General features: G+C 41.3%; 1 long non-coding RNA gene across 5 annotated transcripts; it reads right to left on the minus strand.

Annotated features, from left to right (window-relative positions):
* Positions 1 to 18,935: 18,935 nt before the first annotated feature.
* LOC142362795 (uncharacterized) lies at positions 18,936 to 43,730 on the minus strand. 5 transcript variants are annotated; one of them, XR_012765313.1, is made up of 7 exons: positions 43,597 to 43,730; positions 41,575 to 41,767; positions 25,288 to 25,377; positions 23,988 to 24,312; positions 21,700 to 21,945; positions 21,177 to 21,585; positions 18,936 to 20,589 (listed from the first exon to the last, which is right to left on the minus strand). It is a non-coding gene; the product is annotated as an uncharacterized LOC142362795 (long non-coding RNA). The 5 variants fall into 5 exon arrangements; XR_012765296.1 differs by having other exon boundaries at positions 21,177 to 21,945; XR_012765314.1 differs by lacking the exon at positions 41,575 to 41,767 and having other exon boundaries at positions 21,177 to 21,945.
* Positions 43,731 to 72,089: the final 28,359 nt, after the last annotated feature.

Below are 72,089 nucleotides of genomic sequence, written 5' to 3' on the forward strand. Positions count from 1 at the left end.
CTATTCCCTGCTATTTCATCAGTGATATCTGCTTAGTAAAGGTCTGGAAGGCCTTTTTCTACTCTGTTGACCTTAAGCAGACAGGCAGACATTCACAAAGAGATGTGAGAAAGACAAGCTGGAGTTGGACATAAAGCAGGGAAAAGCAACCTGAATAGGATAAGATCTGTGAACTATCAAGGCTGAAAAAGAAGCTGAGTGTGAGCTTGTGGATTCTGCTGCTTGAAGGTAAGACGAAGGTGGGCAAGTCAAAGAGAAACCCCTGAGAAACACTCACCAAAACCTAAGCATTCAGGAGAGCCTTACCGAGAACAGAATTGCTGAAGAAAAAATTTGAAACCTGTAAGCCATCCAGGAGAACAGAGGAAGACGATAGTGGAGGACAACATTTGAAAGAGTATTTCTGGTTTGGACTGCATCAAGGGTAAATGAGAGTTAGGAAGGAAACGGAGCATTGCTTCTGCAACCTAGGTGAAAAAGCATTTTGGTGAAAGTATTATCTGTCAGAGTACACAGGTCTTTATGGTCCTGACCATCTTAACCTGGTCCAAGGCTTAAACTCTGGCCCTGACCATCCTGTCCCCCTGCACGTATCCCAGAAGTTCCATGTAAATTCATGCCTGGGTGTCCAGATCTGCCCTGAACTACGTTGTAGGTAGGCCAGTCTCTAGTCTTGTTTTCTGCTGTTCCTGACTGGATGTCCTAGACAGCCTCAAGGTCTGGCTTGTTACTTTGCCTTGACTGAAGAAGTGATATTCCTCTCTTGCTCTCTTTTGAATTTTAAATAGAGATAGCAATGAAAGGATAATTTTGCATCTCTATTGTAGACTGTCACAGGTATCCTGAATTTTCATTGCTTCTGATGCAGTCACCCAGAAACTGAACCAAGGTGCATTTGATAAAAAAAAAAAAAAGGAAAAGCTAGCTGACTGGCTTCGCCCAAAATGCTTGAGATATTTAACCCATGGTAAGAACACAAAGCCATTGTTTTTATAGCTTTTAATGTTCTACTGAACTACAAATAGAACATGTTTTTAGGTTTCACTAAAAGTTTCTGAAACTCTTGAGTTCACATTTATTTGTTTTCTTGAAATCACCTTGGCCTTACTATCAATTCTTTACAATAAAAAGTAAGGTGCAGTTAACAAGATGCTGTCATATATATTAATAAAGCTGCCTATCCTGTCAATGCCAAAACCATCTGGGATAGTATATTCCAGTGGAAAAAATCTTAACACTTTTCAACAAGGATGTGTACTGATCTCCATTATTCAGCTGCTATAAGTGCACTATAAATGTAGCCTGAACTATTGAGTAAGTATAAAGCGATCTTACCTAAAGACATGGTAGAAGTCCACCTGAATCATTAAATTCCCCTTTATAAATTTTAAAAAAATTATTTGTAATATAGGTTTCTGAGCTCAAAAAGTAATGGCAGTTAAGAAAGCTATCTCTAACAATTTTAATAGAGAAATAACAGAAAAATATTGTCAACAACAGGTGTATGTTTTGAGGCAAAGTGTAAGAACAAGAGCCCTGGAACAGAAAATTTCCATTTCCTTATTATTTTACCATGTTTATTACAATTTAATCTGAGTTTTTTTATTCTTATCAGGTAGAAGAATGAAATATTTCAGCTAACCTTTCATCCAAATTTTATAGTCACTAAAGAAAAGATACTTGCCAGATGAAAAACTTGAATCAGTATTATAAACACTGGATTTTACATCAAACAAAACTGATAGATTCCAGTCACTTGTTTCTCAAGTTAACATCACTACAAGAAGATTTTAAAAGCGGTACCTAATGCAGAAATCTATAATCATGTGTGTCTCTGGCAGGTTTTTCTAAACTGGTCATAGCCTGTGATCTGTGACTCATTATGCAGGCAATCAAGGTCCAGACCCAGGAACAAAACTAAGTTATTTGAGCATATGTATGTTTCTTGAGATTATCATCTGAACTCCCTCTTTAAAGTGTGGAGATAAATATCTAACACAGCTGGGCCCTTAACTCAGAGGGAAAAGAATCACCTTCTAGCCAAGTCTATCAGCTACAGAAGAAACCTCTACACAGCTACATTTAAACAGTCTGAATCTTACTTGTAAAGTTCTCAAGTAAACAAGGCTATTCTGAGCTCAGCTTCTAGTAAGACCTAGTTGAAGTTAAAAATCAGTTTCACAGATTTATTAGAATATTATGGTTTTCCTTTACAATAAGTAGTAGCATGGAAGTATGTAAAGCTAAAAGAGATTGATTACTCAAACAAGTAGAACTCAAATGCTAAATGCCCAAGTTACATACCCGACCAAAAGGCTTACTAACATCATCATCCATTCCAGCGAAACTCATATGCAAAGGAGAACTGGGGTGAGGGGAAACTAAGTCATTATTTTTCGCAAGTGGTAATTTTAAATCTAAGGAAGACATGAATAATACCATTTCCCTAATAGTTCAATCACAACTACAAAGAATGCCAGAGATCATACTGTGAATTCTAGAAGAGCTAAGTGCTCAGAATTTATGCTTTTTCAGCAATGCTGATTTTATAGATGGCCATAATAGTACAAGTGTAGAAAAAGGGAGCTCATGACCATGCACTGTTGAGTAAGAAGAAACAAGCACCCCTGTTTGGTTATCAAGGCTCAGGCAGGACACGGTGACAGTTCTTTCAGAGGCAGACATAGTTGTGCTGATGTTATGCTCCTAAAACAAGTGCTCAGAGATTTACAGCTTGAATCCATATACAAACTGAAGCTGTCTCAGAGCATACAAAGCTGATTGCTATGCCGAATACCCTGCAGTAAATACTATCCCAGCACTCCACAAACTATACTATGTGTTGTGAGTTTGCAGGTAAAGTTTAAGTTGTTGATTTTGACTAACAGAACCATAAATTAGTTTAGGATCTCATAGGCCCCGTGTTCACCAGCCCAGATAAATAAATTGCCAACAGTTTTTTTCTACAGGCAGTACTTTAAATTGACTTTACTTTCAAGTAAAAAAAAAAAAAAATTAACACTTGGCTGAGACAGGAAAGAGCAAAGCCTGCTGCTCCTGGTAGTCCTTGCAAGTCTTATTTCACACAGTAGATTTCTCTGGGAAAACCAGAGTGCAGTTAAGGGGTTACTTACATCTTTCAGCTGGGAGTAATTTTAGCTGATCCCTGTCATCTTAATGATTTTTTAAGCAAACAGTGCAAAGGCAACTACTTTTGTAGATCCTTATATACCATTGTAAATCTCCTCCACCCTCGTCATCACTGTTCACCTCTCCGTGAAACAAATGACTCTTCAACAGCCAGAAGTTTTGTGATTTCATGAGATGAGGCAGAAATTACTTGTGTAGTCCAGGAGCAGAGACAAGCTATAAATACAGCACTGCAGTCCTTCTTATCATGGCAGTACTACTTAGAATAAGCAAAGCAATCCCCAGCAGATGCTGCTTGAGAGTTTCAACTACCCAAGTGACAATGAGGTACTCTTTTAATGCTTCACTGTGCTCTTCTGGAAGAAGCTCTAGGCTCAGACGAGAGTAACTTTCATCATCAAACTCACCTCCTTTGAAAATGATTGTGTGACAAACTCTTTGCTAAAAACCTGCATTTTCAAGAATTAAAGCGTTAAAAATACGCACGCAATATGTCTGCATAGGCAGCTTACCTTTGCCTGCTCTGAATTGTTTTGCTACCCAATAAACGCACTGAAGTTGGCTATGGTCACTCCAAACCTACACATGAGTCAACAGCAATTGGTTAATATGGAGAAGGGTTGCTCTCTTTTTAAATGGTGGATATTGAACTCTTGCTCTGTCAGAGAACTGAAACACTTTTCCCTCAAAGATGTACTTTAAATTCTGGTCTTGGCACACCCAGCTGGGTCTGTAATTGGGGGTTGGCAGAAGTCCTCTACCGCAGCAAGTTTAAGGGCCATTGCCACTGCGTGGATTTTCTTCGAGTTGAGGTAGTAGCACATCAAGCTGTTTTCATCTGCTTACCTGAAATGAACCTGACGTGTTTTGCAAACCAGTCAGTTTGCTGGTTCTCTGTGGCTGAAGCTGGACTGAACCATAATAAATAATATTTTGATAATTATGTCAGTGGTGCTGAAACAGTTCAGAGTATAAGGAGGTGGTGTAGGGACAGATCAAAAAAAGGAAAAGGGAGCAACAGTCTTGAAGCATCAGATGAGAAGAAGAAGTGTTCTTCAAGCTCATATATTTCAAGAAGATATCAACCTCAGTTCATTCCTTCTTTTGAGAAAGATGTACTTCCAGGAAATCCAAAGAGTCAGTTCTCCAGCCAATGCAGACCATACAGGAGGTCAGTCTGTTTGTTCCTAGGACTGCAGGACCTGGGCAATCTGATAGCTTTGATACATCCAAGGTGGTTATATATTCTACTTTTTTCTGTCATCCTCCAGCATTTTGTCAGTCTGGTGAGTCAGGTTGTATGTCAAATTAGTGTCATCCTTAGCGCTGTAAAACACTACAAAGTCATATATACTGTCTGGATTTAGGATCCAGTTCAGCTAGGTTATGTATTTCATCACAAGTGTTGGTGAAGAAACTTACAGCAGCACTTGAAGATTTTCACCAAGTGAAGTAACTTTCTGCAAGCACTTCTCAATAATTTCTTACACAGGCTGAGAGTAAATATTTAGAAAAACAATATTTGCCCAAGATAATGGCAAAAAAGCTGCTACGATTAAAATCAGTCATGCTTGATTAGTCTTGAACAATAGTTTCAAGACTATCTTAATTCTTCTGCTGTCTTTATGAATCATATAACACATTGCACAGGATTACCTAGTGAGATAAAAATCTATTTTAATGATCCACTCATGGAGTAGAACATGAAAACCTCAATAAATACTCAAGAAGGCTTCTGGATCTCTTCAGCCCCAGTTTTGGCAAAGGCTTCTCTTTTGCTAAGGGAACTCACCCTGCCTGCCTGCAACCCTCCATCCTAACAGGCCATCCCTCAGAGCAAGGATTGCCATGGATGCTTCTTCTTTCCAGCTAGCATTCCTGTGCAGCAGGAGCAGGCAATTCACAAACATCAGATTTTCTGACAGATTTTGCTGCTCAAGCCCTTCAAGCCCTGTGTTGGGCACCAAAAAGGTTTAACTCCAGCAGGCAACTAAGCAGTAGACAGCTGCTCACTCACTACCCACCTCCCCCTCCGTGGGATGGGGAGGAGAATGGGAAAAAGTGAAAACTCATTGGTTGAGATTGAGACAGTTTAATAGGAAGGCAAATGAAGAGATAACAACAATAATAATAATAATAATAACACAAAAAAATTATGCACAAGTGAAATTGCTCACCACCTGATGAACAATACCCAGACCATCCCTGAGCAACGATCGCTGCCCCCCGGCCAACTCCCCCAGCTTGTATACTGTGCATGATGTCATCAGAAATAGAATATCCCTTTGGCCAGTTTGGGTCAGCTGCCCTAGCTGTGTCCCCTCCCAGTTTCCCGTGCACCTAGCAGGCCAGGCCAGCATCAGAAGCTGAAAAATCCTTGACTGCCTGGCAACAACTGAAAACATCAGTATGTTATGAACGCTATTTGCATCCTAAATCCAAAACACAGCACTACACCAGCTATCAGAAAGAAAATTAACTCCATCCCAGATGAAACCAGGACTCCTCTCCAAACATTTAATCTGACCCACAGCCCTGATATACCTCTATCAAGCTATAATCACCCCAAAATTTTCTTTACCTCATTTAGGATACTCTCCAACTCAGGCAAATAAACAACCACAGCTATTTACAATGGCAACAAGCAAGCGACAACAACAACAAAATCCTAATGAAACACTTGATCAGTTCTGTGAGTCCAATCAAATTCCCTTCTTTCTTCTCAAAGAGCCTGAGTTTTTCAGACATATGGGAGGGTTACTTGCCCATAAACGTTACAAGAATATGATTGTAAGAGCAGCCATTAACAGGACTAGAATGACATGTGTAGAAACATATCTTAACTATGCCCAGGATGCCTGGAGAAGTTGTGCAGTGGCTCAGTCGTTTTGGAAATCCGTAAGTCTCAGTGTGTAATAAATAACACATAGAACAATCACACCTAAAAATGCTCTTTTGCCCTTGATATATGTTTATAATATAATAAGAGATAATAATCTCCCCAAAGAAACAAAAAAAAACCTATCTACAAAATGAAAACTATAAAGTCTCATTTACAAATTTAAGTGCAAAGGCAGAGAGGTTTGGGTCTTGGACTAGTAAAACACCAATTCAATGTTAGATAAAGAAACAAAATATGAGTTTTTTGAATCTCCTTCTTCTGTCGCAATTCCAAGATCACTTTGTTCTAATTCCTAGATCACTTTTTCATCTTAGTCCCTTCAAATTTTACAATATTTGAAGTCATGGAAAGAAAATGCATACTATTATTGGCATATACCACGACTGAATTTAACCCTGGGAAAAAGATGTCAAATAAATCCTCCTTAAAAAGAAAAAAAGGAAAACTTGCTCATAATATGTTTCTTTTAAGACCATTAATTCTGTAACAAAAAGTGTTAGGAACACAGGAATTAGCTACTGACAGCTAGCCACTATGCACCGACAAGCAATCAGCTGGTAAAAGTCATAGATAAAAACCAGATCCTCCAAATTAAAAGTTCAACACACTTTAACAGAGATCAGCAAATATAAGGAATAAATGGCAGCACTCCAGAAAAGGCAAGCTGCCAATTAGAATCATAGCTAGGTTAAAAAGCGTAAATGAAAAGGAGACTCCTGGAGCAAACCTAGTGGCAGGAAATGCAAGTATAAAGACAGAAAACAAAAATTTCCCTTCAATGCACTGCATCTGAGTATCAAGTTAGCTTTTCTTTGAGGATTTCTGCCAGCTCTCTGGGATATACAAATTGCCTTAAGGAAAGTGGAGGGGTAGCAAGGTTTTTGAAGGAGCAAGGTCTTTGAAGGATAAATGGTCATTGCAATTAAAAATTTTCCCCATGATGGGTCTGGGCTTAATGTGGAAACCCAAAGGGATGTCCCACCCTTGGCCCTACAGACCCTGCGTGTAATCTCAGAGGAAAGTTTACAAAGCAGGTCAGAAGAGAATTGTTACCGATAGAGGAATCTCTGGAGACAGCACACCCCAGACCTCATATAGAGTAACCATGCCCAGGGCATCCTTGAAAAAATCAAGGTTCACAGGCATTATTCTGACAAACAGGTCATTTTTCAGCTGACTTAAGTGAAGACCTAACAAGGTCCCGAATCAGTCCAACAAGGAGAAATCGCAAACCTCAGTCCTGTTTTGTATCAGCCAAATGGTGGATTATTCCCAAAGAAGAGTTAACATGGTTCCTATCGATATTTCTGTGGTTTCCACTTAAATAAGAAGTTGCTTTTTTAGAACCAAGGCATTGTGTTCATACCCCTGTTCTTCTTTGTTGGTCTTGGTGGCTTTTGAATAATTGTTCCTTTTGTGAAAAAATAGCTATTTGTCATAAGATGTGCTATCTTCTGTAATTGAGAACACACACCCCAACAGAGACAAGGAAGGGAAGGGAAGGAACTCTATTGTGTGGAAAAAAAATTTGACTTAGTTCACAACACTATAAAATGTAGCCTTTCCCCCACCCCATAGTCAAGTAGGAAATAACAATGAGTTACAAGTCTTCCTAAGATGTAACATCTGTTTTGTATATATAACCCATAAAAGGCTTCCAAATGCCCTTAAATGAGTCCTCATTCTTCTACAAATTTGAGTTCTCCATAAATCCTCTGTTTGTTAATCTATGTGCAATCTTTTTATAATGGACTGATCTCAGTAATTTCTTCTCAGGCTTGAGGCAGGAGGAGGTAAAAAAAGCAGGGGGAGAGGGGAAGCTGAAGAATAGGCAAAGAGGAAAATTCACTTGTGTTTATATGTTCTGCATTTTTTTAATTAAAAAAAAATATGGTAGATGCATGATGACTTTTAATGAATTTATATGGCTTTCCCAAGAGATTCAACCATTGTCCTAGTATTTTATGAAGAAGTTTCCCTCCGTGATAGAAGGTGCTAACCAAAAAGACAACCAGCTGTGTTGGCTCATAACATCTGAAGCGACTAGCACTGGATCTGCTAATTGTGCATCTTGACCACTGTTTCTTCTAGTTTTGCAGCTTCACTCTGGCTTTGCACCTTGAGGACTGATTTTATTCCATGTGAAGTAAATGCAAACTACTACCTCATCTTAATGGTGGAATTTCACACAAAGTTCTCAAAAGGCAGGGAGCATTGCATAAGAAAATATTTCAAGATCAGAATCTATTCAATTATTTATCTCAGACCTCTGTTTGCTTTCAGGCAGGTTGCTTTTCCTCTCTCAATAAGGCTAAATAATATGCTACAATAAAAAAGGGAGAAATGTATTATCAAAGCTCCTGTTATTTGAATTAGACATAAATGAGCTTTCAGCTACTGACTTACATTAGTGATTCCATGAGTCCTCATAAATACATTGCTAACTACAGGTCTTTCAAACATGGAACACTGTTCAGACTGGGGAGGGGAGTTCACTCATGCACAGGTCTACTCCCTGCAGGTCTGTAATCAGAGTTTAGGTAACAAAGCATGGAGTATCTTTTGGGAAGAAAAGCAGCTAGTAAACAAAAATCAGAAACAACAAGAGTCTTTCAAGTGATGGCATTTGCTTAGTCATAGTACTAAAAAAATTTCACACACGCACACACCTATGCTAAATCTCTTCTTTTACCTACTAACCAAGTAAACTGCATAATAGGCAGGTCTTTGGAAACTGGAGCAGGAATATATGCACCAAGAAGCAGAGTACTGATAGGCTTCATTTTCAACTTCATTTTTCAGCATTTCTGTGGGAGAAAAGACTAACGGATACACTCTTGTGGACGCCTCGGCTCTGTCCCTTCCAACACCTGAGGCACAGTCCAGAAAAAAACCTTGTAGATATTGGCAGGTATGGAAACAGCTTTCCCTAAGGCTTCATTCCTCACTAACAGAAGGTCTCTCTAGACGTGTTGCTAGAGGGGTTGCAACGTTTGCCTTCATGTAAGATGCCTCCAATGAGAGCCATTTATGTCTTCCACAACAGGAAAAGTGAACCTCAGGTCTTTGCATTGTCTTTGCAGTTTTAGAAACCCATTCAGTCCCACCAGCCTGGCTATGAAATAATAGTAGCTAAAAATATTTCTGTCAAAATGATCAGTTGGAAATTTTAGAATTTGACCTTAACTCCTCCACATTGTAACAAGCAGTAAGGAATAATTATACTGTGGAGGCATTTCTTAGATTTTGCTTCAGTATGATTACACAAGCAGCATAAAATCACAGCCAGCACTTTGGGAAGATTTTTGTTTCATTCATAAGAACATGCTGGTCCGTTTTCTTTAAATGTGTAGCAACTTCAAAAGCTGACCTTCTAGGACTGCTGTTTAAGCATTATTTCTCTATACAGACTTTACTGTGATGGCTGATTGTCTCTATTCAGGGACTGCTCAGCAAGAATGTTATGCAGGTTGCTCTCACCTTAGGTTTTTCACAGAATGGTAAAGACCACATACCAAGAAATCCATGGGAAGGTCTTAGTGTTGGTGTGAATTGTCTCTCACACTGCAGTCTTGCATCTTGATGGAAGGTATGTGAAGCAATCATATTTTTCTCTGATTTTTTTAGACTCAGCATGAGCTGAAGCCTCATAGTATTTGTGAATTTCAAAGTAAGCCTTGAAAAGTGGGTAATGCATGCATTTTGGCGTCACACCCTACCCATTCCTGTCAGACACTTACCTTTTTGTCTGGCTGGTTTTTGCTCTCCACCCAGAAAGTCTGCTATTGCTAAGAGCACAGACATTACATGTCAGTAAGAGTATATTTCAACTTGACTGATCAGAAAATAGGAAGAAATTTTGTGGGTCTGGCAAAAAAAAATCACTTTGAATTATTAAAATGCAGCCTTATGAAAGCTTGCAAAGAAGATTATTTTGGAGCATTTAAAATTTGCTGTTCACATCAGGTTTTTTCGATAAACTGCAACTTTTTAATGATCAAAGCTTTCTGTGTAAAACTATGCTAAATCAAATGGATTTTTTTCATTTTCACCCTTTAAGCTAACAAAATGCAGTAGTCTAGCATCTTGAAAGCTACATTTCTTCATTAAAAAGTTAAATGGTTCAAATCCGTGTTATTAAAGAAATCTAAAGAGTCTTTGGCTTGATTCTTTATAATGTCTGCAACAGATTTTAAGGTAAACACACCTTATAAACCAACCGATTGTTAGTGGCAGAGATTCACGAGTGAGGGAAAACTGCCTCTCCGTAAAGTTTATTGATTCAGGCTCTACACCAGCCTAACTAGTGCTCCATGGCTTTGAGTTCGGAGGTGATTTACACTTCTTCTCTCCAGAACATGGCCTGAATTTTCTTGGCTTTGCCTACCAAATGACATGTAAATCGAATTTGAAGTGTCTTCTTGAAGAACTCTGCAGCACTCTAGGAAGTTGAGCCTATGCATTACTGATCTCTTAAAACACGGGGTGGGGAGTGGGGTGGGGCAGCTCAGTGTATGAAATGGGACGCATTCCATTAAGTTCACTTTGCACAACATCTCTCGTATTATTGTCACTTCAGCTGTCCAGTTCTTCCACAGAGGCCCTTGAGCAGTTCATCAAGATGGCTGCCATTTGTCTCTCAGCACTTCAGCATAACCTGTTTTCCTGTCTTGTCTGATGATAATTTTTAATCTAGCAAAGCCCAAGTCCTGTGCAAGGTAGCAAATTCTGTGCCCACGCCAGGGGCTGTGGAGCCTCTGGCTGCCCGGCAGCCTCTCGTTCTCTCGTCAGTAGCTAAGGCTGCCGATCAATAAGCAGCCTGTGTAATGCTCTGAGGCTCTGCGGCTCCCACTCCATTTCCTCGCAGGGAGTGCCAGAAATAACATTTCAGCTAGCAAAAAAGTTATTTTCAACTCAAAGATTTACAAAATTCAAGTGCTTCGGGACTTACTTTCTTTTCTGCCTTTGTGCAGATAATTGACTATCTATCTGATTTTTTTTTCCCCGAAAGAAGTCATAGCCCATGTCACATCCACTGGTACAATGACATGCTTTTCAGCCACTTCAATTTATTTAGGTCAGTAATCAACTTTCTCAGCTTGAATCAAAAAATCCTACAAGGCAACCTGAAAAATGGGCTAAAACCTGTGCAGATTCAGGCATTTTTTTTTATGTCTGATGCAAACTTCCTGCTCTTGCTCTAAGAAATGTCTCTATTCCTCCCAGGCAATCCCAGTAACCACAGTCATCCTTAGGCTGCAGAGACTGCTGCAAAGACAGACACATGTTTGCATCTGGCTTTTCACCCCACCGGCCGGGAAAATTGGACAGGCTGCCAAAGAAGTGATTTCTTCAGCAAAAAAAGAAGGGTTCCTTGTATCATCTCTTGTGCTGTGACTTCACGCTGGACACAGCGGGTTTAGGGAAATGGCAATCGTCCTGGTATCTATTCCAAGAAAGAAAGGAATAATAATAGTGTTTTATGCTTCCTTTCCTCCACGTCTATCTGTATGCTAAAGCTAATTTTCAGTAATTCTTGGAATATTGGGAAAGTTCCAGAGGGCTGAAAGGAAAAAATATGCTGTGGCAATATCTTAAAAGGATTAATGAGACCTGAGTCCACCGTAAGGCTGTCAGCAGGACTGCAGTCCATGGTAAAATGAAACAGGAAAAGAGAGAGAACTTGATTAACACTGCATTAAAGGAGAATAATACAATTAATGCCAATCACCCTGGATTTATGGAAAATAGACTTTGTCAGAGAAAATTTCCTATCTTTTTTGATGAGGTTACAAATCTGATTCATAAAAGTAATAGTGATAATTTAATATACTTAGATTTCTGTAAGACATTTGACTCAGTACCAGATAATACTTTGATCAGGAAGCTCAAACGATGTAAAATCAATACAACAGACACAACATTAAATGGATTAAGAGCTGGCTAACTGATAGGTTTCAAAATGTAATTGTAAACAGGCACTCACTACTATATGGGAGTGCTGCTGACGGAGTCCTGCACAGATTGTGTTTTAGACCTTTCAGGAACCTGGTAGGAAAAAAAAAAAAGAATACAACCAAAAATCATTGCTGATCGAATTTGCAGATGACACAAAGATTGGTGGACAGAGAAATAATGAAGAGGAAAGGTCAGAGGCACAGAGCAACCTGGATCTCCTAGTAAACTAGATGGAAGCAAAGGATATATACTCTAGAACAGCATAAGCATAATGATCTAGAAACAAGGACAATAAGCTTTATAGATTTACACTACTTTTACAGTGCTGCTTTTGCAAGCCTTAAATTTTACTCTTTTTTTTTTATTGGGTGGTCTAAGCCACATCCTGGTCCTACATAAGTGAAAGGCATGATTTGTGGAGACATCAGCGAACAGTAATACCCTTTGCATGACTTAATGCTATTTAAATATAATTTGATCTTTATATAAACTCGTGTAACTTCTAACTGCCTTGGGGGCGGAGGGAGGAAGAAATCCTTCCCATGCAGAGACTTTGTTTGTCCAGCATTAGGCATCAACCTTCCAATAAATTTTATGATATAGCTGTCAACTCTGAAAACACAAAATAGAAAAAAAATAATGCTATGACACAGTTCTTTTAGCTATCTGTGGGTTTTGCTGGAAAAAAGAAAAATATTCAGTTAAAAAAAATTATAAAAAGACTCATTAGAGTTGTGCATCAGGGTAGAAATAAGGTGCTAAGTACTAAAACATTCAAAGATTATTCACAATAAATCTCTAGCAAACTGGTGGAATAGGATTAAGATGAATAAGGTTTAACTCTACGGAAAAAATACGTGGTCAAGACATGTGATTTAATAAGGAAGTTATGCTGCTTCCTACTCCAATTACAAGTGTGAGAAAACCAGACCATTAGCAAAAGAAAATGACTTTGAGATGGGGCAATTAGTTTTCCATCTCTTTGACTGCTGACAGACTTGCAGGACAAATTGTTGGAGGTGATCAGAAATTCCCGGCGGGCCGCCTCCAGAGAGATGCTCCCTTTCTGTAGTCTCTGGCAGGGCTGGGGAGGGTCTGGGGGTACCCACCAGCCTCATCGCCTCCCGGTTTGCACCCCCTGTTTGCAGCATCCTCCCTGGCCAGCTGAGGCACAGCCAAAGTGCCAAGAGCTTGAGCAGCAGCGGTGCTGAAGCTCTTATCTCTGTTTAAACCCACTTGCAGAATATAATTTTGAAATTGTCTGGACAGGTAGGGTCTTTATTGTTTTCCCCCTTTCCTCCAAACAAAAATATTATGTGTCTCAGTTTCACAGAGAAACAGGAAACCAGAGCTCAACAAACTCAAAGAAACCCTAGTTTTATAGCTCCAGTGCCACTTTAGAGTGGACCCACGGCTTTTTGTAGTACAACAAAATATATTCCATTGCTTAGTTTCGAATTTTACCCAGACCTCTTGTCCTTATTCACATGACTAATTGTGCCACGGTCACATAATATTAGTGAATGCACTCATTGCGGTGTGACTACAAAGTTAACAATAAACGAGCGTAGGAACTGCCTTCCTGAGGCAGAGTACAGTTTTAGCTGAGCACACGAAAGGGTTAAAACTGAATTACTGTAATCCCATCCTTATTTTGTCCTTAATAAGTATAGCTAAATGCTACAGTAAGGATAATCAGATCCCACATTGCTATAGCAGATTTTTTTCAGTTTTGGTGTATTTTTACACTGGAAATTACTCATCCTCTGCAGTAAAGGTCTTTAAAAAAAAAAGTCAGCCAGATCATTATCGGGGTGGAGATGAAGACATTTTCAACTCTTACCTAGCCTGCAAAATGTGGGACAGGGTGGGGAACAGGGAGATGAAGATCTTGGCAGCTGAGTACATTCAAGCTGAGATTTGCTGGAAACTCACAAGGCACAGATATATGTTTGGATTCCAGGAGGCATACATTAACTATGTATTTCTGCAGCAAGAATCTGTGTTAGTATTTCAGCAGTTTCCAGGGATTTTCAGTCAAGTTCTTTATTAAAGAAATTGGCCAAGCCTTATAATTTCAAGCTGCCAACTAATTCAGGAAGACAACATTGTATGAGTTTACATTCGGTTCATATTTTCAAAGGCAGTCCACTGGTGTTAGAAGCAGAAGCTTGTTAGTTTTTAAAAGGGAGGAAGAGATTCATGAACACAGTTAAAGCAGATTTAGTTCTGTAAATGATGAATATACCCGCATTTCGTTAGACTATAGCTGAATGATAGTCCTTGGAAATATGTCTTCTCACTCCTAAACACTGGGTACTTCTGCACTGTTCTCATCTGAAAGAGCATCCAATTCAGAATGGGACAAAGTGATTAACAGTCTGAAACACTGAAACATAAATGTTCAAACAGATCTGCTGGTTTCATCCTCCAGGCTTTCTTTGGCACGTTTGAAACAGTCTTTTGCTTTGAGATCATCTATTGCTGTTTTGATTAATAGATGCTTCCACACATAACTCAGTGCTAACCTCTCCTTCATCTTAAAATGAGTATATTCTCTGTAAACATGCAATTGAAATTGTTTATGAAATTTCCAGCAGTGTCATTACAGAAGTTTTATTTGCCTGAGGGTGTAGTTTAAACTTGCTTTGCTGCTGAAGAAAATCTTCATGTAACTACACCCTTACATGCTACAGAATGACATTTAAAGAACCTTGAAAAATATGTATTTTAAAGCCAGATTCCAGAGACTCTCAGACTCTCAAACTCAAGTTAATAACAACGACCTTGTATTTCTCTTCTTGGTATAAAAAGAAAACAGCAATCAATCCTAAAAGAACATAAATGTTGAATATGCATGGAGGAAACATAGACTCTCACTATCCCAAGGGGCAAAACCTAGTCACACAACCTCTGTTTAAAGCTCAGATGGTCTACTGGGAACTCAAACTTTGCATATGTAGCACTTGCAAGCCTCTGGAGCCTAAGCTACATCTAGAAGCCTCTAATCCCTGTGGCATATTCCCGAAGAGCACATATTCTGTCTTGCAAATCTCCTGAGACCAGTAATTCAAAATGCAGTCGCACGTCCCATGGCAAAGTACCAACTTCTCAGATTCCTCTCGCATGCCAGAAGTAGGACCCTTCCATCATTGCATATTAGCCATTTAGTAGACATGCATGCATGTATACAGAAGCATTGTAAGGAGTTGAAACACAGCTCCTTTTACTTAAAGGGCAAATTAGAAGTTGTTACTGAAGGTTATTAGACTGCCACAGGTAGGATCCCACCCACTCAGCTTGCAGCACCTCACACAGACATGATCTGTCTCTGGAAATCTCCACAAGCAGCTGCCTCATCCAGTGACTGGAGAGGGATCTAAAGTGTCTCCTGTAGGGCTGCTTAAATAGACACCAGAAAGTTAAGCACTTCAGTCAGCTGGGCTGAATTCACCCCTAATACCTGAAAAATGTGCCCTTCATTTTATCTTACTCTTCCCTCCGGGTCTACTTGTATTCAGTTTCCCTTCCACTCCACTGAGTTCCTGGAGCAGATATCTCTTCTTCAGCATGAGCTGCTAAAAATTGTCTGTAACCCTTTTTTATAACCTTCTGTGTCCTCTGCCAGGTGACAACTTTTATAAGATGATCTGTAAAAAACAGACCCTAGGTAGGTGACTTTGTTGGCTAAGTGACCTGCTGCCTATTGTACCAAAATCGAGTAACAGGAGCTAGCTCATTGCTTAAAGCAATTATGCCCCAGTGATCCAGGAATCACATCTGTTCCTCTGTTGTCTGTGCCTCCATGATCCGAAGAATCAGGCCAACATGCAAGCAAAGACAGCAGAAAGGATAAAACCCAACCTAACCAAAACAGAGCTGGCAGCTTTTGAACATCACAGACACCACACTCACAGGTCATCCTCCACTCTCCACAGCCTCCTTTGACCAAAAAAAAAAACAAAACACAAAAAACAAACCAAAAAAAAAAACCCCAAAAAAACCAGCCCACAACCACAACTTGCTTAGATTTATTTAGACACGGAAAATTTAGGTCACAGGGTTCCTTTCTTCTCTCTTTTCCTCTCCCCAATCTGCAGATATTTTATTGGCTTGATAAAGGCTTATGGTGCTCTCTTTGCAGTGTCTGAGTGCTGGCACATCTCCGCTCAAGCACCATCCCTCCTGCCAACATCCCTGCAGCAGAAGAAAGGAACGGCAAGGGGCCTTCACAACAATCCCTCACAACTTCTGCACAGTTTCTGTAGACACTCATGAATGCAACTGGAAAGGTACAGAGGAACGGAAAACCCCTCCCACTGTCTATATCCTGGGCTGCACCAAAAGCAGCGTGGCCAGCAGGTCGAGGGATGTGATTCTGCCCCTCTACTCCGTTCTCATGAGACTCCACCTGGAGGCCTGCGTCCAGCTCTGGAGCCCCCAGCACAAGACGGATGTGGACCTGTTGGAGCAGGTCCAGAGGAGGGCCACAAAGATGATCCGAGGCCTGGAGCACCTCTCCTTTGAGGAAAGGCTGAGAGAGTTGGGGCTGTTCAGCCTGGAGAAGAGAAGGCTGCGGGGAGACCTTATAGGAGTCTTTCAATACCTGAAGTGGCCTATAGGAAAGATGGTGAAAATATTTTTAGCAAGGCCTGTTGTGACAGGAAAAGGAGCAATGGCTTTAAACTAAGGGAGCGTAGATTTAGGCTAGATATAAAGAAAAATTTTTTTACCACGAGGGTGATGAAACACTGGAATGGGTTGCCCAGAGAGGTAGTGGAGGCCCCATCCCTGGAAACATTCAAAGCCAGGTTGGATGGGGCTTTGAACAACGTGGTCTAGTGGAAGATGTCCTTGCTCAGTGCAGTGGAGTTGGGCTAGATGACCTGTAAAGGTCTCTTCCACCCCAAAGCGTTCTATGATTCTCTGATTCTATCTAGTGTTCTGTAGACACTCATGAATGCAACTGGAAAGGTACAGAGGAATGGAAAACCCCTCCCACTATCTAGTGGAAAGACTAAGCTACCAAGCTTCCATGGTTGTGTGTGCATCATCCACCACTTGCCTAACCTGCACATCTTTAACAATACAGTTCTTTCAGGGTAAAGAGGGCTGTATATGGATCAAGCTACATGGGAAGATAAAATAAGAAAAAAACCCAAACAACTAGGAATTCAGTAGATCTACAGAAGAACCATACGTACAGCAGGTAAAGCAGTGTGATAAGTGTACGACCAAATTCTTCTTGAGTTGTTGCTTTGATAGGGAAGTCACAGTACACAGAGGGTGACTCAAATGCTGTTACTTACATTAGTTGCATTTACTTATTTCCAAATGCAGCCTGCTATTTTTAATTAAATTTTTTAACACAATGCCTATTCAGAGGCTTTCTAACTCCAGGTCTGACCAAAGCTATTTTTATAGTCTAGTTAGAAACTTCTAAAAATAGAGCATTTATAGTACAAAACCACTGACTAAGCTTTAATAACTGTTATAGTATGCCGGTGTGGTCTGACTAAATTGTATACTGTGGTGACTTAAAAATGAAAAATAAAAAAGAGGAGAAACAGCAGCTTAATCGAGCCAAGTGTGATGCAGGTAGGGGTCCCAGCTTAAAATTCTTCAGGACTGCATGCGTACACAGTGGAATGCTCCAAAGTTTCACTTATCATGTCTTTCTGCAATATCAGCATTTTTTCTACACTATGGTAATCTGTGGCAGTTACGAAAAAGTTTGGCCTTAGCTACTTAGATCATTATAAAAATTACTTGCTTTAGTTCACCACAGCCAACGTTTCAGGAATATAAATCACACAGCTCATCCTGCAATCAGAAATAAGAACGCCTCCACCAGCTAATGGCTCAAAGCTGGGATTGTGCTATTATAACTCATCTTTATCAGAGAAACTGGAAGTTTGATGGACTGAATGAAGTACCATTTGCAAAGCTTCTCTTCAAGATAAATACTTTTTTTTTAAAAAAAAAAAAGAGACTGCTGTAATGAAATACAGATTTCCCTTCACAGAGTACTAACTAAACATTTTATGACTTACACAGATTCAATCAGCTTTTCTAATGACAGCAGAAATATTTGTGGAACAAGATAGATTTCCCAAGAGGTTTGCATCACGAGATGAGTAGTCTTTCCTGATAAGGAACAATTAAGTAAATAAATGTGCCTTTTTAAAGAATGATGTTTTTCCCATCAAAATGAATTTGAGGCCAACATTTGAAAGCTGCTGAATACTAGGTGAACTTCCAAGCCCAGGTTGTTCACATGAGCATAAATAATTATAATGACCCTTGTAAAACACAGGCTCAGAATGAACAAGGTAAGGATTGGGTGTGAATGAGTTTCTTGTATTTGTTGTATTGTCACCGACATAAGAAAAGAATCAGCATTTTATTTAAAAAAAAAGAAACCTAAATCCTTACAGATTATTAGAAGGATAAATAATACTCTGCTTCTAACAAGCTGCTATCATTTTCTACCCTAAACCATGAATCTGAATAATTTGAGTAAAGACGTGAATTATCCCCATGGTGCTGTGGTAAAAAACCAAAACCCTCTCAGTTCTGTTTTAATTGATTGTTAAATATCAGTCCTTTAGCTGACATTGTCTGAAAAGAAAGCTCCTACAAATAATTATCCTATGAAGTTTCCAAGATGTTCCAAATCAGGTGTTCTAGTACTTGCACTACTATAATGCTGAAGAACATTGAGCCAAGTCAAAGGATGGTTATGTGCCTTTTCAGTCACAGAAGAAAGAAATAAAATTACGTATGTAGATTATGGTGTGCTCTATGAAGCAACACAGAAAGAGTAAGCATAAGAAGGTTTTATGAATGGCAGCATGTTCCTACTTAAGTCACTAGACACGTCCAATGCATCAAAATGCTTAAGGTACGAAGTCAAATGAGTAGCTGTTTATGAAAAGATATCTTTTATTCTCTTTTCCTCAAGTACATTAAGAAGAAACACTTTAGTTTCACAACATGTAACACTGCCACATTAAACGCTCCTCGTTTACATGTTCATAAATAGGACTTCAATGCAAGTGGTCTTGAAACGGGGTGGAGAGCACAGTGACAGAATTTCTGGATGCTGCTCCTGTCTAACATATGCTGCAGATGGTGGTATACCCAAGCACGTTGTCAACTTTATCTTCTCATTATTTCCAGGGCTCTTTCTTTTTGTAACCACAACCTGAGAAATTTCGCTGCAGAACTGAAGGCCAGCTAAAATCTCTCTCCAACTGTAACACTTAAGATCTGCTGAGGCTGGAGCAGCGAGAGACCAAAGGATGTCCTGCCAAATCGGAAGGAGCTCTGCAGGCAACGGGGTGGGAAAGGAAAGTGGAGGCAAGCCAAAGCAGGAGAAGACGATAGGCTGCACGGATATTACACACACACATTCATGGCCATGACATATCACACACTTGGCAAAAAGGAGCTGGTGGAACCAAAACTAGAGCTAAAACAGTAACACGCAGAAAAGGCAGAAAAGGCAGACAAGGGACTGTGCTCTGACTTGTCTTCATGGTCTCATGCGCTGAGAGCATCTAAGCTGCATCTGCAGTCTGTGTGCATCCCCCATACCTTGAGCATACTTCAGCTCTGATGAAGGTGAAATGAATTTCATCTTTACATCAGGTTTTTTTTTGCCCAGAATTAAAGCTTGATTTAAGCTTAAAGCTGTGAACTGGAGTTTTTCCACACTCCTTGCTGCAGCCTGGTCTCAACACTAAACCTGACAGCATGTCTCTAATCACAGGTAGCATTTTAGAAACACTGTATTTCATGGTGAAGCTAGTGTAGGCAGGTAGGCAATGAAGATTTTCAGCAGACCAGGCAATGCTCTTTACTGCTATAAATACTCATTCAACAACACAGGTATATTAGATGTGCTTTTAGGCTTAAATAAAAGTTGAAACTGTAGAGATTAAAGCTTTACGCTTGGTATTTGCGAAGATTCCAGTAGTGCTGGATTTGGTTTGAATCTCTTTTACCTGCTAATAGAAACTTGACAATGCTTACCTTTAACTAACATTAAACTGAGTGAATGCCTCTGAGACTGCCCCAGCCTACAGCGCTGAGGTGGTGCAGAGTGTGCTTCAGCAGTCAGATCCTTTGCTGTAATTGACTGAGGATGAATAAGTATTCTGAAGATTTTCCTGTCCCTTCAGGGGTTTTCAGTAGATCTTTTATTCAAGCTAGGTGGAATAGTAGATTCTTCTATGAACCGGCGTGTAGCACAGTTTGAATTTTTCCCAGATCTACTCCAAGAACAATACTAACTAGGCTGTGGAATTAAACCTAGATCCAACCTTTTAATTCCACAGTTGTCCCTAGGGAGACAAGATGATATATGTATAGAAATCAAACACCTCCCATCCTCATATATAGCAGATGCCCTCTCAGCAGGATGGACCAGAGGAGGCGGTATCCATTCACCGTAGGTAGAGTCGTATTAATGCAACTGATATCCACTTAGAGAACTGCATTTCTTATGTCACTTTTGGTGCCTACTTTTGATAGCAACAAATCTTTCCCAGATGCAATATCTTGGGCTGATTGCACTGAAAAAAAAAAAAAAAAAGAAAAAAGAAACCTATCTGCAAACATTTTCATGAGAAATAATTCTGTTTGAACACCAGAAGCTACTGCAACTTTTTATACATGCAAATGAGTACACAGTCTTCTTAGGCTTATCTTCAGATATTTTTCAGGTAAGCTTTATGCCACTATGCATGCCCCACTCACGAGGCAACACTGTACCAGGCACATTTCCAACAAAGCAGTAGCAGAGTTCAAAATTTCCTCAACAAATGTTGAGTGCATTGGGGCAAATCTTTGCTATATATCATTGTACCATTTAAAATCTGTTCAGCTCAGAGGATTACAAGAAAAGGATAGCATATTTTCTGGAGGATATTGCCCACAATTGCAAAAAGGAGAGGTTACAGAGGAAGCTGTGATTTTGGATGCCACATACAAGATTATCAAAAGAACTGTGTTTTCAAACATCCTAGTGTTCTACGATTTCTGACTTCTAACACATTTATAATATAGACCTGGTTCACCGCACTACAATAGCTGGGATATTCCTGCATACAAGTGGTTTGCCTATGTTGGGATGACAGAAGCCGAATAAAAAATAGATTACCTGATTGAAGATTGTCCCGGTTTCAGCTGGAATAGAGTTAATTTTCCTCCCAGTAGCTGCTGTGTTTTGGATTTAGTAGGAGAAGAATGTTGATGACACTGATATTTTCGGTTGTTGCTATGAAATCAAGGACTTCTTCCAGTTTCTCATATTCAGCTAATGAGCAGGTGTGCGGGAGCTGGGAGGGAGCAGAGCCAGACAGATAGCCCAAGCTCACCGATGGAAATATTCCATACCATAGACATCATGGTCCGTTTAATAAACTGGTGGTTGGCTGGGGGGCAGGAAGCTATTGGCTCTTCTTGCTTCCATGAGTTCGCATCCTCTCTTTGTCTGGGAGTTCAAATTTTTGGGGGAATTCAGAGAAATTCTTGATTTCCAGGTTCTGTGATTGCTGCTCAGGGACTGACTGTGAATTAGTCATCAGATGGTGAGAAAAATTGTATTGTACATACTTTGTTTTGTATATACATTATTGCTATTATTAGCATTATTAGTAGTATTAGTATTTTTTCTCTGTTACCTTAAGAAATTGTCTTTATCTCAACCTGGTGAGACCCCACCTGGAGTACTGCATCCAGCTCTGGAGCCCTCAGCAAAAGATGGACATGGACCTGTTGGAACAGGTCCAGAGGAGGGCCACAAAGATGATCCGAGGGCTGGAGCACCTCTGCTATGAGGACAGGCTGAGAGAGTTGGGGCTGTTCAGCCTGGAGAAGAGAAGGCTGCGGCGAGACCTTCTAGCAGCCTTTCAGTACCTGAAGGAGGCCTATAGGAAAGATGGGGAAAATATATTCACCAGGGCTTGTTGCGATAGGACAAGGAACAATGCCTTTAAAGTAAGGGAAGGTAGATTTACACTAGACATAAGAAAGAAATTTTTTACAGTGGGGGTGGTGAAGCACTGGAATGGGTTGCCCAGAGAAGTAGTGGAGGCCTCACCCCTAGAAACATTCAAGGCCAGGTTGGACAGGGCTCTGAGCAACCTGGTCTAGTTGAAGATGCTCACTGTGGGGGCGTTGGGCTAGATGACCTCTAAAGGTCCCTTCCAACCCAAAGCATTCTATGATTCAGCCTCCAAGTTTCGCGTTTTGTTCACTTCTCCTCGCCATCCCAATGGGGTGAAAGGGGATGGGTGAGCGAGTGACTGTCTAGTGCTTAGTTGCCAGCTGCCGGGTTAAACTACAGCAAAGGTCTGTAGAAGTAAGTGTGTTTTCATTGACCTCCATGGACAATGGATCAGACCAATAAACATGATTAATCATAGAATGAAAGTTATCAGTCACATTCAAAACTTTTTAGGAATTGTTATTTCTTTCCCCACTGCCTTGAAGATTACACCTTTTCTGTTTATATTTTGTTCACACTTAGACAGTTGTTAGTTATGCCTTGAGAAGATCTCTGACAAGTGTAGATCTTCCATGGAAAGTTAAGAGGACACCAGCATCCCTCAGTGGCCCTCGTTGGTCTGTGCAGGATCCTGCCTCTTTGATATGCCTGTGGTCCTGTAGCTGTGAAGCTACCCCAGCAAGACTGGCATTGCACTCATCCTTCTCTGATATGGCACGCTTTGTGATCTGAAACCACTCCTGGTTTTATATTTTTTATCTTTCTTCATATAAATACTGGAGAGGTTTCAGATTATATCTAAAGAGCATGGTACCAAACATCTCACAAATCAACTTCACAGCACATGCTAGAGACTTCAGGACACCCTGTTCTCCCTTCATAAGGGGAAGACAGGTTGCTAACTTGTTCACCCCTGCTTCCCACATTCTCCACAGCTGTTACATCTCAGTAAGCTCATCCTTCCCTCCACATTTGGCTGCATAAACACATTTTGCACAGGACTTCAAAACACAATAGTTGATCAAAATTAGCACCTTCATAACGATCAGATGAAAAACTCTTTCCTGAACCACAACTGTTAAAAAGGTACAAGCAATCACTGCAAATAATCCTCACAATTAAGTCTATAGACTTCCAAGCAGGTTGCTATAAGCAAACAGGACTGCAAAGTGTATCTAAAAGGCAAACCTTCATGCAAATCACTAGCATCTTAAACCAAGAATAATGTGGGAGCTCTAGACATTTAACCAAAGCACTCAGATTTGGGGCAATATTACAGGATGATGCAGGCTATAGCTGTAACTGGGCAAGGTTTGTTTTCTCTATGCTCACGTGCACATTTTGTGGGAGAGGATTCTTGCATAGTAACTGTGAGTTACCAGAACCTCTGTTCAGCAGCTGCACAACTTCCCATAGAGTATGCTATCTATCCCATCTCTATCATCCCCCTCTGTAATTTGAGTCCAAGCTTGACAATGTCTGGGACTTTCTTTAGTACATGGCCAATGAAGGCTAGAAAATTCTAGGTAATACACAAGTTTACCCAGAGAAGTAGTTACTTCTAATAGTCTCATCTTTCAAAAATAGTAGAATGTTTCTTCTCAGGTCTACAAAGGACCAAAATTATTGGGTAAATGCTGAAAATTCTTTCCAGAAGGGCACTTGGTACAAGTTCCAACTCCTTCACCTACTTTATTAAGGCATATAGATATAAAGAGCCACTCTAGAGTCAATACAGTAGTACACTCAGATTGAAGAAGCTGAAATAGTTTCCTACTGAAATATTGATTGGATGAATCCAGTATACTTTACCATTATCCAGCTTCATTTCATTGATTTCCCAGGAAATAAACTTGTGTTAGAATTTCAACCTTGAGCATTAAAGAAATACACCCCAAATCCTTTGCCCATTAACTGCAAGTCCATCCACACACAGAAAATACTGTACAACAGTTAAATCACCTCAGTAGTATCAGTGATGAACAGAAATCTTTACTCAGTCTGAGTAAAAAGACCTTGTAACACTTCTTGTTCCTTTCCAGAGCAAGTCTTTGCAGCAGTATGAACTCCAAAACTCAGCCAGAAACTAGACACTGCTTTTGTTCCCATCTGATCCTTTCCTTTGCCTGTACTTTCTTTCCTGGAAGCATTTTGCTCTGGTGCCGTTACTAGTTTCTTACTGTGTTTTTGCCATGGTTTCATCAACAGAAGTAAAAAGTCAGGGAATGGGATGGAAAGAAATGGCAAGATGATGATTAATTGCATTAATTAGAAAATTTCCTTGGGGCTAAAAAAAAAAAAAAAGAAAAAAATAATTAGAAGACATAGAAGTAGAAGAAATCAGTTATCTTCTTTGTGAATGATAAAAGGAGTTGATGTTAAAGCCCCTTAAATGGGAAAAATGAAACTGGGAAGGACACAATCCACTGAAGGTAGGTCTTATCCTGTGTGTACACTTTCACTAGTAGATATAAATATTCTTTCCCTTTTTCTTATTATACTGACAAGGACAAACCCCCTTCAGAGGTAGGTAGTTGATTTTTCTAGTGTTATGTCTTTGAGGGCGGAATGGAAGCAACAAATATGGGTGCAAGTTCTCTAAAACATTAAAAGAAGTTAACAGGATTTTATTTTCCTTGCAATGTTGTTAGAAGATGTTACCCTCCAGATGCTCACCAGATTAACTTCTTCCCTTTCTTCACCAGTTGTCTACAGTGACGCCCAGTCTTCCTTGTAAGTTGTTGTAAGCACTTCAAAATCACCAGTATTTTATGTTAATCTACTTTGTGCCAGAATATTAAAGGGTGAATGGAACATGAAAGGGTAAAGTGATGCTATGATCTTAACACAGAGAAAGTCGAAAGCCTGTAAGTAATGAACAAATGAATCAGGATTTCTTCACTTTCCTTTGGTTTCACCTGTAAGTCATTAGCAAACAAACTTTTCCCCTCAGCTCTCTTCTCTGTGTATAGTCTACAGCACCTTCATGGTATGTATCTTTACAGAGAAAAATCAGCCTCAAACACACAGTTTCAGGTTACTGCTTGCTAAGAGAAAAAGGACTCCACAGAGAAAAAAAACACCAAAATGAACATGTTACGTAAAATATTTTAAAAAAGATAACTAAACTTTTTCAGATTCTTGTCTTTGTTTTATATCAGGAAACTACAAAAAAGTATTTTTCAAAGCTTAGCTGAAACCGAAACATGCATTTTGTTCATTGCTGTAAAAAACTGACCCTAGCAAATTCTTTTTTACTTACTTGGTTAATGTCATGGCCATTTAAATGGGCAACTTTCTAGAATCCTTTTTTTTATGCTTACGGTATAACAGCTCATAGGATTACAAATCTCTGAAAGATAAGAAAAGATTTATAACACTGAGGTATTTCATTACTTGTCAAAATTTTCTGCTGAAGTCTATAGCCCTAGAGAGATTACTGCCTTCAGTAATTAATCTAACATAGCTTGTTTAGACACAGTGATCCCGAGCTTGATCTCAAAAAGGCAATGAGAAATTAACTGCAACTTGCCTGGGATAACTGGAACCAATAGAGGTAGTCTGGTGTTAAGAGATTTTTTGATCAGTTCCACACTGGTCCTTCCCAATGATGCTCTTACCTTTGCTTAGCAAGATGAAGCCCCTGTGAGAAGCAGGAAAGGTGGCAGTGTCCACCCAATGCTGGAAATGCCTTATACATATGCAAGCTCACAATTAAGATGTACAAAGTAGGCAAAAGGAAGTCCTGTAATTATAAGGGGAAGGGTCCAGATTTTTGGTTCTTCTCAATTAGAAAGAAGAATATAGGTATAGACACAGGTGTGCTTACCAGACTTTGATAACTGGAGAGTTTTATTTTCTTATGACTAGTATTATAACTAGCATAAGAAATTAACTCTGGCAGATGTTTTTAAAAGCTTGTTGTTGAAGATGCGACAGAGTTCCCAGCTTTTATGGTTTTGTATTTCAACTCATTCCCCTGCTGGAGGCATATCAGCCAATAGATACAAATTGACGCTAATTTGTTTTTGTTACTAAATGCAAGTGCTTTCTGTCACTTCTGTTGGGCACAACCAACATTTAGATACACAAAGCTAATGAGGTAAAAGTGGTGAGACAAGAAATAGGGAAGGGTAAGAAAGAGGGAAGATTCTCTCCTGGTTTTTTTCACAGCATCAGAGATGCACCTTTCATTTCAGGTCCTGCTGCTACCTGTCTGCTCTCTTGGGATTTATGCACCGCTGGACAGAATATCATTTTTCCATTGTTACTTGACAGCGGTTGCCCCATACTGCGAGTTTAAAAATTCATGAATCTGTAATGCAAGAAAGGGACAAAAGGGACACTTTTTCCCTACTGTATAACTCGAGCACTGCAGGAAGGTCATGACATAAAAAGCCTGGTGGAATTAAATGTGGGGGTTTTTTGTTTCATTTTAAAGCACTGAATGGTTGTATATCTTAAAAAACAATTAAAGTCATTGTTTCTTACAAAGCCAGAAGCCCAACCCACAGTAGGTTCACTGGTGTAAAAGAAGGATCCACTTAAAAGCGGTTCAGCTCTCCCCAGGGAGAACTGCGCAGATAGAAGGAATCAAAGCCATATTTATCTAGTGTTTTCTGCCCTTGCACCTAAGGCTTTCAGATCTCCTTTATTCTCCTTATTACACTATTTTCCTCCCTGAATGTGAACTAGACAAGATTTTGGTCACACCATTTAAGAAGAAACAACAACGAGTGAGGATACAGAGCAGTGCTGGTCCACAGCTGTCTGCTTGTGAATCCGAAACCCTGTCTCCTTCCCACCGCAGGGGTTTAGCATGCCGCATTAGCTGGGAAACCTGGAAGGCAAGAGACATGTCTGGCCTCTCTCACATCCTGCCTCTGGCACTGCTGCCTGTTTTCTAAAAAATGAAAGGAGAAACCAAAAGGCATCTAGAGCACAGGGCTGCAACTCTTCTGACCCTTACAGGATGCAGAATAAAGTCACCCCACCAAGCTGTAGGAGGCCATCAGTGGTGCTTTTCCTTTAGGTTCTATGTAAGTTCATTGGTGAGAGAAAAATATTTTCAGTGAGTAAATCAGCACATCTAGGTGATCAACAGCTTTCTGTGTGTTGTCTGCATTATCTATAAAAAACAAGGAGAGGAAGGACTTTCCCAAATCAAACATTTTCTTAGATGTCTAAAACGAGGTAGAATGACACTAGGTTTCCATGACTTTATTTGACTGCCTGACCTTACCATAACACAGTGGACTCTGGTCTTACTACACTACCTTTCTGATTTTTTTGTCATAATGTTTTTTTATTTCCTGCTTGCCAACAAGATGAGCAGGTAAACTATCGTTATTGAGCCATAAACAAGCAATTTAGCTGTATTAGCATACGTTAGTGGCAAGAGTGAAACCTATTGTGACATGGGGCCTCATTGGGTTGACTGAGTCTTTGGCTATGGGAGAAACTGAACTGGCAAGGAAGCAAATTCAGACATCATTAGGATTTGTTAATCGTAGTTAGATTTCTATAATCCTGACCTCTTGATTTTCCAAGTGAGGAATGTGGCATGTGCAGTCCATGCTGTGTCTCACAGTATAACCAAAAAAGGCCAGGGACTAATCTTGGCCTTATCATAGAATCATAGAATAATTTGAGTTGGAAGGGACCTTTACAGGTCATCTAGTTCAACCCCCCTGCTGTGGGAGGGACATCTTCAACTAGATCAGGTTGCTCAGAGCCCCATCCAACCTGACCCTGAATGTTTCCAGGGATGAGGCATCTACCACCTCTCTGGGCAATCTGTGACAGTGTTTCACCACCCTTATGGTAAAAAATTTCTTCTTTATAGCTAGTCTAGATCTACCCTCTCTTAGTTTAAAACCATTACCTTTTGTCCCATCGCAACAGGCCCTGCTAAAATATTTGTCCCTATCTTTCTTATAAGCCCCCTGTGAGTACTGAAAGGCTGCAATCAGGTCTCCCCGCAGCCTTCTCTCCTCCAGGCTGAACCACCCCAACTGTCTCAGCCTTTCCTCATAGGACAAGTGTTCCATCCCTCTGAGCATTTTTGTGGCCCTCTTCTGGACCCGTTCCAACAGGTCCATGTCTGTCCTATGCTGAGGGCTCCAGAGCTGGATGCAGGACTCCAGAGCTGGACGCAGGACTCCAGGGGGGGTCTCAGCAGAGCAGAGTAGAGGGGCAGAATCGCCTCCTTCAACCTGATGGACACACTTCTTTTAATGCAGCCCAGGACAGCTTTCTGGGCTGTGAGCACACACTGCTAGCTGATGTCCAGCTTTCCACCCACCAGTACCCCGAAGTCCTTCTCCACAGGGCTGTTTGCAATCCCTTCACCCCACCAGCCTGTACAGATTCCAGTGGTTGCCCTGACCCAAGCGCAGGACGTTGAAAGCTTGCCAAGCTTGTCCGGGTATCTTGTCCCTCAGGTGTGTCAACCACTCCACTCAGTTTGGTGTTGTCAGCAAATGTGCTGAGGGTGCACTCGATCCCACCTTCTATGTCATTGATGAAGATATTAAAGAATACCGGTCGCAATACAGACCCCTGAGGGACACCACTCATCACCGATTGCCATCTGGACATCGAGCTGTTGACCATTACCCTCTGGATGTGACCATCCAACCAATTCCTCATCCACTGAACAGTACATCCATCAAATCCATCTCTCCAATTTAGAAAGGAGGATGGTGTAGGGTACCATGTCAAAGGCCTTACTGAAGTCCAGACAGGTGACATCCATAGTTCTTCCCTTGTCCACTGAAGTAGTCACTCCATTATAGAAGGCCAATAGGTTGGTCAGTCAAGACTTGCCCTCGGTGAAGCCATACTGGCTTTCTCGAATCCTCTCTCTGTCCTCCATGTGCATTACTTACCATAGCTTCTAGGACGATCTTTTCCACGATCCTTGTGTCCAGTGTTGCATGTTCTTTGAGTCCAATTGTCACCGTCTGACTAATGTCACCACTGCTGAGGACTAGCCCCTCTACAACAGGTTTGTCTTAGAGAGTCCTGGTTGGACTAGCCCAAGAAAAGAGACCAAGAAAAGTTAGTGGGCTAACAATTGAAGTTGCGTGAGCAGAGATACAGGGTTGAAGCTCAGTCGCTGTCATGTTTTAATTACACATCCATTCCTGGAGCTGGTCTGCAGTGTGTGGGGGTACACCTAGGTCTGCTCAAGGAGTTGCTCCTGGCACCCTCAAATCCAAGCACTGGTCCCATGACCAGGGTACACTCTGTGGCCCAGCTTCCTCTTGCCACTCCCCTTGAGAGTAATGCCCTTTTCCCGTGAAAATCATTCCCTGAACTCCTTATTTTTAGCTTTCTGAGGAAAGCGTGTCTTCTGACTATACATGAAGCCTTGAGCTAATTTTGAAGTGTGTCTGTTGTACCTTAGGCTGCATTTACAACAGAGTTAACTCAAGTTATCCATACTCAAGTAAGCCCAGCTCAGTAAGAGTCACCACGCTGTGAAATAACATTTAAGCCACAAAGCAGTGATTGTGCTGTTGTATAGATGGATGGCATTAGAGCTGACAAATTGTGCAATAATATGTGTGTAATAAGGTATAGATTTTACCCCCTGAAGATGCAGGAAAATAAAATATGAAGAGACCATTCTGAAAATTAAGACTAAAACATCACATGAATATAAATTAATATGTTCATAAAGTAGTGCAGTAACTAAACTGTATAACAACCTAAGCATGGAGCTACCTAAGGTGAGACAACAGCCACCAGTCAAGCATAGTACTGGGCAAGCAAAACCAGTTAAGCTGCTTGCAAAGGATGATACATGTGTTGATACTAGATCTTTGTCTCCGTTTGTAAAATATTGGTTAAAAGATCTAGATTCTTGTCGGAAGAGCAACAGACAAAATTTTAAAACTGTCTCTTTTCAGGGGACTTTTATCCCTAGGGACAAGTTTCAATAGACAGCTTTGAACCAACAGGCCGAATTTCTGTTTCTTTGTCAATATTTTCTACTTTTCTTACTTTGCAACTGTTAAGAACTTAAAGATGCTTGTGCCTGTTCCCTTACTATGGCATGCTTTGACTTTTTATCTTTTTCCGGGATTTTATGCCAAAATAAATAAGAGCATGAAGAAGAGATAAGAGGAGGGGGTTTGGGGTACTTTCTGTCCTTTTGTCTTGATCTTCTTTCAGTGACTAAGAAGGCAGTGGAGAGGGGTAATTTTAAAAGAAGCCAATGAAATGAGAAACCAAGAAATTTCAAAGTTTGGAAAAATCCAACACTAAAAACTGAAAGCAAAACCGCTGTTGCCGATATTAGGATTTCAGCATAGAAAGCCCCGTGCTGTGCCTAGAAATTTGGAAACTGGCTACTCTCCAGCATTCCTCAACTGCTCAGACACCAAAATCTCTGAACTACTCCATTTTTCACAGGATAATTAGTTCCCTGTGTGCCAAGATCTTTTGTCTCAAAACATTTTACTTTCAATATTTATTTAGATTTTTAAAGAGAGGTTGAAGAAAAGATCTAATGATGAAAGCATAGGAAAAAAAAGACAGTCTGCCTGGAGTTTAAATTGTCCAAAGTTGGTATGTTCTGTTTCCTCTCCTCTCATTCTTATTTTAACCTTTTTTATTTAATACATTCTAAATCAAACAAAAAAATCCATTATGCCCATACTGTGGGCAGGGTCCAAAACATCTAAGCTGAACTAGTCACCCTATCCTAGTAAATGAAAAGAAAGTTGTCTCTGTAACACAGAGCATACAAAGTTAAAATACCAATTCAGGATAATTTTGCTATAGGAATGTTTAATTCTCTCCATTCACTGTGTAGGATATGTGAGGATCCCTCTCTGATGCATACAACACATTTAGTCCTTAGACACTTGACATTTAGTCAAATAAATCCTATTCCTAGTGCCTTCAAAGTCCTCCAGTGTTCCACAAATCCCACCCACCTATGGCTGGGCACCTAAGTTATGCAGGGAGGATTTTTCCCTGGAGGCATTAAAAGACACTAGTCTTTCTTAACTGGCTTTGTAAGGATCTTATTCCAGGGGGGCTGGTTAACCAGATACCTAAAGTGAAGGTGTGATTCAGGTAGCAGACTGGATCCTCCTCCAGTAACATCTCCAGCAGAAGCACGGAGTTGCTAATGTGGATGGAAGCCCACTGGAAAGGAAAACAGTGATTTTAAATTCGAAACTGGCTCTTTGTGTATGTTTGTCCTGCTGGAAAATACACAGAAAATTCACTGATTGCCGAGGAGAATAATCGTTCTACTAGCAGGTAAGTGAGCTTAGAAAAGCAAGCAGACAGACAAATCCAGGGAATACTACATAAATGCATCACCCCTAACGAGCTTACCAGTGTCCCATGTCAGGTGCAGAAAAGCATGAACATCAAAGTATATATTGGAATATACTCCGAGCAGGGTGTAGATGAGGTTAGTACATTTCACCGTAAAGCAATGCATTTCACAACCGAGGCTCACAGTTTTCATTTCAATCACTATAGAAAATGCTCAGATCCCAGAAGAAGGGGGATCATTCATCCTGTTCATTCCCATCTTGCTAAAAATGCCTCTACCCTCTTTCCCAGGCGACAAGCCCCGTTTCAGTCATGAACACTAATTACAAAAAAACCCACCGACACCGACATCTGGGAAACTCGACCGAACCATAAGCAATGCTTCCTAGCTCACAAGCTGTGAATTAAATTATTTACCCAAAAGGAACTGCTGGGGGGGAAGGAAGGGAGAGAGAGGAAAGGAAAATACAATACATTATGAGTTGGCCCCAAAACTGTTCTTTAAATCAAATCCTTCTCCTATTAACTACCAGTGACTGCTGGCACAGCTTGTCACTGTCTTCAGCTGCACCTTGTTCACAGTTTGTTGTCCCTATGGGGTGCATCAAGCTTCTGGGATGCAACAAACTATGCTATGGTTAGGCTGGTGTATAGAGAGGTTTCCGTACAGCTGCTGCCAATCTTGATGGTCACCTTGCTCACCTGAAATGCTATCATTCATCAGTCACATGAGGCAGATACTCGAGAGCATTAGCAAGTTTTGCAGCCTCCTGGGCAACCTTCACTGCTCTGGTCTAGCAGCCAGGCTGCAGGTCTCACCCCAGTGTGTGCAGGGCCTTTATAAAACCTCTGAAGTAGAGAAGGGGGCCAAAAAGCAGTTATCTGTCCTTCTTTACCTAGAGCTTTCAGGGACCTCTTCATCCCAGTTGTCTACCCCCAGGGCAGCCACATTGATCAGTCATTTTTGGGTGAGCTGCTACCTGCAGCCAAGCCTTGTAGCCCAAATATTTCATTCCAGAATATCCACAGTTCCTACAGCTTTTACCAAAAAAATAACCACCGTAACTTCCAAGATATTGATAAATACACATGTAAAAAGATGCTCTGCTCGTTGACATGTGCCATCAACTTTCTCTTATGGCAGAGCGTTTCAGTTCCTTTGGGCACCCAACCCCCTGTGTCTTCTACAGGATGCCACTCTTGTCCCTCAGACTCTCAGGCCACCAGCACATTTCTGGACTGTCAAGGCTGGATGCTCATTTTGTAGTTTATTAAAATATGAGTGCACAAATCCATATTTTTCAGCATGGAGGTAGAAAAGAACATTCTTTCTCCCTCTAACGTACTAAATTCTGTCTCTCTCTATGCTGTGTATGGTTTGTACTCATTTGATAACAGACCACCTTCTAGTTGCTCATACACAGGGCAGCAAACCTAAACAGGATGTCAACCTGAATTTACCAGAAAAATAACTGGGTAAGAATTTTCTCCTGAGTTGCAAGCTGGGGAAGTTACTTTCTGGGTAAAGGGATAGTCTGTATTTTACCATTTGGGACTGTGTGTTAGCCAATCTTCCATTAAAAAAAAAGATCAAACAAAAAAAAAGAAAAGAAAAAAAAACCAAACAAAAAAAAGCAATGAAAAGGACAGTAGTTCCATGTTTAGGATAATATAAGAAATGTGAATGTTTGTAAGAATAAAAAAACACATAGTCCTTTACAACAGAAACCAGAAGTGTAATACTACCTCCCACATCATGCCACCTAATCCTGGCCATATTAAAATAACACACTGCTATACTCGAGTGGCTTTTAACGCCTGGATGTTTGAGTAATCTAAACTGCACAGTATTCATTACGGACACTTTGCCAACAGCCCTTTTTATTTTGGTACAGGCGGCATGAAAGACCACACCACAAAGACTAACTCAAGCCTGGGAAGCCAGAATACTGTTTCTCATGCTGCCCTGCCACAGAGATTTTCCCAGTGGCTCTAGTGCCCCAGGCAAATGGGAGGAGACAGAGCACTGATAAATACAATATTTCCTTCACCCTGACTAGTCCTACCCTGGGTACACAAGGCCACCTGAAGCTTTGACAGTGTCAGTGACCCCTTCTGCATCTGGTATCTCAGGGACTCATTTGCTGCTGGCAGTTCAGCAAAAGCTTTGCCACCTTCTGCTGTCGGCTGAACCTTGAGTTCCTACAGCCTTTTCTGAAATTCAGAAAGTGAGTGACCTTCCCAAGGTCACAGGGGAAGCATATGGCAGAGAAGTAAGCAGCACTCTTCACACCCTTAACAGCAGATCTCTTAACACTCAGCACTCAGACCCTTTAAGATCAGTTGAAGTCCTGTACTTCAAACTCAATGCCGTGTTTGCTTATTAGCAAGCAAGCAGGGAGAGAGGAAGACCAAGGAGCCTCACGTGGACCCGGTGGGAGACATCAAGTAGCTTGGCTGGGCTGTGTCACAGTAACAGTCCCCTTCTCACTTCATTTCTTCATGTGTGAAATACAGTACATGTGGTAGACTAAAAGAAAGACTATACTTCTCATAAAAGTGCATCTGTGATTGTAAAAAAGCTTAAAATCATAGCGTGAAATGAGCTAGGAAAGTGCTGACAGCAAAAGAAAAATATTTTAAAGTTCTAAAACTATAAACAAATGTTTATTCTTTATAACACTTATTTAATTTCAATGCCTAATAAACATAGATGAAAAAAGTCTATGTCAAAAATTCAACACTTTTCCCTTTGGGGAGTCCCTCATTAAATGCTTTGCAATTACTGTGGGAGAGAGGGGAGGGGGAAACAGGAGAGACAAAAAAGGCATTGCAAGAAATAAGACAAATCAAAATTAACAGAGGAAAAATATTACAAAGCCTCTCCAGACACACAGCACATGCACAGAGTTTCAGGATTTATTATGGACAATAAAGAAGCAAAACAGACTCCAAGGGTGGGACACAGTGCCAAAATGTAGGTGCCTATTGTGGTTCTAAATACCGTACGGTCTCTCACTTTGTCTTCTGCTCCCAGCTCTGGAGGGCAAAGTGTCCTGCAGATCCTGGGTCATATCTACCTGCCTACACAGGTGCCTCAGACACCCCGTGGTGCCCCAGAGGGTAAGATATGCCTATGTTTAGGTGATTATTGTGACTCTTATCATGACATCTAGATGATATAATCATAGAAAAGTAATAGGATAAGTCCCAGATCTGGACTATTGGGAAATGATTTAGATACCTAAACTTAGATGCGCCATGCAGTTTGAAATCTTGTTGGTTATCTAAGACATGACATGGGAATCCCAGATGCAGGCAGGACTCCCTTGAGTATCTTAAGGCATTAGATACTATAGTAACTGAATCCCATCCTTCTAACCCAGAGGAAAATTTCTAACGTACCCTTTTCCTATGCAAAATTCTGGAAGGAAAGTGTAGCTTCTGCAACACATTCTTCTAACAAAGATGAATATTCTTCTGCTGCTTACAAGGAAAAGTGTGGTAACATTTTTCTTGTACACCTTTGTGGAAGATATAGAAAAGAGAAAACATCACCACAGAAAGCAGAATAAATTGGTTTCAAGTGTACGCTTTGGGGAAAAATGAAAAACCAAGTAGTAGAATAAGGACACATTTTTCCCTTTTTTAAAAAAACAAGGCATGGGGAAAAGTATGTTCAGAGTCACAGTAAGACAGTCAGCATAAAGTAGCAAAGCAAAGGTATGGTTCTTCTAGGAGTGTGGAAAGGAAATTACTTGTCTATATCACTAACTTATAAAGTGTCTATCATTATAGCCACTAGGTGTTCTAATTACAGAAAAGTAATGATGCAAAAGCTGCTAAGTAAATGTTAAACAAAACAAGTGCGTGTTCTGTAAGCCCTAAAGAGCTGTTAGATTTAAGTACTGGGAGACAGAAAGAGGAATGAATTCCTCGGGGAGGAAGAAAATTCTGGGGGGAAAAGCCTTGCTCCAAACCAGTGTTCAAACTGAGGATGCAATCCTTAATATGAGGCCTAGCAGATCTATGCTACTATTTATATTACTAATAGCTCCAATGAAATCAAGATAGTTTTTCTGAATACTCTAATTAGTATCTATTATTATCTCTGTTACATTTGGCCTTGAATACTGTCACAAGTGCTTAGGACTGCTCTGACGCAGAATGTGCCAAGTTCTGGTTACTCCCATGCCCGGGGGAAAAAAAATGTGTTGATAAGTGCAGAAAATAGCTTTTTCTTTCTTTCTTTTTTTCTTTCTTGCCCCCTTGCTTTCTTGCTTTCTTACTGGATTTCTCGCTTTCTTCCTTGCTTGTTTGCTTGCTTGCTTGCTTTCTCTTTCCCCCCTGTTGCTTCTTTCTCTTGGCTGACAGGTACCAAGATCAAGCGCTTCCAGGCCAGGCAATGGAGAAAAGAGTGAAATGGGATTTCTCAAACAAGCAAATGATCCACAGAGCACTCCAAGGCAGGCAGATGTTTTCTACATTAAACTGAGCCTCTAAGAAAACAATAGGGCAACATTTCAAAATTTTTATGCAAATTTCACTCATTCAGCTCTTTCTCTGAGGCCTGGGGACAATGAAAAAAAAAACCTGAAAGATAATTCACATGCTTATCCCAATATGGTACTCATCAAAAAAAGCTTCTCATCTTCATCCATAGGGATTGTGCAAGGCTGATTTACACTTAGTCTTCAGTAAATCTCTTTAAGCCTGAAGAAGTTAAAAAAGGCCTTCAGTCTACGATACTTTAAAATAGGTGAGGTATCTTAGCTATTTCTAGATGGGAGCGTGTTTGTGCCACATTTACAGAGCTCCAATACTGGCTTCTTGCTTCTGGTACCTTGTTGACAGCCTTCTTAAAGCCTTCACACTACTCTCAGACTGGGATCTGGCTGCTGCACACAGAGTATCCTTCCTTTGTTTTGCCAGGTAAATCCAAGCAGTTTCAAGTGCCTTTATTGCTTCACTTTGAGAATATGCAACCAGAGATATTATGACCAACAGTATTTCAAAGTATAAGTGTGTTTTACTCCATATTTATATGAAAGCATTTAGACATAAGAGGTGGAAGAGGCGTATTAAAGCAACAAACCAGTCTACTTTCATGGTTAGTCTTATCTAAACCACCACTTCCATACAGGTACAATAAAAGGCTTTCCTTTATGCCGATGGGGATGACACAGTGATATCTTTGCATTCTTCTGTATGACTTAGAACCCATGAATTTAGCCTTGTCTTATTCCTCAGCTCTTTCTAGTATCTTTGACAGAAAGTGTTACTCCTTTCGTGGTTTCTTTTTTTTTTTCTTTCTCAAAAGCTGCCACAGCTTGTGTGTGTCAACTAGTCTCGAGCTTACTGATCTCTCTTAAAGTATTCCTTCTATCTGTGAGCTTTTTTCATCAAATCATAGAATCATAGGTTGGAGAAGACCTCTAAGATCAGCAAGTACAACCATCCACCCAACACCACCATGCCTACTAAACCATATCCCGAAGTGCCACATCTACGCATTTTTTAAACACCTCCAGGGATGGGGACTCCACCACTTCCCTGGGCAGCCTGTTCCAATACCTGACAACTCTTTCAGTAAAGACATTTTTCCTAATATCCAATCTAAACCTCCACTGACACAACTTGAGGCCATTGCCTCTCATCCTATCACTAGTTACTTGGGAGAAGAGACCAACACCTCCCTCACTACAACCGCCTTTCAGGTAGTTGTAGAGAGCAATGAGGTCCCCCCTCAGCCTCCTCTTCTCCAGACTGAACAGCCCCAGCTCCCTCAGCCGCTCCTCGTGAGACTTGTTTTTGGATTTTTCTGGGCTGGTTTCTGGATTTTGTGTGTATGTTTTGTGGTGGGTTTTGGTGATCATTAAATTTTCTGAAAAGTTAGACCCATCAGATGCATCTGCCTTGTTATGGAAGTGCCACCATGCACGAGGTTGAGATACACCACTTTCACTGTACAAGAGGCTTCAGGTTGCTCTGAGCCAACCCAGGTATCCTGGCTCCCAGGAAGAAAAACTTGGCTTTTACTCACCCATTAGCACAACCCCTCACTCTTGGGCCAGGCATCCTCATCTGTCCCACCGTGTTTTGCAGCAGTGTGATATAATTTCTTCACAACATTTCTTCAGGCTCTTTCTAGGAGGCCTGATTGTGTAACAGAAACATGAGGTGGAAGGCAATGTGCCTGCAAAGGAAGTACCTTGCTGTGGGAGGACTTTGTGCACCTGCTTCTCCTGGGACACCATACCTCATATTCACATGCATATTGCAGTGACTAGATACAGAAATAATTTGCTTCATGTCATATTTATATGTGACCAAGGGAATTCTCCTTGACAGTCTGGCACTTCCTTTAAAAGATCCCATCAGGGTTTCTCACGGCCTTACCAGTCACCATTCCTACAGTAATCTGCTGTAGGAATCTCCTATGGCAATAGTGATGGATCTAATGACAGACCCACTCTGCTTTTCCTCAACAGACACACACACACCCCAAGTTTTTTTTCTATACCACCAGTCCCATCTGGCAAAAATACAGGAAAAAACCCTGCTGTAAATATTACACAGGCACAGGTTTTTTTCTCCAGCTAAAAAAACTATTCCACCTTGTCAGCGTAAGACACTGTCAGATCTGTATCTTAACAAGGCACCAATGTCAATTAGCTCTTTTATTTCCCAAATTACTGAATCTTAAAAGTACTGAAAATCTAGAACCCACTCATGTCAAAGATAAATGCTAGAGTGAACTGTCATTTCCAAATCCCACATGCAAAAAATATGGTTTTGGAGGAATAGAAGAAAATATTTTTGTGGTAGTTCTTTCTTTTCTACCAGGAGAAGAAGAGGCTGTTTGACGTCTCGACAGAAATTTGGAATATTAGAAGTAATTCCAGCAGAGATCAGTGGGAAAAGTGTAACTGAAGAGGATGTTCAAGGAAGCAAATACATGTTATTTATTTCGTGGTTCCATGGTTTACAGAGAGACAGAATGCAAAGATATAATGTGCTGCTCTGCCCACAAAGCTCCACCATTAATGAGAAATAAAGTATACAGACTATTTTTCTGTAAAGGAATAATTTTTCTCCCACTTTTCTCTCCCATTAAACAAGTTATTTTTTTCTGAGTAGTATTCACCAAATGGAAATTCTTACTCTTGTGCTGGCTTGGGCTACTTGAATCCATTTGTTTTCCTAAAGCTGTTCTTCTAGAGAGAAGTGTGTGGAACTTGTTCAGATTCAAGAGTTTGAAGTGGGGAGAAAAGTAGCTTTTAAAAAGGTTATGCTTTTCAACAACCTCATCCAGACACATAAATTGATTAAGTTTTTAGAGTAATAAAGGCAGCAGGAAATGAGTTGTCAACTGGCCTCTTTCCCCTTCCTGGATTACACAGCTCACTGCAGCCCACAGCCTTTTTTCAGCATTGAAATCAATGTTTCAGTGCATGCCTCACAGTTAAGGGGGTGTGTTTGCAGCGGAAGCTGGCACATCTGTCCTACCTTGATTTTGCTAGAACAGATAAAAAGCAGCAGCAAAAAGCAGCATTACAGACTTCTATGGATACACCACAGCACAAACTTGACAATATTGTCACTTGTCTTGGTTGTTAGTGAAGCTGTTGAAATTACATTAGCACAGGTACTCCAGCTCAGGCTATAGTCCTGTCTTAATTCTGCTGTATAGATACGGCCCTATCGGTATTTTGATAGGGCTATGAGAGATATTTGAATGCTCAGTCGCATGACAGGCCTCTTAATGAATGTCTATCTGTTAGTGACTTTTGCTAATAGACAGTTTCAAAACATCACTGCACTTTGGGGCATTGATTGGATGATTCTTCAGCAGGATATAGCTGAGATAGCCAATTTTGTTAATTAATGAATAGGGAGTTTAATACTGCATCAAACTTAATTGCACATCTGGCACATTGTCTAGGTAATGCACAGTTATACTGCCTCTGTTTTCAGATCTGTCATAATGCTTTTCATAGGCAAGATATGAACATAAAGAGGGATGCCAGATGTCTGCAGCCACTGCTGCCTTGGAAAGTGTCAAGTCCTGAATTTTACGTAACTAATAAAGGAGGGGCAGAATTTAGGCCCTACTGTCTGGTGTATAAACATAGAACAAGGATTAGGTGATGAGCTCAGGTGTATAAAACCACATCTGAGAATTTACCCTGTGTTGAATGTGCAGGTCTGGTGTCTTGAATCCTACTTCTGAAAGGAACTTACTGCATCCTTATGTACACACTGCTTAAACTTCAAGAGATTCAGTTTTCTTCCTGAGCAAAACAAGGAATCCCACCTAAGTGTTACAACCAAAAGTAATTTAATGAGAGTCAATGAATTTTGGAAGATTTCATGCTCCTGGTGGAAATCCCACACCTCCTGAACCCAGATGCCTTTTTCAGAACTTTTATGTACAACTAGTCAGTCATTTGGGGTTCTTCACACACACACACACAAATCTAGTACGTAAATCTGTTTAGCAATTATTGAAAAATTGTTTGTTTTGCAATATGTGTTAAGACTTCAAAAGCAAACAATTTGGGGATTTTTTGCAAGGAGAGGTATGTCCTGATTAATAATTCACTCAGCATCACATGAAAGGTCAGCAAGGTAAAAGTACATCCTGCCAGTGTACATGATTCACTGAGTGCGATTCTATCAAGACTAAGCATGGTGATCAAAAAGTAAGCAGAAGGGCATGCAGTAAATATATTTATACCATTTCTTCCCATGCTTACTGGCATATTTTATTCAATTAAAGTAAATTTCAAAGGCAAATTTCAGTAATGCCCCATTTCCTAAGTGCTATGAACCGCTGCTAAAGATGCATTAGAAGATCTATTAAAATCATTGAAAAATATTCCTTATAAGATTTCATCTGGAAATAGGCCTACCATGATTTGTGTTATTCAGGTAAGGAACAAGTCCCATCAGTGTTTGGTGTAGGAGTTGTATCCTGTGTACCACTTGGTGCTTCTTAATTCCACCACAAGTTACTGCACTTAACCACAGAGAGAGCCCACAGAAACCATCAGCTAGCGATTTAGCTAGCCAGTGTTAGTCAGGCCACAAAACTCTACTTGTGAGCAAGACATTGAATAAAATCAGTTGGCTCATTGAAGCTAATAAACCGTTCATATGAAAGATGGTTTGCAGGTGTATGCCTCTGTTGTTTTTTTTGTTATCCCACTGCAGCATTCAATTCATAAAAGACTGCCTTAAAGAAAGAGTGTCAGAGCTGTTCTCGGTGATTGTGCTGGATAAGACAAGAAGTAAGGGATGTAAACTCCAGTGCAACTCCAGCTGAGCATCAGGATGAAAAAGGTAAACAGCGAGGATAAGAGCACTGGAATGAGACTGTCAAACCCACCTAGGTAGGAGGAGGAATCTCCATCATGGGAACGTTGTAAGAACTGGTTGTGCAAACTTCAGTCAGGATGTCAGCAGAGCAATAACTAATCCTGTAACTTCTGCTTCAGGGCAAGAGGATGATTAGGGACTTTGGACAGTCCCTCAGTAGTATTTATATTTCTGTGATTGTAGAAATTAATCTGTATCTGACATCATCAGATTCTTCTTGTGTATGGAAGTCCAGTGTACATATAAGATGCATCCTGCTGATTAGAGGTATTATTGTTATTGAGCCATTGCCTTTCATCTGTTAATTACTAAAGCCAGCTCAGCTATGGAGCATTAATAATTCTTATAGGTGGTAAATGCCATGGCTACAGTTGCCATGACTTCAAAAAGGAAGCAGTCTAAATGAAGTACTTGGTGGAAAAGGAGCAACTCCCCCCAGAAAAATGAATTACTAACATCTCTAGATGCAAAAATAAATGGGTTATTCAGGATTTATCACCATACAGAGCATTACTCTGACTTCCAGGAAGATGATGAGGCTCTATGCTTCATATTCTTCCTTTCTTTGATACAAAGGGTATAATTTTATTTTGCTTAATGGAGTCACTGATGAGATCGTAGTATTCTCTGCAACTGCACTGCTTTAGTATCTACATATCAAACTCCCAGGGAGAGTTTTAAGAGATGAAGAGCTATGGTCTGTAGGAAAGTACAGTGTTATGCGAATAGCTGCAAGAAAACCTTTTTTGAAAGCATTCATAAGACCCCTGTGTATGCTGCAGAGGAATCTCAAGACATACTCTCAAACATCATTGGAGAAATCAAGGAGGCTTTTTTTGTGCTATTGCACAGGGACTGAGCTACGAACCTGAGCTAACTGAACAGATGTTCTGCTAGAAGATGAGAAGACAGCAACAATTCCAGATGACCTGCTGCACTTTTGACTTTTCAAATCCCATTTGTCCAACAGGAAGATCCCCTCTGATATTAGAAAAAATGTACACCGAGGACACTATTTGCTTCTCCTTCCCAACTCCCAGTAGACACCACGGTGGGAAATCCTGAATCAAAAGAAAAGGAGAAGAGAATACTCTGCTTGGGGTGGAAAGGAAGGCAGAACTTGGAAATACTAGTTTTTCTGCAATGTTATTTTGTCCCCATTTTGGCCGACACTTCACCCAAGGAAATCTGATCTCACAGTGTCTTAAACAAAGATTTACTGGCTGATAGCAGAATCTGTGGGTGTGTGAAAAGCCTGACAAAAACCTTAAGAATTTATTTATGGCTGCAAATATTACATCCATATGGGAAAGTTCATTTGGCTTGAACTTTTTTTCAGACACTGTACAGATTGTTATTGATTTAATAGTCTACTGGAATATAGGGAAAAAACCACAAGAGGAGAAAAGCTAATTATGATAAAAAGACTAAGACATGTATAACTCTATTAAAACAATTATTTCTTTCTCTTCCTCTATCCTGATTTTTCCCTAACCACAATTCTCTGTTTATTAGGAGATACTTACCTTCACTCCCAAGTAGACTATAAATGCTGGTTTACACCAGGAGCAAAAGATTTTGGAGTTACATTTCTTGTCAAAAACATTATTGCTGTTGAAGTAGTCTAACTGTATTACATCCAACAGGTCACAAGACGTGCAAGTATATCTGTGTACATTTGGTAAGGATTCAAACTTATTTTATTCCTAATGGACAGATTTAACAAGGATGGGGTTACTGACTAGCCTTTTCATTCCAGACCGCCGTTACTACCAACACACTGAAAGCCATGTCAGCAAGAGGTCCTTTACTTCACCCTCGTCTGCCTTTCCCACTTTTCAGATACAAGCAGCTTCTGAGTAATGTGCCTTGTTTCTCACACAAGATTAAAAAGTGGCACTACAGCAATACAGCATTAAGCTATCTTGCAACACAATAGTACACGTGCTAATTAAACTTCACACCACCTATGCAAGGTAGGCGGTTAATTACCTTCATCTTTATTTCAATATACAAGAAAATGTGAAACAAGGGAAAGTGAGAGCATGCAGCAAACCAGAGCTCAAGAGCCCCTCTAGCTCATCTCTGTCATTATTCCTCTACTTTGAGCTGTGGGTCTGCACCACAATTGTCAGCTGCCCGGTAGCTAGAGATAGTGTGCAGAGCTGCATGGAAAATTCTACTTCAGTCTCTGGGCTCCTGCATCTTAGTCCACTGGTGAGAACCACCATGGTAATAAGGAAGGCTGTAGATGAGCTGTAGGTCATGCCCAGCCTTCTTCACTGGAGATCTTCTCCACATCAAGCATGCAGACAGCAGGTCATAGCAATGGAGTTCATTTTTAGCCACCTAAGTACGCAAGTTGTTCTTTTCCCTCTTTTGATAGTCAGCAAAGACTTCAGTGCATCCAGACAAAGATTCAACATGCCTGAGATCTGAGTTGCCACTTCTTAATAAATGAAATTATATCCTCCTGCAAATAGCCTGGCTTCTGGCTAAAAAATTTACTGACCCTAATTTTTGCTCTCTATTGTATCTCCCCTACTGCTTGCTGACTGTGTTGATTTCACACTGGCATCTGGATTTGCACACAATAATAGTCATTAAGCAATAGTAATGTGTAGTAATCCCTTTACCATAGATTTTTGAAATTCTTCATTTGCACAAGTTCCTGGAAAGCCAATGCTCTAAAGTTTATATATATTTCTTACTTGAAGGATTAAAGGATTTGAAACATTAAAAACCAACACACAGCACACCATGCAAAACAGCCTAGAAATGACTGCAAATCTATTTTATTCTCTGTCTTCTACAATAAAGCACAACAGAAAGAAAAAGTTCCCAGAAAAACGGAATAATGGGACAGTAATATAATCTGTGGGGTTTGTACCTTTCAGTTTTGGCTCCGGTCTAGTTTAATATCTTCATCAATGATCTGGATGAGGGAACTGAGTGCTCCCTCAGTAAGTTTGCAAATGACACCAAGTTGGGTGGGAGTTCCGATCTGCTCGAGGGTAGGAAGGCTCTGCAGAGGGATCTGGACAGGCTGGATCGATGGGCTGAGGCCAGCTGTATGGGGTTCAACAAGGCCAAGTGCCGGGTCCTGCACTTGGGTCACAACAACCCCATGCAACGCTACAGGCTTGGGGAGGAGTGGCTGGAAAGCTGCCTGGTGGAAAAGGACCTTGGGGTGTTGGTCGACAGCCAGCTGAACATGAGCCAGCAGTGTGTCCAGGTGGCCAAGAAGGCCAACGGCATTCTGGCTTGTATCAGAAATAGCATGGCCAGCAGAAGCAGGGAGGTGATCGTGCCCCTGTACTCGGCACTGGTGAGGCTGCACCTGGAGTACTGCGTTCAGTTTTGGGCCCCTCACTACAAGAAAGACATTGGGTTGCTGGAGCATGTCCAGAGACGGGCAGTGAGGCTGGTGAGGGTTCTAGAGAACAAGTCTTATGAGGAGCGGCTGAGGGAGCTGGGGCTGTTCAGTCTGGAGAAGAGGAGGCTGAGGGGGGACCTTATTGATCTCTACAACTAACTGAAAGGAGGTTGTAGTGAGGTAAGTGTTGGTCTCTTCTCCCAGGTAACTAGTGATAGGACAAGAGGCAATGGCCTCAAGTTGTGTCAGTGGAGGTTTAGGTTGGATATTAGGAAGAATTTCTTTACTGAAAAAGTTGTCAGGCATTGGAATAGGCTGCCCAGGGAAGTGGTGGAGTCACCATCCCTGGAGGGGTTCAAATAACATGTAGATGTGGCACTTCAGAATGTGGTTTAGTAGGCATGGTGGTGTTGGGTGGAAGGTTGTACTTGCTGATCTTAGAGGTCTTTTCCAACCTATGATTCCATGAGGTCTTTTTAATGGGCCACACCACGAGGTCATTATTTCTGATGCAGAAATTATGATTTTACAAAATCATTGGAGTGCTATTAAACAAGGACCTAAATAAAAAGAATATTCAGCCACCCACTCCTACGGAGTAAAGAAAATTCAAAATATATGTTTCGCCTTTATAAATTTCCACTGGATTGGAAGTCCAATAGGAAGCTGAATACATGCCACAAGAATGACTTACTATTTAATTCAGCATGTGAGTTAAAATGTTGAGGAAACAAAATGAAAATTTGGAGGAAAAAATTGTCACAAAATGAAGAAAACAGTGTTTGAATAGAGCAAGACATGAAAAATGTCATTCAGTTGGAAATATAGGTTACTTTTTATTTCCAGATATTGAAGCATTTAAAAAAAAAAGACAAGAAAAAAAAAGCGTGCATGGAAAGCTAGTCTGTGGAGCCATTCACAAAACCACGAAAAAGGTGCGGCAGCATTTGTCGCCTCTCTCCAGAGTAAGCTGATTAAAGCACTCATCTGGGTCCAACTCCCCCGTGCCGTGTGACTTGAAAGAAAGAGTTGAGCTCAGGTTTCCGTCCTCTAGACTCCCAGCTCATGGAGTCTCTCTCCTTCCCAATGAATATTTGTTTGTAACAATTTAATTTCCGAATGGAACCAGTCCAACAGAGAGAAAGAATAACTAAAGATGCAATACTTGATTGCTAAGTGGGAAAGGTCTCCTTAGAAGAAGAAAGTCGATATCCAAACTTCATTTCAGCATCAGATAGAGACGGGCTTTGGGGTCTTCAGTGTGTTGGGCTATTGCTGTAATCACCAGGGTTATGAGAGCTGGAATTCCTTCAGCAGACGCTCTTTATTAATCCAGCTTAAAAAAAATGAATCATTGTGTTTGGAGAATGCTGAAACTAATCTTTTTGACACTGCCAACACTTTTTTGTTTGTGAGTTTTTTTACTTGCTTTTCTTCGGTCACATCTGTTCTTTCAATTTGACCTGAATTTGCCACTGGTTTCAAGTTGAATTTTGAATGTTTTCAAGTCATAAATTGCTTGCTAGAAACAGAAAGTGGCAAGCTGCAGTCATCACTGGCCTCAGAGTACCTCTGCCTCTTAGCCCAAACACCTCTGCTCCTTTACTCTCCATACCAATCTCCTACTCTGCCAGAGCTACAGATCTACGTCATCTTCGAACAGCTGCCACTATCAGAAACTTGCTCACAGGGTAAGGAAAATTAATCTAGTCCAAAGCTGCTAACCTTTTCGCAAATTTCCCACAAAGTTCTGTAAAGCTTGCACACACGTTCTTGAGCCCCTTGTGTGCAAACTCCCTTAACTCTCAACATGAAGCCATCTCATGAAGTGAGGAAAGAAGGTTGCTTTTCTGTCACAGCCCTGAGGGCTCTGTAACACCAGAAGAAATCCCCACGGGGCTGAGGCAACACTCAGAGCCAGGGTCTGCTGCCAGGGAAAGGGGCAGAACAACATCCAGCCCATCAGAGAGGTCCTGTAGGAAAGATCCAACCCTCTCAAATGAACACAGCAAGAATGGTTTCTGCCCAGCTCCTCTCGGTATTTCTCCCTGATTTTTTTCATCGTGGGCTTTCCTGTGTGATTCCTGGCTTGTTCCTCGATTTTGACCTGTGACATAAACATCTATGTGCATTATGGTCTGAACATCAAAGGCACGGAAGTGGCCTCATGCTCTCTGTCTACAGCTGACAATGGGTTTGTATTTGTGCTAGCTGATTCCAAGCCCGTAACAATATCTGGGCAAAACATTTAACCACCTGCAACAGTTTAATGTTGAGCACAGTTAAAAGGTTTTGACTTCCTGTGGCTCTGATACAGCTCAGCTCTAACAAAAGAATAACAACATATGAGTTCTAGCAAGGGAATTATTTATTGTTATGGGTAGGGCTGGACCTCCTGGAAACTGATGGGTGTAACAACCACCCATTAGTGGAGATAACTCAAGAAACTATTGTGGTATTTTATGAAACTGTTCTACTTGGACGTCAGAGACCTCCTCACAAACACTGCACTGACAGGTTATTCAGATATTTGTCTAGGGAAAGAGACTTTTTGACAAGTTTTAGTGAGGGTATCTGTGTTTGAGCAGAAGGAAAAGTATATGAGGACACAAAGACACAGGCATAATTTACTTGAAGATGGTTACCCACAAATGAGAGCACAAACATCATAACAAATCAGAAAAAGCAGCACTCTGTACAGAGAGATAGTGCTGAGGAACAGGTTTGCTACACTGGAGAACTCAACACAAAAAAAAGGAGGCGAGGTGACAGTGAGAGATACTAGCCCTGTGGTAATGCAACTGGAAATGACTGAGATGTTTGAGAATCAGAATCTGGAGAAGAACATGAACCAAAATGCAGAGTATTCAGCATCAAAACAGTAGATAGGGACATGTATAGCCGAAAGGCAGAGAGGACGAGAAAGGACAACACATGCGTATAAATATCAGAAGAAAGGAAGCCTGAAGGTGGTTGTAGGCTCTTGCTAAGGAGGTCCTTCAGCTTTGTCAGGCAAGCACATTCAGAGTACAGAGGGCTGTGCAGTCTGCCAAGAAGACAGGTACCCAGTCTGGGCCTCAAGCAGGAAAGGAACAAGAGAGGAACAGCAAAGATTTGCTGGTGATTCTTCATGCTGGAACAAGCAATACTGATAAAATTAAAACTAAATAAAGCTGATGCTATAGACCAGCCTCTACAAAAGGGCAGTGTGTTACAGGAATAAGGAGATCCAGAGCGTGGCTGCATTTGAGGGGTCTGAAAACATGGGATTTGTCATCACTCCTTGTGATTGCAGGAGTGGATTCAGTGATGCAGGCAGTCTCACCACTTCCATATTCCTGGAAAAAAAGCTATGGAGACAGGAGTAACACTGGTGATCCTGGGGAATTTTGAAATCAGTCATAGAATCATAGAATCATAGAATGCCTGGGGTTGGAAGGGACCTTAAAGATCATCTAGTTCCAACCCCCCTGCCATGGGCAAGGACATCTTCCACTAGACCAGGTTGCACAAATCCCCATCCAACCTGGCCTTGAACACTTCCAGGGAGGGGACATCCACAGCTTCTCTGGGCAACCTGTGCCAGTGTCTCACAATCCAATGGCAATGACTGTTCAAGTAGAGCATGCTGCATGAGATGTTCGTCTTCACTGTAGCCGTGTAAATGTCTTTAGTCTAAACTCTAGTCAATGGGGAAAAGAAATGGTCTACAAAGAATGGTTTATCTAAGCTACCTTGGGTGTCCATTTTAGTGTGGGACCAGCTGCCTTTGCAGAGACACCTCTCTATTGGCTATAAATGGAAGCATGGTTTAGATTTACACAAGAAATTGTAGACAGTCTAACAAAACTGACACGGATCCCACATATGATGTCAGCTTTCAGCAAAACCATTTCCAAGTGACGGCTGGAAAATAGATTAATTCAAAAAATGTTCATTTCCAGTGTATATGAGAACTTATATCATAAAAAAGATTTTATTTCTGTTTGAGATTTTCAATAACTGTGCCAAAGAAGCTACTTTCTAATAATAGACTTAATATTCCTAGAAGAAAACTCCATCATTTTCATGCAGTGTGATTTGGCCTGCATAGAAGTTACACACAAATTGTTTTGTTTTCAGTTATTAAAGTTGGAGAGAAAAAGGAATGAGAAAAATGCTTTGAATTGCTGACATTTCAGTGCTTTTGTTACCACAAAATCTGATCTTTCAAGTGCTAAAAATGTGAAATTTGCGGGTATTTTTATTAAGAATAGCATGTATGTTTACATGTCACCTTTCAAGCTCTCAACAAAAAAATTTACATGGAATGTTAAGTATTGCCAGTATGTATTTTCAGACAAATTCCTGAAAGAAAGATAATTTAGGATGGAGTCATCTGCTGTAATTCGGCCACCTACCATTTGGACATTTGAATCCAATGCACTTACACCACGTTCCTTTTAAGGCTGTTAATGGATCCCATCTCCCAAGGGAAATTCATCTTATGCTAAGACAGGCATTTGTAATAGGTCAGAAGAATGGCTTTCCACCTGTTTTCCTCCATTTAGTATCAATCCAGTCTAAGGTAATTGTCTCAGATTTAGGTGCATAACTTTTCAATATCCAAAGTTAAGGAAGATGGTTCTACTCTAAACATCCCAGAAAGACTCATTTCCCTCAAGGATAAGGTCCCTTGTCCCTGTTAGCTGTTCCCATGCTCCTCTTGAACATAAAAGATTCTTTCTGCCATTTTTTTGCCCAAGGGGCCTCCCACTCAAGGTCAGAAAGTGAGATTGGAGCAGATCTGCAAATCGAGTCCAGCACGGTGTTTGCTGCACTGTGCTGCCTCCTCTTCCCATGTTTCTGTTTACAACCAGAAGCAAGACCAAGTCCAATTTATGTAGCTATTTGTATGCAAATTAGGGGATATTTTCAGATGTGTTCAGCTTCATGTAGGAGGCAGGCAGCATTTAAAAATGTGTTTTTTCTCAGCTAGATAGTGAGGTTTTCAGTTTCTATTTTACTCATCCTGCATTTGTTGGCAGACTTGTTCCCGACACTGATTTATAAGGGTTTTAAAGTCTAGTGCGTCACGAACTTCACTGCATCCAGCTGGGACTCTGTCTAAGTTTCCTCTCCTTCTCCCCTCCAGCAGAGCCTACCTGTCACCTTCCCCTTTTAGCTATTTTTGGAGCACCCTCTCACATGCTCTGCCATGACAGATGATCCGCTTTCCTCCCCCCCAACAGGGTCGACTCATGCATATGCCAGAGCTTCCATCAGCGTCTCCATCATCCTCATTGCAGGGCTTTTTCTGGCAGTCTTTTCTCCAGTGTCAAGCTGGGCTTCCCTTTCCTTCATGTTTCCCAAACACTCTGACTCCTCCAGTTCCTTATCTGAGCCCCATATCTTAGCCTCTCCATTCTCCTTGCCGGATCCAAATTTATCCTCTCCCAAGCCTCGTGAGCCTGCTTCAAGCTGGGCACACATCTCGTTCCTTTGCCTCACATCCCAGCTTCTCCCACCACTACCTTATACGGTCACTTACTTAATCTCCCTCCACTAACATTTTTGTATTTCCAGGTGTCCTATCTGCCACTTGTAATAATGCCTATGCTGTCTAGATCTTTGCTTTATTTCTACTCAATCTTGACTCTTTCCATGTGTGTATGTACTTCCAGTGTCACTACTAGCTGTTCCATCCATTTCTGCTCTTTCCTATCTCTCCACACACCTCCCTTATGTGATACTTGTTCTCTTACTCCTGATATTTCCTCTCCTGTATTCATCTTTACTGATTTCTACATCACTATTAAAAAACTTTCTCTGTAACAAGTCTATTTCTGCTGATGTCCAAGTTATAGATGATTTTCCGATGTGCGGATATGTTCATCATTTAACCAGCTTATTACCAAGCTGGGCTTTACCCATGCATTAAATTTAAGAAGACAGAGTTATAAACAGGATAAAGTGGACATTTTTGCTTCCAAGAGCATGTGAGAAAAATTTTTATCTTGATCACACCAGGATGAATCAAGAGTAACCTCACCGAAGTCAGTGGAGCTACACTAGCATGAAATAAAAATAGCACAATGGTGGTACAGATACCGGGTAACTTGCCTCAGCCCTCCAAAGCTCTAAAACTACTTGCATTAAATAAATTAGCTTGTGTCAGGAAATGTTTCAGGGCAATAGAAATCAATAATCTCCCAGTACTGTTGCGGCAGACCCAGGCATGGTTTCAGTACAAAATAGCACTCTTCCAGAATAGTTCTTTCCTGAGCACAAGCCAGGGACCATGCTCAGTTTGAGTGCTGACACCTGGCTTGGAAGCTAAAAAGTTTAATGGCACAGTCAAAGGCCACTCCACGCCAGCTGGCCTGCGTGTCAGAAAAACGCCACAAACACGTCTGATTCCCTTGCGTACGTGTTCTTAAAGGTGCATCCCTACAGTCAGCCTGCTGTTCCATGTTAAGGTCCTATCTCCATTGCTCATATGTTAGTTCACTAGGACACTGCTCTGGAGCAAATAGATAGTTGTCTTAGCAAGCACATCTCAGCGCAGGATAATCCACTCTGAGGTCTAGGTCCAGTCCCGAGTATGGGCTAACCCACATTTCTTCAACCAAAGAACGTTTTGAAGCACTCTAATGCCAGTGACAAAGACAGGATAGGTACTGGTGAAGGGACTTCTTTCCAGCTGGGGAGGGCAAGATTCAGGGACTGGTTCCTCCCGGCCATCCATAGGAAAGTATGGAACTCTGGGCCAACAGCTACCAGGTCTCTGAGTCCTGTGCTCTTCTACCACAGTCATATTACCTCCTTTCATCAAGCTTTCAAGTCCTTCTCGCTTTTGATGTGGCCATCATCTACCCTCCTGCAACATCTCTCTGCAGACACAAGCAGAAAAGGGAGTGCCATAACTGGTCTCCGCTGGCCAAAGGCATTCTCTGCCAGAATTTTGCCAGCTTCCTACCTTCTGCACATAAGCGAAAATAATCCCTCTCCCAAAGGCTTAATTTTTTAACTTCAGTTACGATAGCCTATTATTTACTCATTGTAATTACTTTCATACATTTGAATGTTTTCTTTGTAACCATAATGACTGAAAATTATCAAATTATACGTGTTTTTCTTTTGTGCTACAGACTTCACTGTTCTGGTAGACTGAAGGACTGGTCCCACACCTGTCAATAACCTACAGACTCTTATTTAAGTATTTCTCCCAAGAAACAGTTTATTACAGTAGTTAACAAGCACTCACTTAGTAAACTGCCCTAAGACAAAGCTAAGGACAAGTTAATGGTGTAATAAATCAGTCATTATGTTAAATGATCAGTTTCCACTGTACGGTATTATTGCTTTATTGACCCCTACTTAAAGATTTATCACAGTGGCATTTTATTGCGGTTATAGGACACATGGTTGTAATACAACAGGGTGCAGTTTAGCTTATGCTTCGGTTTTATGCTTAATTTCATTTAACGCTTGCTGTGGACAAAGAGCTGAAAAAGTTGGAAGTGCAACATCTGAGGACAGAGAAGGTCACTTAGGACAGTAGGCACTGGAGGAGTAATACAACCAGAGGAATGCTTCTTGTTTGCCTCATAGCTGTAAAGCAAACACAGAACTAATGAGGCTGTAGACAAAGACCCATAGACCCTTCTTCTACAGTTTTGCCAGCCGAAGAGGTTACTACCCCAACCCTACTTCCCCTGTTTTCCAGGCTATTTCCTCTTCCCATCCCTACCAAGCAAGGGTTACTGCTCCCTCCTAGCTGGCTGCTGGGAGACAGGCAGCAAAAGTGGTATTTTGGACATCACTGTAGTAGTATAGTATTTCTATAAAAACATATATATGAGTTTTTTAGTTGACTTTTATGCTAGCCAGGATCCATCCTGACAGTGGTCAAAGCCATGACTGAAACGCACACTGACACGCTCAGCCTTGTTTCAAACTAGCCCTGTCTGGTAGCAAAGTCCACCCAGCAACTGAGAAAAACATTCAGGTGGTTTAGCCTGTGCTGAACCCCAAGCATCTTCTGCTTTGCTGGAACCCCTACCCAAATGAGGTATTTAAAGTTAGCTTTATGTAAGTCTACATGATCAGCAGTCACAGCAAGGGAGGCAGTGAAATACAGCCCAGTCTGCTCCGCGCATAAGAGATTACCCTTTAAAAGACAACACTGGTTGCAACAGATGCTATCTCTGCATGTGCTCCACCTCTGGATTTTACTAATCCAGAGTTCAGAGCTCCAGCTCACAGCCAGGGCTAAAATATAGAGAGATTTCAAATCAAGTTATCACAGCAAGACTTTTGGCATTATTAACGTTTTATGGCACTCAGGAAGAGAAATGTAGGTACTGTTCAAGTAAGGAAACTGGAAAGACAAACCCCATTTTGTCTCTGTATCAGTACACAATCCTTTAGTGTTGTCTTTACAGCTTTTTATCTGACATATTTGAGTCCTATCCAGAGGGAAGGGAAACAAAGTGAAACAGAATGGCCAGACTATGTGGATACTTTGTGCAAAACATCGAAGTCTTAGAAAGAACAATGGTGCATTCAGCGACAAGCTCTACAGCGACACAGCCACAGGAATCGCAGTGGTCTGTCTTCAGCTAAGGTGAACAGAAATATCCCCAGGAACATAAAATAATCTGCAGAATTTTCTGTCAATCCTTGTGTTACAACAGCTGAAATTAACAAAGAATTAATGAAACCATAGTCATCTACCCTGTAATCCCTCAAATTTTTTATCAGAATATGACTCGCGTATGGCTGGACTAAAAGGCAAGGCTGCCTTCACCTGAGGGCCTGGCTCAATGGTTGGCAGATGTTATTCCTAGCTAACCTGGCTTATGATGTATATTGCTAAGAAGAAATTTGCCACAAATCTGAAAGGTGTTCGCTCCTCCAAGCCTGACCCACACAACTACAGTATATGACCTGTATAACAAACCACATGTGACAGTCTTCTACACTGTAATATAATTACTAATGGAGTTTCTCTGTATTCGATTTGCAGTCAGCCAGCTTCAGACTGTGCAGCAATAGGGATGGCTATTTGACAAGAACACACCTAAGTCACGTAATGGTTTTTTCTGTCCCCAGCAACCCGTCTCCCTCTTATCTTCATGGTGAGTTCTCCATGACAAACCAAGGATTAAGAGGATCCCTGAGAAAAGGGACATGTCTTCTGTGAAGTGACTGTCTGTAGGCACTGCAGATACAGATAAACTATTTGTGGAAAGTAAAGTTTGTAAGATCCTTGCACTGCAATGGTGCACACACCCAGTCACCTCCTGGAGATGCTTGGGTCTTTGCACTGTGAAGTGGCTCCGACAGATGTGTAGAAATATTTTTGAGTTTAATATTGGTTTTGCCATTTTGACATGGGCAAAGGACAACCCCAGCAAGCCTCCAGAGAGGATTGCTATCCTACCTATGCTGGTCTTGGCTCTGAGGAGAAAGGAATAAGCCCAGAAAAGGCTGTTCTGCAGAGAAGCATAGAATGGGCCCAGTAAGGGAGTGGAAATGCTGGCAGGCACGTAGAGTTTGAGCCTGAAGGCTGTCAGAAGACTGCAATAACATAACAGGTAACAACAACAAAAAAAGATTGGGAAGGTTGCATGAGACAGTTTCTGCTAGTTGTATAACTTAGATTTACTGACCCTTTCGATGCTGTTGTAGTAGCTGTCGCTGACACAGAAATGCGATGAGAGAGATAGGGAAATGCATCTATTCATCGGCCCACAGGACAGCAGGAACCTCCAGTGGAAAATCTTTCCGAGTTTTGGTCTCTGCTTGCCTGAATTCACGTCAAGGATACATAAAGAAAAGTCACCTATTAAAAGGGGAGGGTTCACCTAGTATAAAAAAAAATAGCCCTAGTCCTACAAAGAAGCAAGAGAGAAAACAGGAGAAAATATGCGGGGTGTTCTCAAAGAGCCCACCAGTGCGATCCAAATGCATGGGTTAGTGTTGGTCAGAAAACTGGACCAGTTGTTGGATTGTTTTAGTCTTTCTTTGAAAAACCTTTTAACAATACCTTTCGCTTCTCCAAAACCTTCAGGAATTTCAGGCATGGGGAGTTCTCAAAGAAAAAAAAATTGATGTTTCCCATGGAAAGTATACATTTTTCATTAAAGTTTTATCCAATAATAGCTGTCTATTGAAAGTGCCTATAATTTTCCGAGAAAAAAAAATGCAAGTAGATTTGTCTGAATTGCTGTTGCTTAGCATTCAATTTTTAAATCCCATATATCTTTAAATTCTCTAGGTTTGGAACTGGTGTCTTATCTCCAGAACCCAAAAGTACACATACCAGGGGTAGATCTGCTGCCTGATACTCTTCCTAAGCAGTGAGACTCCAGAATCCAGCCTCCAGAAACAGCTGAACCATATACAGTCTGCAAGACTTCATTCCTGGGACTGCTGCAATGTATCCCTTTAGAACTTGGTGGTATGGAAAAGGAAAGAAAAACAAATTTTGTGACTGTGATCTCTGTCAGTGTGCAGGCACACACCTTATTATTCATAAGCACAAAGATTATAGCTCGCTGACTTACGGTCCCCATGCCAGCCTGCAGGCAGCAATGCCCTGTGACGTTGCTTCTGGCAATGAACAATTTAAAAAGTAAAACATTGATCTGCTGTGTTACTGCCCAGACTGACAGGCAGAGCTAAGCATAGTGTCACTAACAGTGTGGTTACTCGCTCAGCATTGCTGCCCATGGGCCCAGTCAGGGTCAGTGGCCATTGCATTAATGTTTAGCATATTGGCTATAAATATTACTATATAAATTATCCATGACAGTTGGAGCTCTGCTGTAATACACAGATGTGCTCAGGTGAACAAAACACATGAAATTTATTCTGCCTATAAAATAGTTACAAAAAGCAAAGAAAAAGGGTCTGGAAACTATACCTCATATGTATAGTTTTATATGTACCATGTAAGTGCCCATGTGAGAAACCAGAGTCTTGTAACAAATGCAATTTATTATTCACATCTGACAGCTTTTCTTGAATTCTGGTCACTAATTCATCTTCCCTGGGATTATCTCTTAATGTTTCAAACTCTACTCAGCTTTCAACAAATGGTTTAAGAACAAGTTTTCCATGTTTCAAACTCTACTCAGCTTTCAACAAATGGTTTAAGAACAAGTTTTCCACCTCCCCCTGCAAATGTGGGCTTTGTTCCATTTATTCCAATTACACTTTCCTGAGGTCTGGGATGAGTAATATTTAGTTCTGGAACAGCTGCAGGTACAAAATCCAACACAGTACAACTCTAGGCTGCAAAGGCAACCTCTGTCACACCAGAAAACCAGGAATCACAATTAGAAAGGACCTAAACCTTTTTTTTTTTTCCCTCTCTCTTCCCAGTGCTATATTTTAGGCATAAGCTAAAGAATATAAAAAAAAAATCAGAAGCTATTTTGCATGGAAAAGCTAGCATCATTTAAATGATTATTAGAAAGTTTTTGAAACCTGTTTGGCTGGATATCTGGTACTAAGCAAGTCTGCTCAAATACACAGCCTGCATCGCAACATTCTGCAGTGGTCAAAAAGAGAAAAGCACAGAAAAACATTATTATGCCCTGTGTAATTTCATAGTGCAATTACACTTCAGATACCTCATGCAGCTCTTGTCACCCCATTTCCAGATCAGTCTAATGGAGCTGTGAAAGGTAGGGAGAATGGCAACAGGGATCATCGGAAGGATGAAGTAACTCCCACATTAAGGGTCTCCCCTGTAGACTGTGACTCTTTATCCTGGAGACAAGTGTATCCAGGAGGATATAACAAAGATCTGCAAAATCCTAAATACTATGGAGCAGATGAAATGAGTCTTGATTCTTATTCTTACTCATAATATAAGAACTAAAGAATTCCCAGTGAATTTATCCAGAGAAATTTTAAAAGCAAGCAGAAGTTCTTTTTTATATGGCATGGAGTAGTATTATGGTTATTCACTGACCGCCTGTGGTGAGTCATCTGCAGGAAAAAGTGTTTAGAAAGTGATTGACTGAGTGAACATTGGATAGGTGGCACCTCGGTGTGATCATCTGCATGCAACCCTCATCTCCAAAACCCCAAAGCAGCTGATTTCTAGAACCTGAGGAGTACAGCAAAGTCAAGGTCACTCTGTTCACACCCTTCTCCTGTTACCCTTTCCCTCAGCATCTGCCACAGGTCATGATTAGAGACAGCAGGAGAGACTGACCCAAACAGCAGCATTTTGAGACTCAGAATGTATATTCTTATAAACACTGGTAAAAATATTTTGCTGTGGCTGAGCACAGAGGGAAGAATAACCCACCAACAACTCTGGAGGGCAGAGGCCTCTTTTAAGCTCTTGGTTCTTTCCGCCAACACCCTGCAGACAGCTTAGCTGTATGAGGCATTCAAGAGGGCACTGGAGATTTATATTTGTGCACCTGCATTCCTCCCAGAGAACATGGGATACATATGCACCGAGTACCCATATGCAGCACTCCTTTATGATGAGCTGCATAGCAGATTCCAGCTAGGCCAGGCAAAAAAAATTATATTTTATCTCACCATCCCATAAAATCTTATAAAATGGGACAGGTGTGGGAGGGAAGGGAGAGGAAGGAGCAGGGTTTCACTCCCAGTTTACAATCCAGACAGCAGCCTCTGTGAGTTCTCACCACACTGCTCGACAGCTTGCCAGAAAACACAGTGAGCTGCGGATTTGGGAAGGGCTCGTTTCGATGGCCGGGCTGCTGGGAGGGCTCCCACCTCCTCTGCTTTGGAGGACTAAGTTGTTCCACGCTCCACGCTGCTCCTCCCTCCCAGAGTAATTTCACGGGGCCCATGTGTGCTGTAAATTCAATAAAGCAGGTGGGCTGGCGGGGTCGGATAACTGGACAGAGGTATACACAGGCAGGTATGGTTGATGGCTCCTATTGATCCTTTTGTTTCCAAAAGTCAGTGGAGGTTGGTTAAAACAAAGCTGATAAGACGGTGAAACAGCAATTATCCTGTTTTCTGTCATCATTCCTGGAAACGCAGCTCATAAAACGCACTGAATCACATAAAACTCTTCACAAATTCAGCAAGAGGCAGGAAAACTAATCTTTTCTTCATTGGCATCTATTTTTGCTATAATGATGAAACCATACTCCTCCAGTCCTTCTGAAAGTTAAGGACTTTTATTCAAAGAGGACCTGACTCTGCACTCCAGTCATGTTGAGTAACATTTCAAAGGGATTTCGCCATGACAGCTTGCACAAAAATATCTTGTTTTCCTACAAATCAGGCCAGCAGAACAGGTCTTTCAGCTTTTGTCACTGCTGCTGCAATTGTCCAGCTGGCAATCAGGAGCAATATGAAGTGTCAAGTAAAATATTTTGTGTCCCTTATTCAACAGTCTTCTAGAAACTGCATGCCATGCTGGCTGAAGGGACCCATTGCTGAGAGTAAGAAACGGTGCTTCCACCGGAAAAAGCAAACACAGGGCACTCTGCAGTTAGACTGCTGTGGAAGAAGGCTGAGAGATTGCACAGCGCAAAACTGCCGAAGTTACTCTTCTCAAAATCCGTCTTCTGCTGCGAACACCTCCACACCTCTGCACCCCTAAAAAACCCACAAAAAAAATAGATGTAGTTCCTTAAAGGCCTTCCCTTTGCAGGTCAGGTGGAGATGCAAGCTGATGCTCCCTGAAAGTCTATTTAAGAAATGTTGTAGTATGTAAGAAAGCTTTCTCCTTAGCTCTATTTAAAGACTAAATAACATTACTCTCTAAAAGCAGAAACAACCTTCACGCAGATGTTCTGAATGTGGATTATTCCTTCTCAAAGCACCCGTAACCCAAACTACGTTTTCCCGTGGTGCTCCAAGGAGGCGTCTCAGGGGCCACCTCTTGCAGAAGGGAACCAGGAGAGGTTTTGGTTGTTTTTAACGAGGACGGTGGCAGTGGCAGTAGCAGGGGTACCACGCTGGGGATATGAGGGGACAGACTGCTGGGTTATGAGATAGAAAGGTTCACAAGTGCAGCGAAGGAGAGAGTGCTGCTCCTCCACTCGGCTCTCCCGGGAAGGCCAAATTTATGTCTGCTCACCTCAGCCCCACGGGGGCAGGGAAATAAAAAGTTCAAAGCACAGCACAGCAGTAAGAGTATTTTTTCAGCCGTATTCCCTTATGCACTCTGCAGCATCTAGCTCTGGCTTCTTTCATGTCATTGGTGTTCGTGGCTATAAAATTCCTCATCACAAGCTTTTTAATGCAAGATAGACTTTTCCACAAAATCAGTAATAGTCGCTGTTCACCTCATAAATACATGAAGCAACTGATATTTTATGGTGCTATCCATGCCTCATCAAGCATTAATGTATTCCTTGTAAACACATACTCTTTATTTGGTTAGGACAATAACAGTGCCACGTGCCAGACTTACCATTAAGTCCCAGTTCTCCTATTTGTAATGGGCTGTAACAGATGTTTTACCCTCAAAGAATATCCTTCAATCCATTTTCTGCCCTAAACACCCCAAAAACCTTGCATTATTGATCTGTACCGGTTTTCCCTCATTGCCTTTCAAATTACCACACAGAAAGTGCTTTGCTGCAGACACACAAATAGCTGTTGGGAGGTGAGTGATTTATATCCTGGCACAAGAATGACTGAGAATCACATCAATGATTTAATATGTAGCCTAGGGGCGGGGGGAAGAAAAAAAAAATCTTAGACTACAAGCATATCATCATAAAGCTCCCCCAGACTATGAACCTCTTGCACCTTCGCTGCCTGCACCAGGGCCATTTCAACAGCTGCATGTGCCACGTCTGCTGAGGGAAGCCATCTGCTTGGCAGAGCCCCGTGCCCTCCAGCCAAGGGTGGGCTGTGGACAAGGCTAGGCTTGAAGAAACACGGGTCCAGGATGGTTTTAATGGTTGCACCTATTCCCCATGTAAATTCAGCCTTAATGCAACCAAATTAATTGCAGTTCAGCTAATTTCATTTCTTTCGGTTCTTTCAAGAACAACAACATCATATATTCCAGAAACTACTGTGTTTAGCTTAGCCAGGGGTCTAATAAACATGTGTTCTCTTCTAATAGCCCACCAACAAGATGGATAAGTCAGCTAGCAACTTTAGATCTGGCCCACGCTCCTAACCTGTTCACATGAAACCTTGGGTGGCTCGGCCTTGAGCACAGTTTACTTCCAATCTGCTTTCTAGAAAGCTGCTTGCCGCCTGGAATTGAAAGCAGAACATTATAAAATCTTGTCCCTAATACTCATAAGCCACCAAATCAATCGGCATACATCGCGCTGTCTGTGCATGCCTGTGATGTGCATTATGAGACAAAACTGCAACGTGCTGTCGTGCAGGGAAGTGGTCCCATTCTGTGCTTTTATTAGGTTTCATTGAATAAAGCTTCGACTGCAATTGAGAAGCGGGAAAACAAATAAAAATGACTACTATCACAAATCAAGCAAATAGATATTCCCCCTAATACTATTAAGTGGGATTCAGTTCAGCAGAATAAGCCTTCAGTAAATATACTCAAAGATACACAGAGAACGCCTGTTGATAAACTGCACTGTAATTTTATTTGATGTTTTCCTACAAAATTGTGGGTTTCTACCTGCAGTAGGTTGATTAAGGGGTATATGCATTTACTAACAGCAACATTACATCTCATGTTTAGACAGCTTTGTGGACATCAGGTGAGATGTTTCTCTTTCAAATGTTTTTATGATTCAGAAAAAAATCTGTTTACTCCATTAGAGCTTTCAGCCAATATGCTAATTGATGTTCATTGGTTACTCGGTTCATTTTCTTATTCTTTCTTTGACTGTACAGACCCCAACCACAATATTTGTTGTGCTCTGGGTGATTTACAGATAAAAATTTTATTGACCTTGTTTGTCAAACCCATTCTCCTCTGAATATATATCATACTGATTTTACTAGTGATGCATATGAGATAAATTTACATTTATCAGCTCTTAAACAAGTTTTCTTGCTGCTTAGATGAATTACACACTACACAGGATAACAGCATGCTTTGTAATATGCAGCATTACATATTGCAATACGTAATTACATGTTGTGATATGTAATTATGCAATAACATGCTAAATATATACCATTGTGAGACTGCTAAAAAAGCTGGTGTTATTGGATAATGCGTTCTCAATTCTTGGGTAAGGGGCAGGATCTGGAGGGTAATAGCTGCAGCTGGAATTCCACCTAGGTCCAGCTTAGTCCTAGTCACTTACTACTTGCTCCTGAACAACACAGTCAGGCCATTTCTGCCTCAAGTTGTTCATCTCCCTGTGCCATCCTTCCCACTCACTGCATGCAAAAATGGTCTCTTCTGCTCTTACTCTAAAGAAGTCTGAATCTTCTCTATTCTCCCTCACTTTAACCACAAATCAGCTTCCTATCTTCATACTAACCACAGCATCTACAGCTTGAGATGTTGCTGATAAAATATCTTGAGATGTATACATCCAATTTTCACGGAGCAAATCAAACTAGCAAGATTTGTTACTGAGTTCAGGTGTGGGGCCATCTGAGAGTGAGCTTGTCCTGATTCTATTCCCATTCAAGTTCAATGAAACTTCAAGCAAAAAAGGCTCAGGTTCAGGTGAGTCCTGATGCCTGAAGTAGTTGGTGAGGCTTGATGTTGACTCAGTTCCTTGATCCTAAAACCCACTTCTACTAAGGAAGCCAGTTCTGTGCCTTGCTTTTGGGGCGTGGAGTGGGTTTTTTTATGATTATGAAATGTCAGCTGCTAATGTGTTCAGAATCCAATGGGACTTTAGTACTGATGATTTTGTGCGATTGGGAGTTTAGACAGATTACTAACCCATGCTTTATTTAGATAAACCCTTAAATTAATTTGTTAAAATTATATAACTATGAAAATTGTTGTTATGGAGGAAAGAGAAGAGAAGCCAGAAGCCGCTGTGTGTACCCTCTGAACAAACAACATTTGGAAATCTTTAGAATAAACCATATATTTGGTGAATACAATTCAGGAAATCAATTGTACCGAAGGCTGCTTTACGGTGTCAGGATCTGAAATTATGGCCCTGTTGAAGTCAATGATTGCTTTGCCATTAACGTCAAGTGGGCTGGGATTCCGTCTCCTTGGTCTTGCTACCAGAGAGAGACATTTGCCGGAGGAAATAGGTCCAGAGAAACACCACTGCTAAAACAACACAGCAAAGGAACTATACATAAGCAGAGCTGCATCAGTACCTCAAACACCTGGTCTATATAGCTTCAGGCTCTGACAACAAGTACACAAATGGGAGAGAAAGTCAAAGCACAGTTTTGCTCTGAATTTCTCATTACACCTCAAAAGCATCTCAGTATAGAAAACAAGAACAATGATTTTGCAGTACAAGACCAGAGCCTCTTGCTTTTCGCTAAAGTAGCAGAGAATGAGAATTTCCATCTTGTTGCCCTAGTGAGGCATACAATAAAGATTGTACTTTGTGATGTGGACCAGCTGTTAGAGCAAAGCCATGTGCGTAAATGTGGCACGGGGTCTCTTTTGCCAACACAGCCAAAGGGCTGTTCATCTTTCCGTTTTTTTTTTCAGTTGTCTAGCTGGGGACTCATCCAACAAAGATGAGCTGCATACCATTGTCTTCTAACCATCTGAATGCTGGAAGATATTAGAAATATTAGTCAGACATTATAAACATTATCAAGTCCTGTTAGGGCAAAATACGCTTAGAAATCATCACAGGCAGAGATGGGGACAGCTTAGCAGTTCATACTTCTAGTTCTATGCTCAGTCCCCCGAGCCAAACTTCCTCTAGCAAACACAAATGGTCTCCAAGCATTGGTGTTTACAGCCCAGACTCATTCACAAGCTTTATAAATCTGAAAAGGAGAATTGCCATAGTAGAAAGTTCAACAGGCATATTTTACTGCAGGGAAACCTTTGTAACCTCCATTTTTTCCAATTTTAAGAATAAAAGGGAACAGGAATAGTCATCATAAAATGGAAAATAAAGTGAGAGGGCAACATCCAGGGCAAGTCGTCTGTGTCTGAGACAGTAAAACCTTAGGCCAAAGGAAGAGTCAACTGCAGGAGAGACAGTGCAAGGAAACTGCATTGGGACAAGTGGGAGACCAGAGCTCAGCCTAGAAAAGAGCCTCTGGAGAGCTCAGCACAGTAACAAAAACAAACACTCATACTATCTAAAAAAAAGGTCTGATATGAGGACATCCCAACTATGCATCCAAAGAGCACAGAAATTACAAAAATGCAAAAAATAAACCCAAAGGGTGCTGTTCTGTTAGATGTGGTTTTCCTTTACATATTAATGCATCTCACACCCAGCATTTCTTACAGTTTCTTCCAGTCATTAGCAGTGGATGCCAGGAATGCAAATGAGCAGCTGCCCTTCCCAGCCCCTGTTTTGTATTTTACATAGTTGAGAGAATCTTTAGACCTTAGAGCATATTTATTCTTTGATTTCTTTTTCTAAAACAGTTTGCAGCCTGGGTAAACACTGAAGAGGGCATCGAGCCAAGTGGTTTGTCTACATAGGCAGCTTTTTGTTTCTCCAGCCTTCATTCAGATTTACAGCTGAGCCGTTATATGCAGTGGGTGCACCCTAGAGAATCGCTTTCAACCTGCGCAAACGAAGCCAAAATCTGTGAAATTTCCTTCTCGCGACCAGGTTCAACAAATTCAATTGTCTGTATATATCTCAGAGATGATCCGGGTAGCCTACTGAATAGGCTGTCAAAAGCAGCCACCACCATCCCAGTGCCACGAGGTCGAGGTCTGATCTCAGAACAGTCTATGCTAGCACAGGTTTTTTAGCACTAGCAAAGTTTCTTCTGATTTATATCAATGTACAACAAGTTGAATCAGACTGACCTATGGCCAAGGTGTTAGTATTCAGTCAGAGATTCATGTCTCTAACTTATGGTTTCAAAGACCTCCACTTAGCATCAAAGTATTTAAAATTTGCCTTTCTGATAAGCGTGTCGATATATACATTTGTAAGACTAATGAAATATAGATCAATGGTTAAGCTAATGGCTAATCCAATGGCTAGAACGTGTGATGGAGAGTGATGAATCGTTGGTTCCGGGACCATCACAGATAAATAGGTTGTTATACCATGCCTCACCTGTCACATTGGCTTGAGCTCACACTGAACCTCAGATCACACTCATAATCCCTGTCCCTTTGATCACACTCTGCCCCAAGTCTGGAGTGAGCTGAGAGAACCTGTAAACAGTGAAGTACTTCTTAGTATGAAACCCGCATTGTATGAGTAGCCTCTACTTGTCCTGCACATGACTTCGCAATAAAATATAAGATTCAAATCAAATAAGACAATTGGTATTTCCTAACTTTCAGGTTCTTGGTTTTATTAATTTAGTTTTAGTGAAATTTTACTGTTTGGTTTTACGTGCAACAGTTCTATATTCATAGAGCGTTCTTTTACGCAGCACTTCTGTAGCTCCCTGAGGTTCACAGGAGGGCTATGTAATCACCTTTTCCAGTGAAATAAAGTTCCTGGTTTATATTTATTGATATTGTAAATAGAAATCAGCTGCTGATCAAAAGCTGAACTTTGCCCAGCCTGCACCCTGAGTCAATACATGTCTACTCTTAGATGGATGAATGAAACGTACTTGCGGTAGACCCATTTATTTTGCTTTAGTTGTAACAGCAGATTATAGTCTGGCGCTACTCAGAAGTTTAGAGGAAGAGCCAGTGTTGAGGAGGTCATGGATGGTATATAGCTGAGACTGGTAAACTTGCAAGTGTCTACCACCTCTACCTGAGTGACACATAGCACTAGTCAGTCTATAAATATCGAAGATAAATGTATTGACACCATCTAACGTGAGGTGAAACAGGGAGGGGTAGCACAATATCGGTATCTTTAGGTTCTCAAGTTGTATATAAGTACTTATGCCTAAATATATACCTCTCTTGTTTCAGCTTTGGGAGACTAGGCTTACTATTCTTACACAAAAGTTGGCAGATAATAGAGAATACAGGGAGCGGGCAAATTCACAACTCTTTTAATAAATTTACATATACCATATATACATACACATTATATACATAAAAATATGATCTTAAGACTTCTTTTGATCCAAACTAGCTTAACATAATAAAAAGGTCTGCATTTTAAATCTTTTACACAGAAAAGTTTGTTCTCTCTATATGCAGGCATGGCTGGTTATCTTTTTAGCTTACACAGGACTGTTGATAAAGTTTAAAGCATAGTGTAATAAGATAACTGAAAGCCTAACATTGGAAAAACTGTAGGAATTGGGGAAGATAAGTTTAATTTAACTCAGATGTTGTTTGTATAATAGATTTTCAGCTGAAGTATACTAATCCTTATCATCAGCATTATAACAACTGTACTTTCTTAAGGCTTTGTTTTTTGGAGTCTCAAACCAGAAGGCTACAGTTTCATTTTCTTCCTGTTGCCCTGAGTAATGTTAAAGCCATGAATCACGGGATTCTACAGAGTAAAATGATTGTGGCAAATGTGTCAAACCTTGAATGTGTCTCCATAAGACAGGTACCAGAGGGACAGTACTCCATCATTTCTGGTTTAAGCTGGAATCCATATTAAGGCAGAAAATTAAAGGTTTTATTCATCAAATTCTTCCTAGTAGGTTATGCCTTCTGACAGACAAATAATCTTATGTTATCCTTCTCTGTGCTACAATTGATCTATGAATAAGGAGGCAGCTAATGTTATAATTACATAGTATATCTATACTGTTGCAATGCAGCACCAACATACAGAAAGTACTGGCTGTGATCCCAAAGCTCTACGGATGGATTAGTATAGCATATAGCATAGTGTTTTACACCATGGGACGTGTATCTCCTGGACTGGAGCTGGGGCTGTGCTTCAGTTTGGACAGAAGAAGCTGGTATCTGCCTGCTCCAGTCCATGCAGAAGCAGCCCAGGGCTGCTATATCTTCCCTCTCTGGTGGGGCTGCTGGAGGAGGCAGCTGCTTCCACTCATTGCTCAGCCACTGACAAGGAAGCAGAGAAGCCTTTGAAATTATTAATTAGTGCCAGAACTGCTAACAACAGCTATTAAAATCCTTGCCAGGGATGTTTTTTTCATGCTTGGGGATGCACATTTAGTGGAAGGGAGGGGAACAAAGAGGACATGAAGAAAATGAAAGAAGGTGGGTCATTTTTTTCCTTCCAAGAAACAGAGAAAGTGATTATTTCTCAGGTTGTTCAGCAGTTCACGTTGTATCATATAAACTAAACTGTTTCTAAATCAATATAAACTAGGGTCAATTCTTACATGAACACTCATGGATCTTTTTTTTTTCGGTTATTGGACGAATTAAGGCAGACAGATACCAAACCAACTAGAACATGAAGTGAGCAAGAGCTGCTAAATGCATCTTCTAGTATTTCATTTTTTATTTTGTTTTTGCTTTGATGAAGCTGGGCTTCACTTTGCAAAGGCATTATAGTAAAGGCGGCACAAGATCAGTAAATCTGCTGACTCTGCAGAAAAAGATTTTTTCCTTCTGGTGATAACTGTCTCTTTTTTTCCTCTGCAGTGAATTTACCAGAGGGAGAAAGAGTTCAACCTGCTTTTTCCCGGTTATCAAAAAAATTATTCATTGTCTTCCAAAAAAGAAAAAACTATTTGGTAGTATCGCCTAGCTAAGAGAGCACCAAGGCAGAATGCAAGAGATGCTCTTCTACTTTGCTGTGTGCCTGTGAAACAAATCGCATCATCTCTTCATTCTTCAGTTTCCCCAGTAGCCTAATTTGTCAAGTGTTTGAAAAGCCATCGATGAAATACCTCCATTTTCTGAGAATCCACTGAAGACAACCAGGTTGGACAAACGTCACTGGTGGAAACATTTGCCTGTTACATAAAGAAAAAAGACCAGCGATGATACGCAAGTAAAAGAGAGTACAGTCTATCTTTCAAATCTCAGACTGAGACTGTAATTTTGGCAGCTGGGAAACCCAAACACACACATTTCCCTCGAAAACGAATGAGACACAACCATGGATCGCTCTAGTGCTATTCATACTATTGCTTCTCACAGTAAAAACATATTTTGGGCCATAGGACATGATGAATTATACCTAATTATGCTATAACAGACAGGAAAACCCCAGATATTATATGAATGCACAGAGTGGTACAGGATGCTATCACACATCCTAGTTCAGGAAGCTAAAGAAAGTACTGTCACATTCTGCTATGCCTTTTTTCCCCCTATATTTAGCATCACCTCTCATTTCTCACTTGGTGAGTGAAACCATGTTTTTAGCTGGACTTTAAGAAAACCTCCGCACTTTCATCCTACAGATTCCATCCAGCTGACACAGATGCTCAGCTTCGGGCTGCTCCTTCCTCTCCATCCTCTCACAAACAGTCCTTCAAGGGTTCGTTCTGGCCTCTCTCCTTGCAGCATTTAAGGCACAAACCTGCTCCTGGCCAGGGCAGAGCCGGTGGGTCAGTGCTGGTGCAGGAGCAGGACCCAGGCTCCCCACACAGCCAGGAGAAATGTCTCTGTCCCCTTATTTCTACCACCCATAAAAGACTTGTTCCCAATGAGCTGAAACTCTTAACCACACCTACATCCCCACTGCACATATTTACTCACTTCTCTCCAAGGAACCTTCTCAGCTCCCTGCCCACATCCATCAAAGGTTTATAGCCTCTACCCACTCCCACCGTAGTGCTGCTTCTGTGTCCTGAGCTGGAAGTGCTCAGCAGAGACAACGCTGGTGCTGAGCGGTGGAAAGATTTGGATGCAGCAGAAGCTGTGGGAGCTCTTGTCACCTCGTTTGAGCCCTTACAATGTTTTCAATAAGGAAGTTCATGTTCTGGTGCCCCTACAAGCTCAGTGCTTCTCCAACAGCTGAGCTGGTTGCAGTTTCACAGGCTGTGCACACCAGAATCACTGGGGGACTTACCCTGTCCCCTTCCATCCTCCTCTCCCTACCCTGAGCCCAAATTCCCACAGCTGCACTGGCTCCCTGAGCCCAGCACAAACATCTGTGTGGCCAAAGGGTGAATCAGATGGGGGAAATGATCCAGACCAAATTCGAAGTGTGATTTTGGGATACAGCTGAGCTGACCCAAGCGGCTGCTGCACAGCTAGTCCTGACTGTCCCTCGTCCAAGGCACACAGTCCATCCTCCTCTGCTGGGCCACCACATCACTGGGCAAAGAGACCTAAACTAGCAGGAAAATATTCCTCTTGTTATTTTAGTGGTTACTTTGCTGCCAGATGAACTCCCTGAATGGGTACACCGCAAGATCAGCAAAGCTTTCTGTGCCAGTGCAAGGGAGCAGTGGGATGGGAAGCTGGGAGAAAGCAAGATCTCTCCCCATGGCGGCAGCAGACCAAGAATTGCACCCTGCACCCAGCCACACCCTCCTCAACCTTACCCTGGAGCATCTTTCTCCTAACCTGACTCTGGACCATCCTCCTCCTCACCTACGCGACACGGCGCCAGCGAAAGGACGGGTGCAGGGCTGGAGTGAGGAGGTGGTGGGTGAGAGAGGGACTGCCTCTCCCGGGGTCTCTCTGACCTACGCCAGCAGACGTGCTGGGGAAACGATGGGCTCGGATGTCTTTGTGCAGCACTACTGAATATTTCTAATTGAGATTTCTTTCTCTACTTGGTTGTGGTTTTTTTAGAAAGTTTTAGATTGCCGAGTACTGGACTGCTCTCTATGATTTGAAATGATGAGGTTTTAATTATTAATATGTGCCAGTTTGAACTTCTCTTTTATAGGAGATAAAGCCACTTATTGGAGATCAAAATAACTGTTCTTTAAAGCAGATCATTTATAGTAAGAAAGCCTAAAAATCAGGAAAAAAATTTCTGAATGGCTCAGTCCAATTTTTTTTCTTTTTTTCTTTCAAGTGAATCCCCCCCTGCCCCCTCAAGTTTTCATCTTTTCATCCTGATCAAGGCTAGGACCAGCCTCACAGATTCTCTTTCAGACAAGACAATCTCTTTCCATCCCTCTCTGGCTCTGAAGCAGCGTTAGCAACAGCTAGGGTCTCCTTGTACCATGACCCACTGTGCCAGTGTGGGCTACGCTGGAAGCAACCACCAGAGAAGGGAGAAGCAGCAGCATGAGCTACAGTCTGGATGCACCAGAGCCCCTTCAATGTTGCCTACAACCTTCACCACATCTCGGAGAATACAAGTCTTCTGGGAGCTGAATCCCCAGACAAATTTTTTTAGCAGGAGCAATTCCTCACCGGGAGAATTATGAAAAGGGAAGTCCATGAGTGAGAACTTGAGTAAATGTATTTATCCCTTGTTTAAAAAAGATGAAGTGCTGCAGGGAAGCGTTGGTCTCTAGTGGGCACTTCCTAGCTGCAGCAAGTTTTCTCCGTAGTTAGGTAGTTGGCAATAGATCATCTGCTGCTGTAATAACATGATTCTGAAGTACAATCACTGATGCTGGCTTGGAGTTCATGGAAGAAAATCCTTGCTTAGTTGTTATTGCACTCTCCATATGTCAAAACTGAGTGAGAACTGCCTTCGCAGGCATGGGTCTCCTGGCAAGAGAGCAATACTTGCTATTCCTTGTGCTCATGAGGATGGGGCTATTTATATAAAAGCTGATCACCATCAAAAGTGGTAGAGAATTACTTCTCTATAGTTGGGGATGGCTGTCTCAGAAATCAGTGGGATATTCTAAACTGTATTTGAAGTTCCCACTGCTTAAAATTAGACTGGAAATTAATTGGAAAAATACTTAGCTAGTATGACAGACCAGATTAGGTAAGAGGTATTTTTTTATCTCTGACTTAAATTATTTTACAGTTCCTTATATGGGCATCACCTTCAAGGTGATGGACTGAAGGAAAATGTTCCGCTTTGTAGTAGCTGAAGGCTGGGAAGTTGAGGTAAATAAAAGATTTACCAGAATGCCTGTCAGGGGCACAGCTGCAGACAATGGAAGAAAGCTTAATGCACTACCATATAAAGGAGTGAAAGGCTATAAATACAAGGTAATCAGATTTTTCACTTTTCTGGCTCTACACATCTATCCATTCCTTGGACACAGGACTGCATTATTTAAAGACAAGCGCTGGACAAAGTCATAAAGCTCCAAGTGTTTTTCGGTTGCCTCACATTCCCGGATTGATAATAAAAAAAACCCAACAAAACACAACAAAACAAAAAAAACCCAAAACAAACAAGAGACAGAAAAAAAGCTTGCTAAACATGAAGTGTAGCCTTAAACTAGCCCATCAAGTGCTGAATTATTACCACTGGCAGGCCATAGTAAATTTTTTTTTTGTAGGAAAGGCACTTTTCATAGGCTAGACTTGTGTTAGAGAGTGTTAATAAACACTAACAGCCTAAGTCACGGGGGCATGTGGGTGGACATCTCTTCCGATCAGACCCAGCAGTGCTTTGATGTACTATTCAGAAAGAAACTATGGGAAGGGAGGCACATGGCTGAAACACTTCTGGCCAGCTTTGAGGGTTTATCCACAGAATATCAGCATCGATACAGCTCACTGTCAGCATTTGATGTGCTGCATTTGCAGGCAGAGAAGAGAATCAGGGATCCAGCAACATCTCGAACCACAAGGAAGTTAATGCCAGCCCATGGGAAATGGATTTTGAAACACAGAAGGCTGAGTGCCGATGCTGTTTGTTAACGTCCTCCTTGCAAACTAAAGCACACCTTTGCTTGCCTCTTCCCACAAACTTCCGAGTAAGTAAAAACTAGGATTCGCAAGTGGACAATATGTCCTTGTTTCACTCATTCCTGTTCCTGAGCACTGTGGGTCAGAAACAGCAGCTGCAGTACTTAGAAAACCCAAATAAAATAGTGTTTCCAACTTGGTAAAATTAATTTCCTTTGTCCTTCTTGGTCATACAAAGCATGGAAAAGGAAGGTGGAGCAGCAAGCCCTGCAAGGCACAAGACAAACATTCACTGTGCAACAGGAAGAAAAATTCTTTAAATAAGAAGATAAACTCCTTCCTTCATCCACTCTGAGTATCTCCTGGTGTTTTAGCTCTTCAAGAGCAAGACCTTCTCATCCATTTTCATTGCTCAGTGCAACAAATGAGTGAAAAGGAGACTCTGCCTCTGTGCTGTAGCTGGATCCTGTGTCCTCACCGAGCTGTCACTGCCCACTTTTCCTTCCCCTGCTGCCTGTGGCATAAGCAGTGCATGAAGCAGCCACAGCCAAATGTCCACTAACATATCTTCACTTCGGATAACCTGGTAACTGCTTAAGAGTGGGACATACTGACAGAAATAGCTGCCACAGCCACATTTGTAGAAAATCAGATCACAGGCATTCAGGATAGGATTCACTGACCATCTCAGTTTGCCCAGGTCCCATAAGGTCATTTTATATATAGCAGAGAGCACAGGCATTACATCTAACCTAGCTAGACAGCTGCATTAGAGTGAGAGGAATCGTGCTCTGAGGCTTCCTACTCCTAAAGGAGCTATGGGGGGGTCTATCTCAGACTTTTACTGCTATGTTAGATGCCCAGATTCAGGCAGATGAATCCATCAGAGTTCATAGAAAGTCTTCTCAGAGTTCCCCCTCAGATCACAGAATATCTTTAGTATCTGATATTAGGCCTTACCTCTACATTAAAAGGCTAAAAACACAGCTATAATGAGCCATGGAAAAAAAGCAGGAAAGCTCATGAACATCTGCACTGGTCTAGATCCCTGCAATAAAAGGGCATATGTTAAAAAGAAACCTGACAAGAGTTCTTAAAAAGTTGTCCAAGCTCCCATGCTATGGTCAAAGATACCTTCCAGAGGTCACTGCCAGTCTTATCTGGAGGAAAACTCTCGTGGTGCCCACGTGGGGAACAGTTTCACCTGTGGCAGGCCACTTTGAATTCATCCAGCAGACAAAAATCTGAAATCTTTTGGTACCAGCACTCTCCTCCTGACATATGTCCTCTCTGTCTGAAGAGTCTGGACTGGTCTATGGCCGATGCCAGAGCTTCAACGAGGGGAGAGAAATGGGTCAAGTAAAAGCAGAGGAGCTGACTGGCTGAAAGTGTCTACAAGTGCTTCATGATATGTCCCTACTCTGCCAGGTACATGGAAATATGAAAAGTATTGCATATTTCAACATATTTCAATGTATTTCAACAGCACTACGGTCTTCCAGTCTTTATCCACGTTTTATGTATCAGTAGATAAATGTAGCTTGCTCTGGTTTTGGAGGACACATGAACAACCCACCAGCAAGAGCTGTACAGAAACAAAAGTCTCAACAGTGTTCAGCAAGCTGACCTTGGGATTCCTTCAAGTGACTGAAACAGAGACATACTGGCCATTATCTGCATGGTTCCTGCCTTGGCCGGTTGTTTCTCCAGGGAAGGGACAAGGGTTTGCAACGCAAAGAATCGCAGGCACTCCGCTCGCTTTCCTGAGACCTTGCTGTCTGTAACAGACCTGTTCATCCTGAGTAGCTGCACTTTGCAGTATATGCATGCCTGCCACGAAGATGAAGCCTAAAGACAAGAGGAGCACAGATTCCCTGCCTCAGGGACGCTCCCTCGCTCCTGGCGGTAGTGAGCTGTTGTTACAAAGAAGGACTCTCTGTCTTTCTGAAAAGAGGATGTTTTCCCTTCGAATTGCATCCTCTATGCCTGTATGCACGTCAGGTGTTTCCAGACAATTCCCCCACAGCTTTCCACCCTTCAGGCTTCAGGAGATGCAGGAGCCCAGAGCCTACCAGTACGCCTTTCTGCCTCTGTCTCTTTTCCTACTTCAGTGACATGAGTAACACACTGAGCTATGCTCCCCGTGCACTCGGCATGTCATTCTTCACCAGCTTAAAGTCTACCGTGGGCCATTCCTACCATGGGCCAGATATTTAACAGTGCTCAGTAGTGATAGTAAGTCCTAAAAAGCTACACTGTAATGAATTGCAAGTTTGCCTTGGCAAGTAGAGGGCTGTTTTATTGGTTATAACAAAGGATTCCCTAAAGGTGGATAAATAATAGGTTCCAAATCCCT

This window comes from Opisthocomus hoazin, chromosome 1 (genome assembly GCF_030867145.1).
Source record: "Opisthocomus hoazin isolate bOpiHoa1 chromosome 1, bOpiHoa1.hap1, whole genome shotgun sequence".
Lineage (NCBI taxonomy): Eukaryota > Metazoa > Chordata > Aves > Opisthocomiformes > Opisthocomidae > Opisthocomus > Opisthocomus hoazin.